This window comes from Lolium rigidum, chromosome 2, assembly GCF_022539505.1.
Source record: "Lolium rigidum isolate FL_2022 chromosome 2, APGP_CSIRO_Lrig_0.1, whole genome shotgun sequence".
Classification (NCBI taxonomy): domain Eukaryota; kingdom Viridiplantae; phylum Streptophyta; class Magnoliopsida; order Poales; family Poaceae; genus Lolium; species Lolium rigidum.
In genome coordinates, this window is record NC_061509.1 from 127425051 (window position 1) to 127496474 (window position 71424).

At 44.2% G+C, this 71424-nt stretch overlaps 4 protein-coding genes across 5 annotated transcripts; 3 read left to right on the forward strand and 1 right to left on the reverse strand.

The window, feature by feature from the left end:
• Positions 1-2711: 2711 nt before the first annotated feature.
• On the forward strand, positions 2712-3317 carry LOC124690090. Its single transcript, XM_047223526.1, has 3 exons — positions 2712-2857; positions 2969-3079; positions 3204-3317. Exons 1-3 carry the CDS (start codon positions 2747-2749, stop codon positions 3315-3317), a joined length of 336 nt encoding a protein of 111 aa, XP_047079482.1. The 5' UTR covers positions 2712-2746.
• A 462-nt stretch (positions 3318-3779) lies between these two features.
• Positions 3780-7117, forward strand: LOC124690091. The gene is made up of 9 exons (XM_047223527.1): positions 3780-3955; positions 4360-4572; positions 4683-5305; positions 5393-5455; positions 5564-5954; positions 6363-6618; positions 6753-6808; positions 6917-7025; positions 7112-7117. Exons 1-9 carry the CDS (start codon positions 3780-3782, stop codon positions 7115-7117), a joined length of 1893 nt encoding a protein of 630 aa, XP_047079483.1.
• Positions 7118-11525: 4408 nt separating this feature from the next.
• On the reverse strand, positions 11526-14407 carry LOC124692340 (heat stress transcription factor A-3-like). 2 transcript variants are annotated; one of them, XM_047225691.1, is made up of 2 exons: positions 13973-14407; positions 11526-12848 (listed from the first exon to the last, which is right to left on the reverse strand). In XM_047225691.1, exons 1-2 carry the CDS (start codon positions 14405-14407, stop codon positions 11715-11717), a joined length of 1569 nt encoding a protein of 522 aa, XP_047081647.1. In that variant the 3' UTR covers positions 11526-11714. The 2 variants fall into 2 exon arrangements, 1 of the variants encoding a protein (XP_047081647.1); XR_006999475.1 differs by lacking the exon at positions 13973-14407 and adding an exon at positions 13528-13964 and having other exon boundaries at positions 12738-12848.
• A 3032-nt stretch (positions 14408-17439) lies between these two features.
• On the forward strand, positions 17440-21446 carry LOC124687211 (protein mago nashi homolog 1). The gene is made up of 3 exons (XM_047221024.1): positions 17440-17759; positions 17923-18099; positions 21169-21446. The coding sequence occupies exons 1-3, from the start codon at positions 17520-17522 to the stop codon at positions 21232-21234; spliced, it is 483 nt and encodes a 160-aa protein (XP_047076980.1). The 5' UTR covers positions 17440-17519; the 3' UTR covers positions 21235-21446.
• Positions 21447-71424: the final 49978 nt, after the last annotated feature.

Consider the following 71424-nt stretch of genomic DNA (forward strand, 5'->3'; position numbering starts at 1 on the left):
ACTTCGGTCGGTCTCGTAGGCGGTCTGTGGGTCCCGCATGTAAGCGTCTGTTTTTTGAATTTTGGGAGGCGTGCTCGTTGAAAATAATTCCAGGGGCTTTTCTGTCATAACCGTCCATTTTGGGTTATCCGTTCCCCCTTCTCTGGCGACGGGCGATTCCGAGGGCGATTCCGAGGGAATCGTCGATTCTCGCCGGCGATTCGTCGATTTCTCGCCGGCGACGGCTAGATCCGTCGCACGTCTGTATTCTGGTTAGTGTCCTCCGTCTACCACTGCTGTTAATCGCCGTTTTTTGCTTGATTTTTCGTGGTAGCTCGTGCGCGGCGATGTCGTTTTTGCTCGGCCCGCACGGATTTGCTGCTAGATCCGCTCGGCCCGTCGGATTTTGCTGCACCACAGCGAGTTGACGTGGGAGATCGCGGGGACGAGCTTGCAGCGCGTTTCGATGTAGAGCGCGGCTTCGATGTAGAGCGCGGCAACGAGCTAGCAGCGGGGCGTCGAGGGAGATTGCGGGGACGAGCTTGCAGCTGGGCTACGAGGCAGATCCTGGCGACAAGCGATTTGTTCGTTTTGACGTTGTAGCTGCGCGGTTAGGAGGGAACAGCGCCGTGACTATGGAGTAGGGGGGGAGCTGCGCCGTTGTGTTCGTATCCATGGCGTCTAGATGCAAGTTCTGTTCTACGATTTGTTTTGGCATCATGCATTTTTGTCTGCATGTTGTAGTTTGTGCTGTATCATGGATCTAGAACTTCTAGGTCCTAGATCCAACTTGTTTTTGTACTGTGAATCTGAGGAATTTAATCTGTTAGATGTTTCTGAAGGACTTAGAAGTTGAGACAGAACACTTGGTTGCTAGTTATTTTGGAAAAAAGTGGCAGCTATCATGTTCTACGTTTATGGTTTGTTCATGATTACTTGCTAGTTGGTAGTTACTATTTTTTTTTCCAAAATAACCTGATAGTTTGTTCATGATTACTGGCAGATAACCTGATAGTTTCATGATAGTTTGTTCATGCTAACAAGTTGGGACAGAAAACTTGGTTGCTGGTTGCTAGTTACTATTTTTTCAACCTGATAGGTTGCTCATGATTACTGGCAGATAACCTGATAGTTTGTTTCATGATAGGTTGTTCATGCTAATAAGTTGGGACAGAAAACTTGGTTGCTGGTTGCTAGTTACTTTTTTTCCAAATAAGCTGATAGGTTTGTTCATGATTACTGGCAGTTATTTTCTGGATAATTTGGCGCAGTTATTTTGGAAGAAACTGGCAGCCATTTGTGAATAACCTGATAGTTTTTGTGGTGTAACCATTCTTTTTTTGTGATAGCATTCATACATTTTTTTAAACTTGCTAATTTAGTTACCTAATCTGATTATTGGTATTAATATTGTTTTGGCAGCTAAGATTGTCAATGGCTAGGAGAAAGGGAAATCCAAATAATGCTGGTGCTGCTATGAAAAGGAAGGGAGTGCGCAAGAAGCATCATGTAAGTTAATAAATCTTGTTCATGTTTTCACTGTGTTCTACTATAAACGTTCCCGCTAGATATTTTTCTTGTATAATCTGTTAGTTGCTATTGGTTATTTTGGCATCTGTAATATAATAATTTCAATGTGTTCCAATTACCATGTTATTTTTATATGGTCACTGCTGTTTTTTCTCGCTTATTTTTTTAATGTGGCTTCACTGTTTTTTAAATTGTTTTTACAATCTCATTGAATTGTCCAGGTTTTTACCGGAGAACGTAATAGGGCTTCTCCATCACCCATAGTTAAGCTTTACGGTAGTTTGACAGAAGATCAGAAGCTTGCTATAGTTGACATGGGTCATGCCAGCTTTCTTGATATCAAGTGCGGACAGTTGCATAACCCGGTCATAAATTGGTTTACAAAGTGTTATCAGCCCGATAGGAGAGCATTTGTTGTCCCATGTCGTGGAGTTATCCCATTAGACGAAGAATCTGTTCATATCATGACTGGATTGCCCAATGGACAACTTCAAGTCAAGTACTACTGTGATTACAAGTTGGAGGCTGAGATTTCTAAAGGCTATTTCCTGGAAAAACTAGCAGGCCTAAGGTTTCGGAGATTGGAAAAATGCTCGAGGAGTATCAAGAAGCTGATGATACTTTTAGGGAACTTTGGCTTTTGTTTTTGGTGTCAACAGTTGTTGCTCCAACAACAGATGTAAAGATGAGCAACAAATGTTATCCAATGCTGGTAATAGAACTTCGGAAACTACTTTATTCTATGCCCTTTTGGTTCGTAATTGTTCATTTTGTTTGCATGTATACTAAAATCTTCCCTTTTTTTTCTGTGCATGTCATGGTGATAAATCTCTTTTAGCTTGACATTGCTAATGCAAAAGAGATGAACATGTGCAAATTTATTGTTGATGAGCTGCACAATAATCTGTCAAATGGGAAGTATAGCAGGGGATGTTTACTCGTATCGCATGGTGAGTACATAGTTACTCTTTGTTTTATAGTTACTTCTTTTTGTATTTTCTGGTCATTTTTAAATAGTTGTATTAATTGTTTTGGAATGCATTTTAGTATTGTGAAGTTTTTCTTTTTGCAAATATCTTTCTTGTATGTTTAGTTGAATTAATCTGGTGACTACATTCTGCAATTCGGTAGTTCAAATCATCAGTTTCATGTAAACCATCAGCAATAATTTGTGTGTTGTTGTTATTGCTCGAAGCTGCGGTACTTTGATGCACTCAACACCAATCACTTGGAGCTTATGCTTGGAGATGAACGTTTTGCTATTAATGCTTGGTCTAGCTTACAAATTGATGCTGTTGGTGCAATGGATGCACAGGAGTACGATTCAACCATATTCGGTGTTCTGGAGGTTAGTCCTCTTATTTTTTTGATGCATTGTTCGATTATTTCAACTAGTTTTTATGCACTCAACACTAAAAGCTGCTGTTGGTTTTTAATTTCTTTTTACTTGTTCGTGCAGCTGAAGGATGAGTATAAGGAGGACATTGCTAGGGAAATGGGTTTGTTTGGCGGTCCTAATGGTTTTGAAGCTTGGATGAATCTTAATACACATCCTTCTTGCAAACAGAAGGTATGATTTAAAACTTTCTGCATGTTAAGTCAGTCATTTGTAACATTTGATTTTTTTTATGTATTTTTGCTGAATATCATCCGCACTAACTAATCTTTTCGGGTTTTCTCATTTTTGGTTACAGCAACGGATCAAAGCCTACACCTTAATGCAAACTTTTGCATCAGGCCTCAATGGTCTGTTGAGCAATCTTGTGCAAGGCATGACTGAATCAGCTGATACCGATACTCGAAAATGACGATGTTGTTGAGCAAGCTAGTGATGAAGAAAATGTTGACTTAAGTGCGTCCGAATCGGAGGAGAATGAAGAGATGTCTCCCACTGTTGTTACTAGACGTGGTAAACCACGAACTCTGTCTTGCTTGGTAAAGGAATTGTTGATGATCACACTCGTAACACCAACGAAATTCTTCAAGAAGGAAGCACAAGTTTATCTCCTCCTCCTATGCACTCTCAAATTGCGGTTCCAACATATAGTGATTTGGATCGGTCTGAAGTTGAAGGTAACATTGCCGATGTTTCCGGGTTCACACCCGATTCACCGTCGAAAGTACAGAGCAAGTTGAAGAGAGGATTAGGGGCGATGCGGTACTGTTCTTGCATCAAGTGTTGGTTTGATGAAGAAGCCTAGGATTGCTGGATTGAATGAAGTTGTGAAGAATATTGTTGCGAGAAGAGCTTGGAATTCGTGTTGCCAAAGATGGAGAATATGAATCTGTTGCCCTTAACAATGCAACAAGCCGGGCTGGTGAAACTATCTGAATCTGTTGCCGTAAACATTGCAACATCTGAGTTGGAGAAGGATTCTGAACCTGTTGACTTGAGCAATGCAACAAATGAGCAAGAGCATCATGTTTTTGAGACTAGACTAGAAAGGTATGTTTGTACTACACATTTTTTTACTGTTTTCTAATATAGTCCTGGTCACTGTTGGGAGTATTACTTTTTATAGTTGCTGAATACTGATTGTTGTTCTTTTTTTGTTTTAGTTTGGTTTTTACTCATGATTCTGTTAACTATTTAAATTATTCTGATAGCTTAATTGAAGTAACCTCATAGCTGCAATGCTAATTATGGTTGCTGAATCAACCAAACTTTATAGTTGTGTTCTAATATAACTAGTAGATCCTTTTTATGAAGAAATGTGATAACTGCACTTAAGTATTTTGGTAGTTTGGTTTTTAAAAACATGATAACTTCAGGTAGATAATTTGGTAGCTGCATTTTAAAACATTTTTTGTAGTTTTTTTTGTTAATAAATCATGGTTTGTTTGAAACAGGGAAAGACTTCATCATCAATTGGACTCTAGTGCTATAAATGTTGCAGCAGGAAGCAAAGATGTACTTTCCTCGGAGAGTCTCATTTCAGAAAATGATTTTGCCCCCTTGAATGTTGTCGTTGCTGAAGACATACCTGTCCTCCCTAGTGGTGTTGTTGTTCACGATTTAACTTCTGATGAGAAGGTGGACAAGGATAATCGGTTAAAGAAAAGGTATGTGGATGATCACAGTTGAACCTTTTGTTAATTACTTTTTGTCTATGTTTTGCATATGCATTTTTACTTTAATTGGTCACAGTTGACTCTTACTTTTGCATATGTAGGAAACGTCTTGCATTGCCGACAACTGTACCAGCAAGAAAATCTCCAAGGCTTGCACGAATGCGTGATGAAAGCATTCCTCAATGTTCAGATTCAATTCTGAAAACCAAGAATATTACAAAATCTTCAGTTTGTACTAAGTCTGCAAGTAGGCAAGATGGGAAAACAGTTACCAGTGCCATTCCAATATCTCCTTCTGCTACAAAATCGCCGACAGTAAAAGATGGCAATTCAAAAGACAGTGCAATCCCTATCTCTCCAACTGTTGTTGATGCTCAGACTCCAAAATCTTTCACTGGAACCAACACTTGCAGGTCCATTGTTGTTTCTCCTGTACAACAGCAACATCATCATCTACCAAGTGATATTTCTGGAAGCAAATGCAGAATATCTCCTCTTGTGCATGCAAATCTTGGTGGTTATGGGTTAGAGCAGCATCCCCCTATTAGAGTCTCAGAAGATATCATACATGCTGTTAGGAATCTTTCTGAATCTGTCAAGAAATCTGGGATACTTTCAAGATTTGTTGGGTTGGATAGTATTACTGCTACACGGCCTTTACGTAAAAGAAAACGGGTTGATAAAGGAACTTCATCACTTGGTGAAAAGAAATATAGTCATCCTGGTATGTTCACACCACCAAGCTTTGATCTTGGTTTCAATTCCCAGGAAACTTCAACAAGTGGTTCTGAGTTGGATATTATTTGCTCAGATGACGATGTAGCTGCTGATTTTGTGTTGAATGTTGCTCCTCTATCTTGGTCAAATCCTGAAGGTATGCTTATGCACTAATGTCTAGCTTGCACAAATATCTTTTACTTTTTGTACGCACTAACATAACATTTTTGCTAAGTGTTTTTATTTCTTTGCTTTTTGGATGTAGCTGAAACTGCTGGAAACACATCAAGCGATGTTGATTTTGAAGAATTCACCTTATCTGAGGAGGTTCAGCAAGTAATGGAAGGAAACATTACTCACCTAAGTGAAAAGGGAGTTAAAGAGCTTGCAAAGTATGAGAAGGCATCTAAAGCCTTCTTAGAAAGGCAGCGAGCATTGAAATCAGCTGCTGAACCTACTGTTACACAACATGGAAATTACATCCAAAGCGTAACACCAAAGGTTCAGCCACATAAAGTGAGAGTCAAGAAGTCGTCACACTTCATGCAGTCACCTTTTGACAGTGCAATTAAAGTGACAGCTGAACAAGAAGAAATTTACCAGCTTATCATGCTGAGCAACAAGCATCAAAGACCAGTGAAATCAAATATCAGAAAGTAAGTTCTTTCCTTTTTCTTTTTTGTGTAATAGTGTAGCTTTATATCTTACTCTTTTATTTTCTGAAAGTTTTTAGCGAATCATGTTTTCATTCTTCTTTTGCTAAGACAACCTGTTAAGTGGAATGTGAAATGTCATAGTGATCTGTTTTTCTCAAGTATGTACACTAGTTGTTTTTGTTACACTACCTGATAACTATGTACATAAACTTGGTAGTTGTGTTTCAATTAATAGGAAGTTGTATTTAGTAATTGTGGCAGTTTTGTGTCTCCGGAAATATGTTATATTTTGATATAGAAGCCAATAACTGTACTTACATTTTTGCAGATAGGTATTTAGTAGTTATTATGCTATCATAGCTTATTATTTTCCATCTTTTAATCATGTTGTCTTCAAAAAAAATATAGGTACCAAATCATCAAATACCAAGATAGCTGGGCTCACACAAGTGATTTAGCCGATTCTATACATGGTAGAGGTGAATTGTCTAATCACTGTATGGAAGTTGGCATTGAGTACCTGCGGCGCACTAACACTGTTGAAGGGAAGGTGATAGTCCCATTTCAAACATCCCTTTTCCTGATGAATGGTGAATTTGAGAAGAAAGCTGTTGTGTCTCTGTTCAAAAGAACCTCAGATTATTCACTTAGTGTGATGAAGCAGGTAGTTTCTGGTTTGTTCTTTATTTTTATTTTTCACTTTCCCAATCCTTTTTGTAATTTTATTTTGCTACCTTTTGTGGAAACTTTAAACTGTTTTTGTTTTTACTAGGTTTCATGTGTTTTTTTGCCATACAGGTTACTTTTGTTGTTTTTGAAGAAATATCAAGAGGAAATAAAGAAGGAAATCACTGGTATTCTTTGTCTCTCAATATCCAAGCTGGAAGGTTTGAAGTGTTAGACTCAATGCGAGGAGAATCAAGTGAATCTTTGATGAACCATGCAAGCAATCTTGTTAGCAGGATCAAGTATATATGGAAGGTGCACTATAGTACATCCAAGATTCAGATTGAGAACTGGGAAATAAAAGTTATTGATGTTCCCATGCAGGAAACAAAGTACGTCACGCATGTACCATTTTTGATTTCTGTTTGTGATGTTCCCTTTTCTAATATATAATTGTTCGATAATGACTTTTTCCTCTTCTTCATTGTAAGCTTTGATTGCGGTTTCCATGCTCTGTACAATGTTGAGAAGTGGGATGGACAGAATATTCCATTGCTTGGCAAGGGGGACGTCGACAAGCTAAGAAGAGTGATGCCTTACAGGTGGCTCACAGCTGACTTCAATGAAGAGAAAGATAACTGGAGATCAAATTTAGTCAATAATTCTATAAGGTAATACACAAACGACAATCAAATACAGTATAGAATGCATATGTATTCAAATACAGTATAGAATGCATATGTATTACATCTTGTCTGGTCACATCTCTGAATTCTGGAACAACTTAAACAAAATAAGACAGCAAACTGCTTAATTTTTAGTTATTCAGATCAAACAACTCCCCCTCTCGTGTGCATGTCCTTGAATCATGCACTGTGGAGCCACATTGTTTGCATACACGGATTTCCTTCCTTCCTATGTCCAATGGCTTCTGAAATGCTTTCTTTCGCTTCCTTCCTTTTGTGTTTGATACACGTGGATCCCGGATGTCAGGAACTTGTGTTTCTGAAGTTTCTGGCATTGCAGATGGAGTTGCTGTTTCATTCGCTGTAGTTGCTGAAGTTGACGCAGATGCTTGTTTCTGTTTCTTCTGACGTGCTTTTGGACCAGAATTTGCTTGCTGCAAAGGCACTTGATCCCTTGCAGATTCTTGCTCAGTTTGGTTTGCAGTTGCTTCTGTTGGGTTGTGGTTGACTCGCTTAGCTCTCTTAGCAGTCTCCCTTTTAAGGGCAGCCAAGTCTTTCTTCAATGCTTTCATGTGCATACGGACTAATTTTCTGCCATCTTCTGTCTCATTTGCACCAATTGCTAGCCCTTTGAACTCATTACAATTGACATGCAGCCACATCTTCTTTCTTGATTCCTCTGGCATTACCGCTCGCTCCCCTGGTTTTTCTACTACCAAATCTTCTTCGAGCACTCCATGTCCACTCGCGGAGAATATACCTTACCGGTATCTCGCAAACTCCAAGCTGTAACATGGCCTACATGTTTAAATCATTGGAAAATAGTAATCAGCATACATGTGTTTTAAAACTGGCATTAATGGATACTTTTATAGGTAACCTAACTCAGAGAATATGGTTTTTCTGATGTCAACTATATTTTTTTTTTGCTTTTTACCTTTAAGATGTGGCAGCAGAGAATACCATCCCTTTCAAACTTGCAGCAAGCACATCTCGTATTCTCCATTTTTAGAGTCCGCATAAACTTCATAGGACTCGTTGTAGTAGTTTGGTACAAATTTGGTTATGCAGTACACCTGGTATGTATGTTGAGCAATCTCTTTTATGTTGTAGCACATGCTCGATTGCAGTTCAGCCTGGAAGCGAGTGTGTATGTTTTTTGTGTAAAGCTGTGCCATTTGAGTTTCCAGTGGGTTCCAACACCAATTTCTTGTCGTTAAAAGTGCTCGAGTCCGACTCCTCCTTGTTTTGTGCTTTTATCATCTTAGATTGGATATCAGCATACTGTCTAACAAACTCGATGACAGAATTAGTAGGGGTTACATATTTCTTCAGTACTGCATTGAACCCCTCACTTCTCTGTGTAGTCTGGAGGAAAGGATAGAAGTTATGCATAAAGTATGCAGGAACCCAGTAGCTTCTTTTGTTGTACAGAGCTGTTATTTTTTCATGGTCTCGCAGTCTATGCTTGTACACCATCAAGTTCCATTTCATTTCAAAGTCTTCGGTGTTAAGTCTGCAGTTGATGCGATCATTCATTTCTTCACGCAAGCCTTTTATCTTTGCAACAAATGGGCCAATCTCTTCGTTGCCTTTTCTACTATGTGCCATCTGCAATTCCGATGTGTTGCATTTGGAAACATTGCTAGTATTGTAGATCGCATTGCACCATCTTGATCCGTTATTATGTTCGATGGTGCTAGGCCATCCATAGCTAGCAAGAATGACTCAAAAAGCCATATGTAGCTCTCAGTTAACTCATTCCTCAAGAAACCACATCCTAGTTGGATAGATTGTCCATGGTTGTTAATCCCAATGAATGGTGCAAACGGCATCTTGTATTTGTTTGTCAAGTATGTCGCATCAAATGATATGCGATCATTGTAGTTTTTGTATGCTTTTCTAGATGCACCATCCACCCAAAACAAGTATTGCACTCTATCTTCATCATCAAGTTTGTACCTATAGTAGAAATCCTTGTCTTGCAGTTTCATTTGTTCGAAGTACTCCATTGTATCTTGCATATCTGTGAACTTGTTTTGAGCACGAAGTGTCGATCTGAAGTTGGCCATATCTTTAGGTGTGTATGGAACACCTTCCACTGACTCATACAGTTGTGCCATCACCTGCATCATTCTACTAGTTTCCATATTGATCGTGTGTAGCACCTTGATGAAATCCTTGTCTTCCTCCGGTATATGTCTGTGTGAGCGGAGAAAAGAAGTGAGCGACCACTTCTTAAAAATGGGGTGATTGTGTTCATCATTAAACTCAGTGACCACCCACTCTTTGTCTCGTAGTTTAACTAGCATTCTTGCAGGGCATTCTGTCCTAGCATTTGTACTTTTGTTCCTTTCTGCCACTACTGGTTTGGGTTTCTGTGTATCCTCTTTTTCCTTTGCTTGGTGACCTGCTTTGTGGCAAACCATTGCTGCCCTTATTATTTCTCCAGTCACTTCAGACTTCTTCCTGTAGTTGTACCTAATGCCAAAGCCTCTTTTATATGAAAAACTCAAGTAATGCTCGTGTGCATCCTCAAGTGTGTCGAATGTCATGTTTGGAAAAGGTGCCCGTGGAGTCGAAACTGCTTCGGCATTCCTTGCATCTCTCGTTGCTAGGTCCTGCTTGGAGGTGTGTTAGCTGTACTTGACTCGTGGTAACGTCATCTCCGTGCATTCTAACTCAGCTGACAGTGCCCTGGAGGTTGTGTTAGCTGTAATTGACTGTGGAAACATCATCTCGGTGCAATCTAGCTCAGCTGATAGTGCCATGGAGTTTGTTTCTTCAGTTTGCTTGCTCAAAGTCATATCTGTTCATTTTTGCAAATAGAAAACATTAGTACAAATGCAAATTCATAAGTATTCAGTTAAGGTAGCTACTGCATAATACTTTGTTGAAGTTCAGTAGGTAATTCTTTGGTAATTTGATTCAACTATTACGGTAACTCTTTTCAGTTTACATGAAAAGTCTTTTCCATCTTTTTTCAGTAAACATGGGAACTTTATTGACTTGTAAAAATGTTGTATAAGCATTCTGGTAACTCTTTTTCAGTAAACAATTTAAATTAACTTTACTATTTTGTATTTTTCATTTAAGCATTCTGGTAACTCTTTTAAATAATTATGGAAACTTGATGTGTAATATTCACCTTGTTTGTTTGTAGCTGCTTGCACCTCACCTTGGTTGTTGTTAGCTGCTTGCATTTCACCTTGTGTTTTTGTAGCTGGTTGCAATGATACAGTTTGGTTATGCACATCCATCCACATGTGTTTGTCAGTATCCATATCTGCAACCTGTAAGAGAAGATCTTTTTGTAAGAATGCGGTAGTTGCTAATTTCGTTTCATGTTTTTGTATCCGAGCAAGAAGGTGTTGTCCAAGGGTAATTGATCAAGATAGGGTTGTTTATCCAAGCAAAGCTGATCAAGGGTGGGAGCATTCAAGCAATATTTTTTGTAGCAATGATGGAGTTAGATTTACGGGAAGATGGTCAAGTTCAAGATTCATGCTATGCATCCGGAACATGTGTCCACTCTTTTCTATTATGATCAAGTTATCGAATCTGCTAGAGTAGTATCCATATCGGAATCTAGGGATGTTCCTGTTTATGGCTACCGAAATAGTAAGTTTTTGTTTTGGGTGATCCATGTTCATATGTCTGGCTAGCAGAATTATACTATGACTACCAGATTCAGATGAGTTCCAGATGAGTTCTATGTGCATACCTTTAATCTTGGTTTTCCTGTTCTTGGTTTTGAGATCTTGGTTTTCCTGTTCTTGCTCCAGTTCTTCTTTTTCTGCTCCTTCTTCTCTTCTTCAACCACTGCAAAAGATGGGTTTCGATCGAGATCTGTTTTGCTGTCTTGAGGAAGAAGAAGGTCAGCTGTTAAAAGGGTGGCATGGCACGTGAGCTTTTTGTCCTGTAGTTTACTAGGTGGTCTCCACTCGGGGCAGAGATATTTTTGGCCCAATCCTGTTACGTGGGCTTTTTTCGTTACTGGGCCGTATTTTTTTGGACGACGTGGACAGTTTTTGGGCGGGAAGAGCACGTGCTGCGCTAAACGACAAGATGCGCGGGACCACGCGTGCTGGTCAAGGACGGGTCGACGTGCGCGGGTCCACAGGCTGGCAGCCGCCGCACGAATCTAGCTTTGTGCGGCGCCGCCGGGTAGCAAAGTCCGATAATGTTTTCCATCCAAAAACAGCCGGATGAATGGATGGAAAACAAAAACACACTAGTACTCCTACTGCTACACTCCATAACGCCATAGTGAGCATATCTAGGAGTTTGCTAGCCTCCTAAATATCAAATAACTATGGCATTTCTCATAGCTAACTATAGTTATTTAGATAGGTGGATAAAAAGCATCAGACCTACTACTCCACGTGACTACGTCGCAATTGATCTACTACGGCTTCATGTTTCCTCTGTGTTGCTGAAGAGCAGGGTCGCCAATAACACACTTGTCCAGGTGCAGGTCTCCATCCAGTGCTTCAAAATCGAGCTCCCAGAATCTCTCAGGTCTGTTGGCGATCTCCATCAGATAGGGATCACTAGCAAGGGTACCATAGGCTTGTTGACCACTGCCACTGCCAGAACTTTGTAAATAAGCATCCACGCCCCAAGTTTGCTCACCATCTGCATCGACCAAGTTGCCAGCCATGGCGCGTGAAACCATCCCCATGTTGTCCGGCAACGAAACGAGGCAATCTGTTTCAGAAGATGTACCATCCAATCCTGGACACATCACATTCTTTCCCTTGGACCTGCCAATTGTAGGATCTTGGCAATGAGCGGTACCAGAAGATGGAGGTAGTCCCAGCAGGTCAGCCCTGGCACCTAGATCAAGTTCATCTTGCGTGTCGAACCCCTGGACCATAGCCCCGATGTCCTCCGGTGCTTGGACTCCGTCGATGCCAAAGTTGGCTGGCAACATGCCATCGCTGAGGTCCGTGTCTTCCAGAAGAAAGTTCTGTAGATCTGCAATGGCGTCATGTGCAATTGGGTGTGCAGGGGAGCATGCATGGAGCTCCAAACCACTCTCTCCAGTACGCGGCGAGCTGGAGTCACCGGAGTCCGTGCTGCCGTGCGGTGCATGCTTCAGGAACTTCCTCCTCACTCTGGCGGAGTCGATCTCCTCCCTTCTCTCCCTGTGCATCTTCAGTTGCCTCAGGAAATCTGGGTTCTGGAGGAGCTTGGCCAAGAAGGAGACCACCTGCTTCTGCCGGCCCTCAGCTGTTTCCAGCCTCTGGTTCAGTGTGTTCATATGCTCAATCGTCTGGTTGTGCTCCTTCTTCAGCCTGGCCACCTCCTGTAGCAGTGCGTTCTTCTCTGTTCTCAGGGAATGGAGCTCAGGGTCGAGAGTGGATTCACCGGAAGAACTAGGCTGTGTCTTCCTGAAAATAGATGAACCAGGCTGAAGGCTGCTTTGTTGCGTTGGCGAGGACCGGCGCCTGACAATCGTCTTCAGCAGATGTTTGCTGCCCCGAAGAAATCCCTCATGGGCAAACTCCCATCTGTCAGCATGAACCTTGCGAAAACCCTGACAAATATTAAAAACAAGATGTTACAAACTTACAATGATCAGGGAAAAAGTCAAATGAAACTAACTCTTCCTAACATTACAATCAGAAACTTAGTCAAAATGTCAAGACTTGAGTGATACTTTTGTTCATTCAGACATAAAACCTACTACTACTAAGATAGATACTCCTAGTAGTTTCCACCTGTAACCGAGCAAAGCCTGAACTTCTAAAGAACCCAACAGTTTCCTGTGCTCCTAACACGACTGTACAGTGTATCAAGCAGGAAAACAGCAGAGAGTATCTGAACCTGCATACTGACAACAACCCCCTCCCAATCCTAGTGCAACACATGAAGGAACTGAACATTCTGTTGATATAAGAATCAAAGAGTAAGCTAGTACCCAACCAAGAACTGTGCAGTAAATGGCCAAGCAGTAGTAGTTTAGTTTTGAAAAAGGAAGTGCTCAAGTCTGAGAAATATGGGAATATGGAGAAATGAGTGAACTAGGAGGAGTAAAGCTGCAATAAACCAAACCTTTGACAACAGGGGGCAGAGGAATTGGGAAGAATGGGCATATGGTGACACACAAATCAGCAAACGACCGACAAAACATTCTGCAAGCATTCGGCACGGGAGGAGAAAACGAATTTGCAACAGACACTAATGCGTATGCACATGTGGATCGCGAAGCTTACCTTCCAGCGCGAGCGCGTCGCATTCCAGGGCGGGGAATGGTTAAGCTTGCCATCACAGGATCAATTTCCTCAGGATTATTTTGGTGATCATGTTAATCCAAATCTTTGGTGCAAGGCCAAAATCACATACCGCAATTCCAGTGACACAAATAAAATTCCAACGGTTGTATTTTGCATATATACAGAGCAGATTTTACAAGTTTTGGACAGTTACAACACCAGAGACCAGACCAAAGAAAGAAAAAAGATGAGAAGCCAGAAGCAGATTTTACAACTTTTGGTCAGTACAACAGCAGACCCAAAAAGAGGCATAAAGATGAGAAGCAAGAGAGCACCAATAGAGCAGAGTAGCACAGAGAAAGCAGAGCATCTTAGAGAAAAAATAGTACATAGGAAGAAACAACAAGATGATCGGGCAGGCAGTGGTAGTAGGTAGGATACGCACATATGTGTTGAGCTGCCTGACGAAGCTTGAGAAGTTGTTGTGCTTGAAGTTGTGCGGTAGCACGTCGCGCGCGAAGGTGGATGGGTCCCATACGACGAAGCTGTTGCCGGCGCGGCCCCAGGAGATGACCCCGTCGAGGTGCGGGTCGGTGACGAGGTCGTAGGTCTTGGAGAGGAACGGCGGCAGCTGCGGGCCCTGCAGCAGCGCCTCCAGCGGGCGCGGCGGCTCGCAGGGCGGCACCGCCAACGAGAGCGGCGGCCGCGGCGGCTGCTGCTGGTGGTGGTTCAGCGCGACGTAGTGGGGCGAAGGCAGGTGCTGCTGCTGCAGCAGCGGCTCCATCTCGAACTTGGGCTCCAGCAGCATCGCGGCGTCCATGGAGGCGGCGGCGGTGGCGGCGTCTGGGTGGTTGGTGGTGCCGGTGTGGTCGTGGTCCATGAAATGAGATGCGGCGCGCGGGGCGGGGTGGCCGCAAGCGGGCGGGCGGGCGGGGAGCGGGGATGAGCGGTGTGGGGCGAGGGCGGCGGCGGAGGGTTTATAGGCTTCGGTCGGAGTGAAACCGACATAGTGGTGACGGCGACGGGCGCAGCGCGTTGTGGCGTTGCAGAGCCGGATAGGGCGCCGCGCCTGACGATTTGACCGCCGGTTCAGTTGTTGGCAGTCGGCAAGGCCGGCTGGACACTTGGCGGCGGGGCGGCGCGGCGCGTCCGTGGCCCACGCTGGCCAAGGCGGTGCTGTACCGGAAAAATATCTGGGGTCGTGGCGGAGGCGGAAGGGAAAGCGCAGCGGAGAGGGTAATTTTGCTTGGTGGCGAAGGAAGAAAGCGGGGGATATTTTGCTTTTCGCTTCTTCTTCCCCAGTCACGTCACGTCACGTGGTGGAGGAGGAAGGTGGGCCGTGCCGTGTCAGTGAATGGAGATGCGCGGGGTCCGCATGACGGCCCGTGCGCGTGTGCGTTGGTATCTTTTTCGTTTTTTAACAACAAATCCTGCATTTTTATAGTACTCTATTAGTATATATATCTCGTGGAGCAAGAAGGCTCCACGTATGCATCACAAGTTACAAAAGGATCTCATATAAAAGTGAAATTACAAACAGAACCTAAGTCAAAACCTAGCACGCATATTTGTGTCACGAATATATCTGGTCATACGTTGGGCTGGGCCCGACAGGGCCGAAAAGCCCGCAGCGGAAAACTAGGCCCATGCCTTGCTCGCCCTGGCCAAAAAACCACAAATCCAGGCCGGCTATAGGACCAACATTTTTAGGCCTGGGTCCAGGAATTTTGGGCTAGGCTTCGGGCCGAGCGACCATGCCTAGGTATGGTCACGACTCTCCTCTTACCCGGCGGCACTCTCAAGGTGAAGCGGATGACACATATGCAATGAACATCTCCTCGCCAACATGTCCTCTCAACGGCGACACGATGAAGCAATGCTCGACCCAAGTATTAGTTAATGCCATGGATGCGCCACTCAAAGGCAACAATTGTATAACAATTATATAACTCTCTCTTCCTCCTCCTCTAGAGCTACAACGCGCTCGTCTGCATTCTAATCTCCGTGTGATGCATGTAATTGTATCGCTACTATTACGAGATTATGATCGAGAGTAGCTGTGTGCGCTACATATGGTATCAAAGCCTCGGGATCCCTAGAGAAATTCAACAAAAAGTTCTAATCGAGATCTGAGTTCTACATCAGGCAATAGCGAGCGGAGGCAATGCACGTGATGGAGAAGTTGGTGGTTGAGAACTCCAGTAAAATCCCAAGAATCACTCTTCCTCGTGGCGAAGGGGTAGGGAGTTGCGATCGAGCAAACCCCTGACGGCGTGTGGTGGCGGTAGACTGCTAGGACCGAAGATATTGTGAGAACGACTCGCTCCACTCCTTCGCCGCAATCCAAGGCTGTGATGTGCGAGAATCTCAAAGGCCTATCCACCTGGGTGCCCACCATGGAGGGACTGATGCAAGCACTCTAGCCATCTCTAGTTGAGTTGGGATCACGTGTGGGAGCACCAGATTCAGGATGCAACTTCGAAGACAACCAGACGCCACGACTCAAAGGGCACGGTCATCTACCTAACCCACAAGGCACTGTGACCGACACCTCCAAGGAAATGGCACTTCCATGGCAAAGGGTACGCGCAAATTCCCACATACTCCTGTGAACTTTGATCTAATAAATCGATCAAATGCTAGTGATGTTAGTTTCATGCATGCATCTCGCTTAGAACTCTAGGGCACCTAAAACTGATTTCCCAAAATTTGATGGAGAAAATTCAAAACGGTGAAAAGTACTTTGCTATGTACGCAGTAGAGCATGACACATGGACTAGTTTCGCATAATGCTTGTTGTCGAATGAAGGGTCTAGACAACACTATCCATAGACTTATATAGATGAGTGTTTGTTGTTTAGCAATTCAACAACCTCCTAGTGTCAGCGATAGATATCAAAGAAAAGCGAAAACAACTCGAGAACCGTTAATCTTAATGAATTGGTCCGGTCTCATGACCGCGATGACCATTACCCCATGGTAAAAGAGACAATAGAATCAAACAAGACATTGGAAGAATTTTGATCACTCAACAAGGATTGCTCGCGTAGGTGTGCTCTAATACCAAGAGTTACAATCACATTAGTGATCAGTTTGTCGACAGCCCAACCCAGTTCTTAGACGGCTCATTAAGGCCGGTTATTCAACGTCCCAAAGAAAAGCAAAGTATACGGGAGGTGCTATACACCACCCTGGTCGGCGCGGACCACGTGCCGCACCCCCAGGGTGGGTGTTGGGCCGACCCAGTTACGTCTTCTTTTCCTTTTTTTCTCCTTTTTTTGCTGTTTCATTTTTCATTTTTTGCGTTCTTAAAAAAATCAAAATATTCGGAAAATAAACTTTTTCAAAATCAAATGTTTTTTAAATTTGAACATTTTTTTATAATTTTTTTATTTTCGTTTCAAAATCTAAATTTTTTAAAATCCATTTTTTATTTTTTATTTTTCCTATGAACAATTTCTGAATTTTATTTTTTCGAATTTGAACAAATTTCATATTTGAACAATTTCCGAATTTGAACGGTTTTCATATTTGAACACTTTTCGAATTTGAACGATTTTCATATTTGAACAATTTTCGAATTTAAACAGTTTTCATATTTGAACAATTTTTGAATTATAGCAGTTCTCGAAATTTAAGTAATTCTCAAATTTGAACGTTTTTCGAATATAGATCTTTTCAATTTAAACAAAAGAAAACATGAACAGAAAAGAAAAGGAAATAAAACAGAAAACAGAAAAACAAATACTAAGAAAAAAAGTATAGAGAAAACGGAAGCGAAAGCGGAAAAACGCTAAATGGGTCAGACCCATTAGCCGACCAGGGTGTGCGGTGCCTGGTAGGCACCGACCTGGTCGGTGTATAGGACTGGCCAAGTATACTACTAGTACTAGAAAAAAAGAATAGAAAAAAGGGTCAGAGGAGGCGACGAGGCGAGCAGAAAGCGGCGCTGCAATCGTGCTCTCACGAACGAGCGAGAGAGGGACAGAGAGATGGCGACGGTGGGCGGCGCCACCAATGGAGCCGGCGGCGACGACGAGTTCTACCTGCGGTACTACGTGGGGCACAAGGGGAAGTTCGGGCACGAGTTCCTCGAGTTCGAGTTCCGCCCCGACGGCAAGCTCCGCTACGCCAACAACTCCAACTACAAGAACGACACCATGATCCGCAAGGAGGTCTTCGTCTCCCCCTCCATCCTCCGCGAGGCCAGGAGGATCATCCAGGACTCAGATGTCAGTACTCAGCATTATCCCTCCTCTTCTTCAACTGCTTTCACCCCCTCCCCCTAATTATCCACAGAGGAACCTGGGGTTAGGGTTTACTAGGATGAATCTGTTTTTTTGCGGGGCTGTAGGGTGAATCTTTAATGGATTGGATTCTCCGTGATTGGAGTAGATCATGAAGGAGGACGACAGCAACTGGCCGGAGCCCGACCGTGTTGGAAGGCAGGAGCTCGAGATTGTCATGGGGAACGAGCACATCTCCTTCACCACCTCGAAGATTGGCTCCCTCGTCGACGTCCAGACCAGCAATGATCCGGAGGGCCTGCGCATCTTCTACTACCTCGTGCAGGTAATTCCCCAATCCCCACAATCATTGCTTGCTTGTTGTTCACCTTTATTTCATCCGTTTGGCATTCCTCATGTAGTTATAGTATCACTTCTATCCATAGATTCAGTGTGAGGCTTGTTGCATTTCGAGAGGCATAGTGTAAGCAACTCCAAAGATGACATCGCAAGTGCATTGATGTTTTGTGTACAACCTGGGAAGCTCTTTTATGAATTTGCCAGCAATTTGTGCCGGTGGCGAGCAGTCCAGGGCTCATTGTGCAAAGCTCTACCAGCATGTATGAGTAATAGTCAATTTTGAATGACCCCAAAAACATGTGATAGGCTTCTCAGTTTACTATTCCAATGTAATGTATCACTGGGATAAGTCACCTTCAGTGGCACCATGTGTAATCCAAGTTTGATGATTTTGAAATAACTGGCTAGACAATGGTTGTTGTATATGTTATATTCCATCCATACTGGAGCAATTTACAAGTAGAAGTACTGAAGCAGCATACTTTGCTTGAAACATGTATCTTGAATTTGAGGTTTTTAAGGCGTTAAAGGGAGGCGCCGCTCCTGGGGTCCTATTCACCTTTTGAGGACCCAACTTAGACACATCCTGTTCTACTGGAGCAGCAGATTAGAGTAGCTATTCGGTAGACATACATATCATGAAATTGCTGGTTGTTGAGCCGATATATGTACCATCCCTCCCACCCACTAACAAAGCCTCAACCTCTTACTAATTAGTTAAGAGAAGTACTAACATCAGGCATTGGTCTAAATTTCTAAAAAGCTAGGGGATCAGCCATATCATCCTGGCCAAGCAGCCAGCCACTAACTACTATAAGCTACTAAGAAGCAGAGAAAAACAGAGCAAGGAGGAGGATAGGAAGCACAGCACAGGAACATATAAAAGTTAGAGCATCGTTTAAGTTAAAATAGAAAAGAAACATAGCATTGTTTAGGGGATGGAAGACAGAGCAAAACAGGCCCCGAGTAATACAGAGAAGGGGAGAGAGGTGGAAGCCGGCCAGATCTAGGTCCTGGACAGTGTTGCTCTAACTGCAGTTTTCATCCACACTTAGGTTTCCATAGACGAGAGAGTTCTCCCTCAATCGTGTTTGCTTCCCTCTCTCTCTTATTATTGTGCACACTATTTCCATCTATTCCCCAGTTTCCCACTCGTGCGCTGCTCTCTTTCCTATAGTCTGCTATCTTTCCCGCTCACTGCTCCAGTGCTCTGGTTAGGGGTGTAAACGGATAGGATAATTTCTGCACCAAATCCATTTTAGAGAATCCATATCCGGTTTGGAGGAATTTGACGGATAAGGATATCCGGTTCTGAACTTGAACTCGGATACGGTTTAGGATATGGTATGTCAAATAGCACCTGGATATCCGTATCCGAAGATTATTTAGGATTATCCGATGTTTTTTTTATTCGATTAATCCGATTTTCAACCGAAACATCAAAGCTTGTGAATCACATTTAGTAATGAGTGAGTTGCCTAGTTCATTTCTTAAACAATATCTCACTTACATAGTCACTATATGAATATGAAGTCCAAACTTGTTAGGGTACTAGGCTATTGAAGCATGAGGTGGTGCTAACCTAGCCCTTGTGTTTGCGTTATTGCATCTATATAAATCTACTCCTTTATATGGTTATTCATTCTGTTGTGTTAAATTATTTATTTTATAAGTGTTTTCTCAAACTTGTTTTATCAATTATTTTTTGGTTATATGTTTTGCCGACATACATATGTGTGGACATACCCAATTAATTCTTTTTCAGCCCCAAGCTTGCTCCGTTTCCGTTCTGAATCCGCTGTCTCAGATTCTTATCTGTTTACCCCCATCATCACTAACTGGGATCTTGCAAACTGGGTATGGGACTGGGGGGGTGTGGGGAAGGAATATGGAGGGCCTGTTTTGTTCCTTGCAACACATTGCCAAATTAAGTTAGGTGCATTTGACGTTTTCGGCTTTTGTTTGCCATTAACACAGTTCTTCCATGCCACACTTTCTTAGCTTTCGGACCATCATGTCAGTCATTTTCAACTGACATCAATAGCCCTCTCTGAAAATTAACCAATTTTTTGGCGCTACTAACCTGAAAGGCTACTGCAGATGCAAAAATTGTTGTTGTAAATAAGTAGATTTTATTCATGAATACTTGTCTGGGAAAATTTTGTTTTTGCCCATTTTGCTTTTGCCACTCAACTTTTGACATTTTGCTTTTGCCCTGCCGGTTCCTGGTAATACATCAGTTTTGCCCTGTGGGGCAAAAACAAAATGAAAACGGTGAAGTGTTGCTTTTGCCCATTTTCTCAGTGTTCTAATTTTGCTATCTCCCCTCATTGGGAGAAAATGGGATAAAAGCAAAATGTCAAAATTTATAGTGGCAAAATAAATGGGCAAAACCAATGTGGCAAAACAAAATTTTCCCTACTTGTTTCAGGAAACCATTTTTGTTTTGTTTAGTAAACAACCATTCTATGACTGGGCGTTGTCTGAAGTTGAACAGCTTATGTGTAAAAACTAAAGTAGTTTGAGGTGATACGGTGTATTAATACAAAAGTTAATTTATTCATTTTTCCTGAGTTCTGATGGCCTTATTGTCTGCAATAGTTAAACTAGACTGATTCCTCTATTGAATGAAAATCTAGCGATCTCATTTACCTTTGATGTCGTTTTACCATGACATCCTCAATCGCCTTTTAGGTTTGCCTAGTGGACAATAGATCGATATTAAAGAGCTCCTAATGGCATGTGCATTCTTGTCAAAATGCAATGTAAATACTCCCTCTGTCTCATGAAACTGGTCTGAGATTTGACTAAATTTGGATGTATCTATATACTAGATAGTGTCTAGATACATCCAAATTTTAACAAATCTAAGACAACTTTCGTGAGACGGAGGGAGTACATGTAATGAGCTACTGTTGTTAACACCACTGTGACTCCTGACTATTTTGTTTAAACCCTTAAGAGGAAAACTAGTAAATTTGTTTATTTACAGTGCTGTAGGCCTATTAAATGTAAGCAATTTCTAATATATTTTTTCGTTCTTTTTTGTGTGCAGGATTTGAAGTGTTTTGTTTTTTCGCTTATCAACCTCCACTTTAAGATCAAGCCTATTCAATCTTGAGCACATCTGTGCTCCCTGCATCATGGTTCCTAGTTTTAGAGAATTCTGTAATATCCTAGTATGAGTTCTTGCTCATTATGCAGTTTGGTGCGTGGGGTTGCTTTGCGTGATATGTTTTGATATCACCTGAGATTGTTGGATTGTGCAAACTGCAGGTGCCCATTAGTGATGTTTATGCATGCTCCTTCTTTTCCAGTATTCGGAGTTTTCTAGTGCAGCGATATTTTTCTACTCTCTTTTCTACTACCTCTATACTTAAAAGGATGTCGCAATTTGTGTAAATTTATATGTATCTAGACACTCTTTAGTGTATAGATACATCCTGAATTTAGACAAATCTTTGACATCCTTTTATGGATGGAGGAAGTAGTTTTTATGCTGAGCATCTTGCTTCCTTCCTGGCAACTTGTCAACTATTTTGTTACGTCTTGGACCTGTTCCAAGCACGCTGATCGGTGGTGGAGTTGAAACAGGTGCTTGGCCTTAGGGTCCGGTGACTGATCTTTTGGTTCTGTTGGTTGAGAAAGATATATCTTGTCTTTGCGCAATGAAGATCTCAAGGTGGAATTGAGGGGTATACATTCTGCCGAGCCAGCTCAACCGCTAAGAGCTCCACGGGCAAGTGATGGCGGATGCAGTTTTCATTCTGGATGAAAATTGCTCCGGTCAGTGTATCAATGTTGAGAAATCTGCTATCATGTTCAGTTGTAATAATTGCCAAGGAGTGAAAGATATGGTGAATGAGACTTTAAAAATTAATAGTGAGGCTTGGCATGAAAAGTACTTGGGCCTGCCTGTGTATATTGGGCGTTCAAAGAGAAAAGCTTTTGCTTATCTAAAAGACAAAATTTGGAAAAGAATACAAGGTTGGATGGAGAAGTTGTTGGCAAAGTTAGGGAAGGAGGTGCTTATTAAAGCTGTAGCACAGGTGATACCGACATATGCAATGTCGTGTTTTTACCTCACAAAGAGTTTCTATGATGGTATTAGTGCAATGATTGGTAAATTTTGGTGGAGTCAAAATGATAAGGAAAATAAGATACACTGGATAGGATGGAAGAAGTTAACTAAATCAAAGTCGATGGGGGGACTTGGGTTCCATGATATCCATGCGTTCAATATTGCTATGTTGTCAAGACAGGTGTGGAGATTGATTCAATTACCAGACAGTTTGTGTGCTCAGATTTTGCGAGCCAAATACTACCCCGATGGTAATATTCTGGATGCAAAACCCATGGAAGGTATATCATACGCTTGGCGTAGTTTGCTGCACTGGGTAGAATTGATTAAAGAAGGTTATATTTGGCGTATTGAAGATGGTTCGCAAGTGAAAATATGGTCAGATCCGTGGTTACCGAGAGCACCGTTACACAAGATTTGCACACGAACAGTTGGTTATGGGGACTTTCTGTGAGGAGGATGCCAGAATCATTTTGCAAATTCCTTTATGCGATGGTGCGAAAGATTTTATCGCATGGTATTATGATGATAAGGGCCAGCATTCAGTTAAACAGACATACTCCCTCCATTCCTTTCTATAGTGCCTATAGATTTTTGACATTTGTTTCAGAATATAAGGTTGTAGCTTAGCTTTTTTTCAATTACCTCCTCCCCGTTCAGCTCCCAAATCATTCAGGTCCCAAATTTATTATGGTAAGTTAAAAAGATATGGATTTCCCAAATTTTACGTTGATCTCAAATCGTTTAGTTAGGGGTCTTTTGTAAAAAATACTCTTGTGCTAATTTCCGTGCCAAAAAACTATAGGTACTATAGAATGGAACAGAGGGAGTATAAGCTATGTGTTCAAACGGAGGAACACTAGCCAGGGCAAGATGCTGGTTCAAGCTCAGCTAACCCTGTCATGCTGAATAGCTGCAATAACATTTTTTGGAAAAGGATATGGTCTTTTCCAGCACCGAACAAAATTAAGATGTTTACCTGGCGTCTTGCCCACAACTCGCTAGCTTTGAGGACAAATTTAAAGAGAAGGGTGTAAAAATAGATGACTACAAGTGTCTTTTTTGTGGGTGTGGAGGAAGATGGAGCACATCTTTTGTCAAGTGTAAGGCTGTTAAGGATGTTTGGCGGAAAGGAGGGATGGAAGATATGAGATTGAAGCTGAAACACTTGGAATCAGCAACACAAACGCTTGATGTTATTTGGGAATTGTCGGAGCGGGATCGTCTACAAATCTGCAGTCAGTCAAACTGAAGATTATCTGGAGCTTTTTGGGAAGAGCAAGCAAAGTAAAGAAATAGACAGGGCGAAGTAGAGGCCACCAGCAGAGGACTTGTTGAAGTTCAATTGTGATGCTGCGTATACTCCAGGAGAAAATTATGCAACCTGGGGTGTAGCAGTTCGAAATCACCATGGTAAGATGGTTGTTGCTAGTGCAGGGAAGACGGAGGGGATTCGAGGTGCTTTTGCGGCAGAATTCCATGCTTTATAACAAGCTATAGATGTTTCTCTGAACATTGGTGCTATACGTGCAGTTTTTGAGACTGATTTTGAACTCCTGGCCATTGCGATGAATGAATCGATGTGGCCAAGATTACTCACAGCTAGCAGCGTCCATTGATGATCTCAAGATCTAATTGCGTTTGTGGTTTTCTAGTACTGAAGTGTGTGCGTGTACGTAATGCAAATAAAGTTGCCTACGAGTTAGCCTTCATAGGAAAAGCTTGTAATGCCAATGAGGCTCTAGTGTGGAAAAGTGATGTATTAGCAAGTTTGGCTGAAGTTAATGTGGGCGATTTGCCCCAGTCTTTACTATTATATTTCAGTTGGTCGTACGTCATACAACACGTTTGGTGAAGGAGATTGGGAACATCTAGACCATACGATTTAATCTCACCGTCTTCGCTGGACATCCAATCGTCCGATGTAATTTAATGGCAAAAGTCACCCCTTCCCATCATCAGTCGCGGCAACTAATACATGATTAACTGCTTGGAATCCGGCATTGCTTTATTTCCGCTGATTTCCCACTTATCGGTGCATGTAAAACAAGCAGGGCCACCCAATGCATTTGGAAGCAGTAATCAAACCAACCAAACCAATCCATGCACTTAATTCCCTTAGAACGTGGGCATGGATCCGCTCTTTTACATTCTCTCATTAACTACCGCCGGATCGATGGAAGGTCGTCTAATCGGTGCTTACCTAAATCGCAGCGCTAGCTTTAATAAGCCCAATAAACCGGAGGGAGTAGTCAATCACCCATAGTCAATCACCCGTAGTCAATCATGCTGTCGAAAAAAACACCGAGTATCGATCAAATTAATTAATTTCCATTTCTAGCTTATCATACCTTATGTAACATGTAACATGTTCATCACTCTCCCGGAAGCCACCATGTCTCTATTTTACCGATCATTTCCGATCCGAGTGAGCGAGTTTTACTTCTCTCGCCATCCTCACGGCCTTACACATCCCCAATATAGCATGCTGGCGACCGGAGGATGGGCCAGTGATCGGCGCCGCCTGAGAGTCCGGGATCATACACGCATGGCACTCCGCCGCTATGCCCCCTCACGTCCCTACGGTTCCGCACGCCCAGCGTTCTCGCCGCCAACGCCACCGCTTCTCCCCTGATCGAGTCCCGCTGTCGAGACCTTCCCGCATGCGCAGACAGCCACAGCGAGGGCGCCGTCCGTGGACGCTGACGCGGCGGCCTGAGGAAAAATGCGGGTGGCGACGGCTTATGGCGAGCTAGCTAGCTGCGCCGGCCGATTTGCTGCAGCGATGGCTTCATACGCAAGGGCAGGGGTGACATTTTCCGTTCGTCCATGTGTTGCGGCGAAGGCTTTGTGAGTTTCTAAAACCCCTCATCCAAACGAATTTAGTTTCCCAAAATTTTGTGGTGCTATGTGATTTTCTAAAATCCCTCCGTCCATGCACATGCTATTATCTTTTACCAGGCCATCTCAGCCTCATTATGTGCAGTTCACAAGAGGAGAATCGTGCCAGGGACCTTTTTTTTGCTCTTTGGATTCCTAATTTATTCATGAAAAGGGTGCAAAGTAACTACCAGTGATCATTATTTTGTCCCAGAAAATCTCCAGGTTTTGTCTGATTGCTAGGTTCTTGAGTATCAACATTCAAAATAGTCTTTTTTTTTCTCAAAAACCTGCACTGAGCCGTATGAAAGACTGAATTTGTATTTCTTTGGTTCCTCCATTTTTCTTGCAGTTGGAACTAAAATATAAAGAAGAGACTAAGGAGAGGACATCATGGTTTGGACTTTAGACAAATATAATGAGGCAAGGAATCAACCAGATCAACCAGCAAACGGGGATCCTACCGAGGAAAGGTACATATATTGGTTTCTCAGCAGCTCAGCTGTGTTGGTGTTCCCACCTAGCATCCTAGCACTGATAATATTACCGAAAACAAGTTACACTAATAATCCTTGCTATTATACTGATGCATATTCAAATTCAATAGTCTCATCTTCATTGTTTTTTGTCTACACTTTTTTCAACAATAATAAGATCTCCTCTTAATTTGAGTTTAATCTTAATGCATTCTGTATCATCACCAGGATTCAATCAAGTCTAAATTAACAAACTGATGCTTAATGCAAAGCTAGACACACTGGGAGGAGGTAGAGAAAGGTGGAAGCGGTGACACATCACTGGCGATCATGCATTCTGTATGAGACATGCCTGCTAATTATTTTCTTCCATTTTTTTATCATGGTGGTTTCTTAGATGCAGAGATTGATATGATGCTTGATTACAGTAAGTAACTATGAACTCATGAAATTGCAAGACTATCCTCAAATTTTTTTTGCTAGAGACAAAGTTAACTTTAATGAGTTCCTAAAGAGGAGTTCAATTAATCTAACGACAACAAGCACCACCAATATGAATTGCGTTCATAAAATTGGATGATATTTTCATAAACAACTTCCTACATTTCTGGTAAAGTAATGACGCATAAAGGTGAAAATGCAATCATGTCAAGCTAAGGCATTGTTCAATTGTCTAATTTGATAAACAATAGGTCAAGCGAGAGATGAAGCGTAACAGACCAACTCCTAGGTCTAACAGCCCAATGCGAGCTTCTACATTGCAAGGGTGATGTGTATGAAAGCTATTACAGGAAGCGGTCTCTGCGGGGCTCAAGATATGTGTGAAGTGCAATCTTACTTAATTATGTAAGAGATGATTATTGGTTTATTTATTTTTATGCATATGATACAAATTATATTGTTTCATCCAATTGCATTTTAAGCAAATAAGAATCTTCCAATTTATGGAATTTTATGTGGCTCTTTGGATCGCCTGATTTTCGTAATATTGTCCTTATATGTTTAGCAAGAAATAAATTAATAAGGCCGTAGCAACGCACGAGCATTCAACTAGTTTTTGTAATAAAGCAGTTGCTTTACCCCTCAAAAAAAAGTTAAGCATCTCCACCGGCGACCTTAATAGGCAATAGCCAAGGGGCGCGAGGCATAAAATGGGCCCTTACGGCCGTCTCTATAATGCACAAGCACATTTTAGAGCCCAATAGAATAGCCACCGTGTTCATGCTGGGTGATGACGCGTAAAGCACACGCCCGTTGGGAACCCCAAGTGGAAGGTGTGATGCGTACAGCAGCAAGTTTCCCTCAGTAAGAAACCAAGGTTTATCGAACCAGTAGGAGTCAAGAAGCACGTCGAAGGTTGATGGCGGCGGGATGTAGTGCGGCGCAACACCAGGAATTCCGGCGCCAACGTGGAACCTGCACAACACAACCAAAGTACTTTGCCCCAACGAAACAGTGAGGTTGTCAATCTCACCGGCTTGCTGTAACAAAGGATTAGATGTATAGTGTGGATGATGATTGTTTGCGAGAAAACAGTAGAACAAGTATTGCAGTAGATTGTATTCGATGTAAAAGAATGGACCGGGGTCCACAGTTCACTAGAGGTGTCTCTCCCATAAGATAAATAGCACGTTGGGTGAACAAATTACAGTTGGGCAATTGACAAATAGAGAGGGCATGACCATGCACATATATGATATGATGAGTATTGTGAGATTTAATTGGGCATTACGACAAAGTACATAGATCGCTATCCAGCATGCATCTATGCCTAAAAAGTCCACCTTCGGGTTATCATCCGAACCCCTTACAGTATTAAGTTGCAAACAACAGACAATTGCATTAAGTATGGTGCGTAATGTAATCAATAACTACATCCTCGGACATAGCATCAATGTTTTATCCCTAGTGGCAACAACACATCCACAACCTTAGAACTTTCTCATCATCGTCCCGCATTTAATGGAGGCATGAACCCACTATCGAGCATAAATACTCCCTCTTGGAGTTAAGAGTAAAAACTTGGCCAGAGCCTCTACTAATAACGGAGAGCATGCAAGATCATAAACAACACATAGGTAATAGATTGATAATCAACATAACATAGTATTCTCTATCCATCGGATCCCAACAAACACAACATATAGCATTACAGATAGATGATCTTGATCATGTTAGGCAGCTCACAAGATCCGACAATGAAGCACATAAGGAGAAGACGACCATCTAGCTACTGCTATGGACCCATAGTCCAGGGGTGAATTACTCACTCATCACTCCGGAGGCGACCATGGCGGTGAAGAGTCCTCCAGGAGATGATTCCCCTCTCCGGCAGGGTGCCGGAGGCGATCTCCTGAATCCCCCGAGATGGGATTGGCGGCGGCGGCCTCTCTGAAAGGTTTTCCGTATCGTGGCTCTCGGTACTGGGGGTTTCACGACGAAGACTTTAAGTAGGCGGAAGGGCAGGTAAAGGGGCGTCACGAGGGGCCCACACACCAGGACCGCGCGGCCAGGGCCGCGCGGCCAGGGCCCAGGCCGCGCCGCCCTGTTGTGTCGCCACCTCGTGGACCCACTTCGTAAGTCCTCCGGTCTTCTGGAAGCTTCGTGTAAAAATAGGACCCTGGGCGTTGATTTCGTCCAATTCCGAGAATATTTCCTTACTAGGATTTCTGAAACCAAAAACAGCAGAAAACAACAACCGGCTCTTCGGCATCTCGTTAATAGGTTAGTGCCGGAAAATGCATAAATATGACATAAAGTATGCATAAAACATGTAGATATCATCAATAATGTGGCATGGAACATAAGAAATTATCGATACGTCGGAGACGTATCAGCATCCCCAAGCTTAGTTCCTGCTCGTCCCGAGCGGTAAACGATAACAAAGATAATTTACGGAGTGACATGCCATCATAACCTTGATCATACTATTGTAAGCATATGTAATGAATGCAGCGATCAAAACAATGGTAATGACATGAGTAAACAAATGAATCATAAAGCAAAGACTTTTCATGAATAGTACTTTCAAGACAAGCATCAATAAGTCTTGCATAAGAGTTAACTCATAAAGCAATAAATCAAAGTAAAGGTATTGAAGCAACACAAAGGAAGATTAAGTTTCAGCGGTTGCTTTCAACTTATAACATGTATGTCTCATGGATATTGTCAATGTAAAGTAATATAACAAGTGCAATATGCAAGTATGTAGGAATCAATGCACAGTTCACACAAGTGTTTGCTTCTTGAGGTGGAGAGAGATAGGTGAACTGACTCAACATAAAAGTAAAAGAAAGGCCCGTCGCAGAGGGAAGCATTGATTGCTATATTTGTGCTAGATCTTTGGTTTTGAAAACAAGAAACAATTTTGTCAACGGTAGTAATAAAGCATATGTGTTATGTAAATTATATCTTACAAGTTGCAAGCCTCATGCATAGTATACTAATAGTGCCCGCACCTTGTCCTAATTAGCTTGGATTACCGGGATTGTCATCGCAATACACATGTTTTAACCAAGTGTCACAAAGGGGTACCTCTATGCCGCATGTACAAAGGTCTAAGGAGAAAGCTCGCATTGGATTTCTCGCTTTTGATTATTCTCAACTTAGACATCCATACCGGGACAACATAGACAACGAGATAATGGACTCCTCTTTAATGCATAAGCATGTAGCAACAATTAATGTTCTCATATGAGATTGAGGATATATGTCCAAAACTGAAACTTCCACCATGGATCATGGCTTTAGTTAGCGGCCCAATGTTCTTCTCTAACATTATGCATGCTCTAACCATTAAATGAGTGGTAAATCTCCCTTACTTCAGACAAGACGGACATGCATAGCAACTCACATGATATTCAACAAAGAGTAGTTGATGGCGTCCCCGGGAACATGGTTACCGCACAACAAGCAACTTAATAAGAGATAAAGTGCATAAGTACATATTCAATACCACAATAGTTTTTAAGCTATTTGTCCCATGAGCTATATATTGCAAAGGTAAAGAATGGAAATTTTAAAGGTAGCACTCAAGCAATTTACTTTGGAATGGCGGAGAAATACCATGTAGTAGGTAGGTATGGTGGACACAAATGGCATAGTGGTTGGCTCAAGGATTTTGGATGCATGAGAAGTATTCCCTCTCGTACAAGGTTTAGGCTAGCAAGGTTATTTGAAACAAACACAAGGATGAACCGGTGCAGCAAAACTCACATAAAAGACATATTGTAAACATTATAAGACTCTACACCGTCTTCCTTGTTATTCAAACTCAATACTAGAAATTATCTAGACTTTAGAGAGACCAATTATGCAAACCAAATTTTAGCAAGCTCTATGTGTTTCTTTATTAATAGGTGCAAAGTATATGATGCAAGAGCTTAAACATGAGCACAACAATTGCCAAGTATCAAATTATTCAAGACATTTTAGAATTACTACATGTAGCATTTCCCGATTCCAACCATATAACAATTTAACGAAGAAGATTCAACCTTCGCATGAATACTATGAGTAAAGCCTAAGGACATATTTGTCCATATGCAACAGCGGAGCGTGTCTCTCTCCCACACAATGAATGCTAGGATCCATTTTATTCAAACAAAAACAAAAATAAAAACAAACAGACGCTCCAAGTAAAGCGCATAAGATGTGATGGAATAAAAATATAGTTTCAGGGGAGGAACCTGATAATGTTGTCGATGAAGAAGGGGATGCCTTGGGCATCCCCAAGCTTAGACGCTTGAGTCTTCTTGAAATATGCAGGGGTGAACCACCGGGGCATCCCCAAGCTTAGAGCTTTCACTCTCCTTGATCTTATTGTATCATCTCCCTCTCTTGATCCTTGAAAACTTCCTCCACACCAAACTCAAAACAACTCATTAGAGGGTTAGTGCACAATTAAAATTTACATGTTCAGAGGTGACATAATCATTCTTAACACTTCTGGACATTGCACAAAGCTACTGAAAGTCAATGGAATAGAAAAATCCATCAAGCATAGCAAAACAGGCAATGCGAAATAAAAGGCAGAATCTGTCAAAACAGAACAGTTCGTAAAGACGAATTTTATTGAGGCACCAGACTTGCTCAGATGAAAATGCTCAAATTGAATGAAAGTTGCGTACATATCTGAGGATCACTCACGTAAATTGGCATAATTTTCTGAGTTACCTACAGAGAATTAGGCCCAGATTCGTGACAGAAAAGAAATCTGTTTCTGCGCAGTAATCCAAATCTAGTATGAACCTTACTATCAAAGACTTTACTTGGCACAACAATGCACAAAACTAAGATAAGGAGAGGTTGCTACAGTAGTAACAACTTCCAAGACTCAAATATAAAATAAAAGTACTGTAGTAAAAACATGGGTTGTCTCCCATAAGCGCTTTTCTTTAACGCCTTTCAGCTAGGCGCAAAAAGTGTATATCAAGTGTTATCAAGAGACGAAGTATCAACATCATAATTTGTTCTAATAATAGAATCAAAAGGTAACTTCATTCTCTTTCTAGGGAAGTGTTCCATACCTTTCTTGAGAGGAAATTGATATTTAATATTACCTTCCTTCATATCAATGATAGCTCCAACAGTTCGAAGAAAAGGTCTTCCCAATATAATGGGCCAAGATGCATTGCATTCAATATCCAAGACAACAAAATCAACGGGGACAAGGTTATTGTTAACGGTAATGCGAACATTATCAACTCTCCCCAAAGGTTTCTTTGTAGAATGATCAGCAAGATTAACATCCAAATAACAATTTTTCAATGGTGGCAAGTCAAGCATATTATAAATCTTCTTAGGTATAACGGAAATACTTGCACCAAGAAAGCATTACAATCAAAGTCATTGACCTTCATCTTAATGATGGGCTCCCAACCATCCTCTAGCTTCCTAGGAATAGAAGCTTCACGTTCTAGTTTCTCTTCTCTAGCTTTTATGAGAGCATTTGTAATATGTTTTGTGAAAGCCAAGTTTATAGCACTAGCATTAGGACTCTTAGCAAGTTTTTGTAAGAACTTTATAACTTCAGAGATGTGGCAATCATCAAAATCCAAACCATTATAATCTAAAGCAATGAGATCATCATCCCCAATGTTGGAAAAAATTTCAGCAGTTTTATCACAGAGAGTCAGCAGTTTAGCAGTTTCCTGCAGCTTTGCGTGCTTTGCATTAGAAGTGGAAACATTGCCAACACCAATCCTTTTACCATTATTAGTAGGAGGTGCAGCAACATGTGGAGCATTAGCATTGCTAGTGGTGGTAATAGTCCAAACTTTAGCTATATTATCTTCTTTAGCATTTTCTTCTTTCTCCCACCTAGCACGCAATTCAACCATCAATCTTATGTTCTCATTAATTCTAACTTGGATGGCATTTGCTGTAGTAACAATTTTATTATTATGATTTTCATTAGGCATAACTTTCAATTTCAAAACATCAACATCAGCAACAAGACTATCGACTTTAGAAGCAAGTATATCAATTTTCCCAAGCTTTTCTTCAACAGATTTGTTAAAAGCAGTTTGTGTACTAATAAATTCTTTAAGCATAGCTTCAAGTCCAGGGGGTGTGTTCCTATTATTGTTGTAAGAATTCCCATAAGAATTACCATAACCATTACCATTATTATAAGGATATGGCCTATAGTTATTACTAGAATTGTTCCGATAAGCATTGTTGTTGAAATTATTATTTTTAATGAAGTTTACATCAACATGTTCTTCTTGAGCAACCAATGAAGCTAACGGAACATTATTAGGATCAACATTAGTCCTATCATTCACAAGCATAGACATAATAGCATCAATCTTATCACTCAAGGAAGAGGTTTCTTCGACGGAATTTACCTTCTTACCTTGTGGAGCTCTTTCCGTGTGCCATTCAGAGTAATTAATCATCATATTATCAAGAAGCTTTGTTGCTTCACCAAGAGTGATGGACATAAAGGTACCTCCAGCAGCTGAATCCAATAGGTTCCACGAAGGAAAGTTCAGTCCTGCATAAAAGGTTTGGATGATCATCCAAGTAGCCAGTCCATGGGTTGGGCAATTTTTAACCAAAGATTTCATTCTTTCCCAAGCTTGTGCAACATGCTCATTATCCAATTGTTTTAAATTCATTATGCTACTCCTCAAAGATATAATTTTAGCAGGGGGATAATATCTACCAATAAAAGCATCCTTGCATTTAGTCCATGAATCAATACTATTCTTAGGCAGAGATAGCAACCAATCTTTAGCTCTTCCTCTTAATGAGAAAGGAAACAATTTTAATTTTATAATGTCACCATCTACATCTTTATACTTTTGCATTTCACACAATTCAACAAAATTATTGAGATGGGCAGCAACATCATCGGAACTAACACCGGAAAATTGCTCTCGCATAACAAGATTCGATAAAGCGAGGTTTAATTTCAAAGAATTCTGCTGTAGTAGCAGGTGGAGCAATAGGTGTGCATAAGAAATCATTATTATTTGTGGTTGTGAAGTCACACAACTTAGTATTTTCAGGAGTACCCATTTTAGCAGTAGTAAATAAAGCAAACTAGATAAAATAAATGCAAGTAACTAATTTTTGTGTGTTTTTGATATAGAGTGCAAGACAGTAAATAAAGCTAGCAACTAATTTTTTTGTGTTTTGATATAATGCAGCAAACAAGAAAGTAAATAAAATAAAGCAAGACAAAAACAAAGTAAAGAGATTGGATTGTGGAGACTCCCCTTGCAGCGTGTCTTGATCTCCCCGGCAACGGCGCCAGAAATTTAGCTTGATGACGCGTAAAACACACGCCCGTTGGGAACCCCAAGTGGAAGGTGTGATGCGTACAGCAGCAAGTTTCCCTCAGTAAAAAACCAAGGTTTATCGAACCAGTAGGAGTCAAGAAGCACGTCGAAGGTTGATGGCGGCGGGATGTAGTGCGGCGCAACACCGGGGATTCCGGCGCCAACGTGGAACCTGCACAACACAATCAAAGTACTTTGCCCCAACGAAACGAGTGAGGTTGTCAATCTCACCGGCTTGCTGTAACAAAGGATTAGATGTATAGTGTGGATGATGATTGTTTGCGAGAAAACAGTAGAACAAGTATTGCGAGTAGATTGTATTCGATGTAAAAGAATGGACCGGGGTCCACAGTTCACTAGAGGTGTCTCTCCCATAAGATAAATAGCATGTTGGGTGAACAAATTACGGTTGGGCAATTGACAAATAGAGAGGGCATGACCATGCACATATATGATATGATGAGTATTGTGAGATTTAATTGGGCATTACGACAAAGTACATAGACCGCTATCCAGCATGCATCTATGCCTAAAAAGTCCACCTTCAGGTTATCATCCGAACCCCTTCCAGTATTAAGTTGCAAACAACAGACAATTGCATTAATATGGTGCGTAATGTAATCAATAACTACATCCTCGGACATAGCATCAATGTTTTATCCCTAGTGGCAACATCACATCCACAACCTTAGAACTTTCTGTCACTGTCCCAGATTTAATGGAGGCATGAACCCACTATCGAGCATAAATACTCCCTCTTGAAGTTAAGAGTAAAAACTTGGCCAGAGCCTCTACTAATAACGGAGAGCATGCAAGATCATAAACAACACATAGGTAATAGATTGATAATCAACATAACCTAGTATTCTCTATCCATCGGATCCCAACAAACACAACATATAGCATTACAGATAGATGATCTTGATCATGTTAGGCAGCTCACAAGATCCGACAATGAAGCACATAAGGAGAAGACGACCATCTAGCTACTGCTATGGACCCATAGTCCAGGGGTGAACTACTCACTCATCACTCCGGAGGCGACCATGGCGGTGAAGAGTCCTCCGGGAGATGATTCCCCTCTCCGGCAGGGTGCCGGAGGCGATCTCCTGAATCCCCCGAGATGGGATTGGCGGCGGCGTCTCTGGAAGGTTTTCCGTATCGTGGCTCTCGGTACTGGGGGTTTCGCGACAAAGACTTTAAGTAGGCGGAAGGGCAGGTAAAGGGGCGTCACGAGGGGCCCACACACCAGGGCCGCGCGGCCAGGGCCCAGGCCGCGCCGCCCTGTTGTATCGCCACCTCGTGGCCCCACTTCGTAAGTCCTCCGGTCTTCTGGAAGCTTCGTGTAAAAATAGGACCCTGGGCGTTGATTTCGTCCAATTCCGAGAATATTTCCTTACTAGGATTTTTGAAACCAAAAACAGCAGAAAACATCCAACTGGCTCTTCGGCATCTCGTTAATAGGTTAGTGCCGGAAAATGCATAAATATGACATAAAGTATGCATAAAACATGTAGATATCATCAATAATGTGGCATGGAACATAAGAAATTATCGATACGTCGGAGACGTATCACTGGGCCCTACCCTTAGTGGCCGAGTTCAGAGCGCCGAAATTCTCCGCCGCCGATCCTGGGACGCAGAGGCCACCGACGAAAACAAAATGGCGACAGAGGCGCTGATGACCAGTATCCACGAGCTCCAAAATACCCGTGGCAAAGAACTGTCGGGTATCCAAATTACAGTGTATTTCCTTAGGATTAGAGTGCAGCCTCTGCAGGCTCGCAAGAATCCTCTCTGGATGTATGCTGGCGAAAAAGATGTCGACCGCCTCTCCAAGGATCTTTCAGTAAAAGACTTGGAAAAGCTTGTCCGAAAAATCTCATCACTCAGCAAGAAAGACGCCATTCCATCCTCCTGTGTCGCGGAGCCGTATAGCGGCGCCAACGCCCTCCCCAAGGTAAATTATCATTGTCCTTACTGCTATTTTGTCGATTGCTATTTTTTGTAACATTTGCCGACTGCTATTTTGCTGACTTCCCTGGTGTAACTTACTGTCGATATATGTTTTCTCCTTGTAGAAACATCAAGTTTTATCTTCTCTTCCTCCTCTTCCTGAAGGCGGGAAAGTCGAAGAACGAACCATCGTCACCGACGAGAACCAGGGCACTTCTCGCCCCGAGAGTGAAGTTGCGGGTTCTCACAAATCCGCGGCTTCCTCTGAAAGAGAAGTTGAGTCTGAGGCCTCCGAGTCTACGCATTCTCTCCCCTCTGCTGCTTCTCCGACGAACAAGCGGAAAAGGGATGAGGTCGCAGACTCCGGCACCTCCAAAGCTGATAAGTCCCCTCTCGAGGAAACTTCACCCGAAGAGGAGGAAAAACCCTTCAACCCTTACGATGATGCCCTCGCCAGCTCGTAAGTTTCTGTCGCCTTTTTATTTTGCACCCGATATTTTTGTCTGTTTCGTTTCTTATACTTTTTCTTGGTGTACAGTGGCGACGAGGAGGAAAATCCTCCTGTTGACGTGACTGCTCGAACGAGCACGTCTCGTACTTTAGTTATTTCCGAGACTCGCCCTGACACGGACGAAACCTCGCCTCCTCAACAGGATATAGGACATCCCACTCCTGTCGTGAGCCCCCGTGCTCCGTCGCCGAAAAGAGCAAGGACTGATCTGGGCAAAGAGTTGAATCTCTTGACCGATAGCTCGGCGACTCCTCCTATGGACGATGTAAGTGGCTTTCTCATTCTCTTTTTGTTGTCGAACTTTTTCAAGTTGATTTTCTCATTCCGTGTTACTTTTCAGCCTTTGATGAAGGAATTTGTTCGTCTTGGTACCCAATTTATCGGGTACCTGACCATGCTAATAAGTTTAAAGGTATTCTTTTCTTGCTTCTTTTCATCGAGTAGATTCTCCTCTTCTATTTTGTCATAACATTTGTCATCCTTTATTTTGCTAGAGGCCCTTTCCGAGGCTAATAAGCGCGCTGATGATCTTGCCCTCAAGCTGGAGCAAAGCGAAAAAGCTCGTGAAAAGGCTGAATTAGACGCTACCGCTGTCGAGGGTCTTCGAAAAAGGCTCCATGACGCGGAAATGCCTTGAGCGAGAACACAACTCGACAATCTGCTCGCGAGGAAGACATCATCGCCCGCTTGGAGTCGCAAAATCGGCGCTTCGTTAGTAAGTGCCCTAACCACTTTGATTCATCGTAGACGTTTGCTTTTCCATGCACCTCTTGACAACCCGAAGATTTTGTTTCAGAGGGGAGCTCCAAGATGATCGCCTTCTTGATGCTCTTTCTCTCCTTGAAATTCATGGAGACGAAGTTCGCCAAAGCATCTCTGATGCTAGGTCGGGGTTTTCGCGGATTTTCCCCTACTTCTTCGCGAAGAAAGAGGAGCCCGACACTTTTGCTGACCTGACCAAGTACTTCATCCCCAAAGAAGATCTTGGGCTGGGCGTCCGACAAGAGGGCTTGAAGATTGGTGTTGAAGGCACCATCGCTTTGGTTGCCGAAAGCCAACAAGCTGTCGACTGGGCGAAGGTTGGTGATGTGAAGAACATGGAGACGAAGAGGTGGCAATCACTGATTAAGGCTGCCAAGCCTAACTCAAAGAAGATCCTCTCCTTCCTCGGATGCAAACCAACTCCTTCCCCTAGTTCGTCAAAGCCGGAGGTCAAGTAGACCGTCTTGTCTCTGATTTTGCTTTGTTGTTCTTCTTTTGTTGCTGTCGCCATAATAGCTTTTGTGACAGCTTACCATTGGTTCACTAGGGACCCTCTTTTGTAATGCTCATGTAAATATCCGAATGAATCAATGGAATGTTATTGTTGCCAAGTTATTGATGTCGAAAATTTCCTCTCCAGTTGGTTTTTGACAACTATACCGTGGTGCCTCGTTCTTCGGATGCGCTACCAGCCACGTCTTATTCGAGGAAAAGTTCTGTTGACAAGTTTATTGAGGGTTCCTCGAGCACTGATCAAATAGAAGATTTGAACGAACTTCGACAGCAACTTCAGTCGATGAAGAAACAGGCTCTCGTGATAATGGAACAGTCTCGAAGATCCTCTGAGAAGGAAAAACTTGCTCTTCAATAGGCTCAGGAGGCCTTGGCACTGAAGGAAGCCGCGGTTACTGAAGCTGCAAAAGCTACTCCGCGGGAAGATTATATGCTTCAGCTGATGAATGACTCTAGCTTGGATATGGCGGGTACACTTCCTGACTTTGACCTTTTTCAACTGTTATCCTTTTTTTTTCTACTTCCTGCTGATGCTTCCGCTGGATAGGATCTTTTTTGGATACTGCTGCCGAAGATCAGCGTGTTGAAGCTCGGTCCAATGTGCTTCTCAAGCTTGCACTGGAGCATGGTTCTAACTTCTGGGCTACGCCTGAACGTACCCGACAAATCGTCACATTTCAAGATCGCGCGGGTCAAGTCCGCAATTTTCTCGACTTATGCACAAGGACATTAGCTTTAGTTTATAACACCATGTTTCCACGCAACCCTCCGCCAGAGACTCTCTCTGCTCTGATGGACAAATTCCGGGATGCTCCTCGAATCCACGAATTTGTGTGGGCCCAACTGACTGCTGGAGCAAGATTTGCCATGATTATGTTGCAGGTCTGTTACCCGAAGTTAGACATGACCAAAATTGTCGCCAAATGTCAAGCCAAACTGACTAAGAGGAGGAGGAACATCGATAAGATCAACGATGTTGTGACCCCTGTAGTTGAAGAGATGATGGATGAATTACTTCGGCTAGATGCCGAATTCTTCGTAAGAGGTAGCTATGCTGAACATAGGACTAGTGCTGCAAGCAATGAGAGGTAAACATAGATAACATAATAGGTGATAACTGAAAGTTTCTTTTCCCTTGTCGATTTTTTAATGATAGTGAGGATATGTATATTGTAAGCATAATCTATATTGTAAAACAACTTATACGTTTTTTGCTTCATCAAGCCGCCGAGCTTTTTATTGGCCGGTGTTTATATCTTTATTGGTTTGCGAGTTATTTTTGCGCCAAGGCGAATAACTGTATTTTGCAGAAGTTTATATATATATTGTTACTGCGGGTTGTGAGCCCCCGAGCCTGTCGACGAAAAAGATGTATATCACCAATATGTTTATTATATTGCAGCACCGCGAGCCCGCCTCATTAAAAACCTTTCAGCCCCACTCGGTGCCCTGAAAGGAAAAGAGTGCGTCTGAAAACTCGTGGGCGTTTCATTACATTGTATGTTTACAGAGAGGACTATATTTCGACTTCAGGCGTAAAAACGCCTAAGTTGCGCTACATTCCAGGGATTTGGCTCGGCGACTCCTGTCTTCTTGTCCTTTATTCTGTATGCTCCTCCTTCAATTACTTCTGTGACGATGTATGTGCCAATCTATGGCGACTCAAGTTTCTCATGGCTATTTTGTGTAAGCCGAAGAACTAAGTCGCCTACCTGGAAGGATCTTGGTCGCAAACGTCGACTGTGGTAGTTTTTCAGATCTTGCTGGTACTTGGTGACTCGTGACAATACTTCGTCTCGAGCTTCGTCGAGCGCATCGACATCGTCCTCCAATGCCTTTCTTGAAGTTTCTTCGTCATATTCCGCCACTCTCGGAGAATTGTGTTCTATTTCTATCGGCAACACTTCCTCAGCTCCATGGACTAGAAAAAACTAAGTTTCTTGTGTCGCTGTCTTTGGTGTTGTTCGAATACTCCATAACACACTGGGCAACTCCTTTGGCCATGTTTGTCGAGCTTTCTCCAATGGTGTTAGCAGACGTTTCTTGATGCCGTTATAGATGATGCCGTTCGCTTTCTCGACTTGTCCATTGGTCTGCAGGTGCACAACTGATGCAAAGTGTAGTTTGATGCCTACCTCTGCGCAATAAGCTTTGAATTCCTTGGATGTGAAATTGCTGCCGTTTTCTGTGATGATGCTATGAGGGACTCCAAATCGAAAAACGATACTCTTCCCAAACTTGATTGCGGATGCTTCATCTGGTGAATTTATCGGTTTCGCTTCTATCCACTTTGTGAACTTGTCGACAGCTACGAGCATATACTCGTATCCTCCTGGCCAAGCCTGGTGCAATTTTCCCACCATATCAAGACCCCACTGAGCAAAGGGCCATGACAACGGTATTGGCATCAACTCTGCTGTCGAAGAATGAGGTTTTGCGGCAAATCTTTGGCACGCGTCACAAGTACGTACTATGTCCTTTGCATCCTCGATTGTTGTTAGCCAGTAGAATCCTGCTCTGAAAACCTTGGCTGCTATAGCTCGACTGCTTGCATGATGTCCGCACACCCCTTCGTGTACATCCTTCAAAATTAGCCTTCCTTCCTCGGGTGTGACGCATCTTTGTAGCACTCCCGAAATACTTCGTTTGTATAGCTCTCCTTTGACCATAGTAAAGGCTTTAGAACGCCTGATAACTCGCATTGCTTCAACTGGATCGTCGGGTAGTTCTTTTCTCAAGATGTATGCTATGTATGCCTGCATCCAAGGAAGCTGCACCATCATTATCACGTGTGGTTCTTCCTCACCTTCCGATTGTGCTGCTGGAGCCCCCAGGGCTTTTTCGTCCTTCTCCTTCTTCTGTTGTTTCTTTGCCTTGGTTGATCTTTCAGCTATTTCTTCCCAAAACACGCCAGGTGGTATTGCGAGACATTGCGACCTAATGTTTGCGAGAACATCGGCTTCGTCATTGCTGAGCCTGCTAATATGATTTACCTTGCACCCCGTGTTTTGTAGCTCCATCTACTCTGCGATGAAGTCTGGTAAGATCTGTGACTTTATTGCTTTTCTTTTCTCATATGTGATGTCCCGAGGGGAAAGTTCTATTCCCCAAAGGGAGACACGACCCGTAGCTTCTGGATTGTTTAATATGTTGGATAAAGGCGCCTCATTGACCACTATTATCGGATGCGCCGAAAAATAGTGTCGCAGTTTTCTTGCGGTTGTAAACACTCCATATGCTAGCTTCTGGTACTGCGGGTACCGCTGTTTCGAGGGTGATAAGACTTCACTGACGAAATATACCGGCCTCTGCACTCCATGAAGTTTTCCTTCTTCTTCTCTTTCGATCACGAGTACTGTGCTGACCACCTGAGGCGTGGCTGCGATATATAACAGGAGAGGCTCCTTCTCCTTAGGCGCCACCAAGATTGGTGGTGTCGAGATTGTACGCTTAAGATCTTCGAAAGCTCTGTCTGCTTCTTCGTTCCACTGGAACTTCTCTCCTTGTTTGATCAAAGCGTAAAACGGCAACTCCTTTTCTCCTAACCTGGCGACGAATCTGCTCAAAGCTGCGACTCGCCTAGTCAGCTGTTGTATTTCCTTCAACTTTGTTGGCTTCCGCATCGTTACGATGGCTTGGATTTTCTCTGGATTGGCCTTGATTCCTCTTGCTGAAACTAGGAACCCGAGAAGTTCTCCCGCAGGAACGCCAAAGGAGCACTTTGTCGGGTTCAACTTGAGGCAGAACTTGTCAAGGTTGTCGAAAGTTTCCTTCAGATCCTCGATCAAAGTTGACCCCTTCTTTGTTGTTATGACGACATCGTCGATATATACTTGTACGTTTTTCCAATCTGTGTGGCGAGACACTTCTGCATTATCCGTTGATATGTTGCTCCCGCGTTTTTCAATCCAAAGGGCATTGTTCTGTAGCAGAACACGCCATAAGGTGTTATAAAAGCTATTTTGACCTCGTCGTCTTCTTTTAGTCTGATCTGGTTATAACCTGAATATGCGTCCAGGAAGGATAGACGTTCACATCCGGCCGTGGAGTCGATAATTTGATCGATCCTTGGGAGGGGAAAGTGATCCTTTGGACAATGTTTATTGAGACACGTGAAGTCGACGCACATGCGAAAGACCTTCGTGTTTTTCTTCGGGACCAATACTAGGTTAGCTACCCATGTGGCCTCTGTATGTAACTCTTTGATAAAGCCAGCCTCTCTGAGTCGATTGATTTCTGACAGCATAGCTTTGCGGTTTGATTCCGAAAAACGCCGCAAAGGTTGTTTAATTGGCCTCGCCAATGGATCTAAGTTGAGGTGGTGCTCGGAAAGTTTCCTGGGTACTCCTGACATGTCAGCTGGACACCATGCGAAGATTTCCCAGCGCTCACGGAGGAACTCGACGAGCGCGCTTTCCTATGCGAGGTCCATGTTTGCTGCGATGGATGTCGTTTTCTTGGGATCTGTCGGGTGGATCTGTACCTCCTTAGAGTTCTTGGTAGTGTCAAAGGTTGGTTCCTTGAGTGGCCTCCCTACATCTGGCAACACATCATAGTCAGTTGTTAACCTTGATTCCATATACTCTGCTTGCATTCCGAAAGTTTCTGACAGTCGATGAAAATCCTTGTCGCACTTATCAGCTAGCGCAAAACTGCCTTTTACTGTAATCGGTCCCTTGGGTCCAGGGAGCCTCCATAACAAGTATGTGTAGTGTGGTACCGCCATAAACCTGGCATAAGCTGGTCGTCCCAACAAAGCGTGATACTGCGACGGGAAATCCACAACTTCGAACTCTAGCCTTTCTGTTCTGTAATTCTCTCGGGTTCCAAACTGAACATCGAGATTGATCTTCCCCAGCGGATAACTCGGCTTGTCTGGTGTAATACCATGGAAACGTGTGTCAATTGGTTTTAGATTTGCCAGGGATATGTTCATTTTCCTCAATGTATCTGCGTACATAAGGTTTAAACTGCTGCCTCCTGATACGTCTCCGACGTATCGATAATTTCTTATGTTCCATGCCACATTATTGATGATACCTACATGTTTTATGCACACTTTATGTCATATTCGTGCATTTTCTGGAACTAACCTATTAACAAGATGCCGAAGAGCCGGTTCGTCGTTTTCTGCTGTTTTTGGTTTCGAAATCCTAGTAACGAAATATTCTCGGAATCGGACGAAATCAAGACCCGGGTTCCTATTTTCACCGGAAGCATCCGGAACACCCGAGAGCCGCCGGAGGGGGCCCGTGGGCCCCGGATGATAGGGTGGCGCGGCCTGGGCCCCGGCCGCGCCAGCCTATGGTGCCGCCGCCTCTTCGACCCTCTCGACGCTGCCCTTCCGCCTATTTAAAGCCTCCGTCGAGAAAACCCTGATACGAAAAACCACGATACGGAAAACCTTCCAGAGCCGCCGCCATCGCGAAGCCAAGATCTGGGGGACAGGAGTCTCTGTTCCGGCACCCTGCCGGAGCGGGGAAGTGCCCCCGGAAGGCTCCTCCATCGACACCGCTGCCATCTCCACCGCCATCTTCATCACCGCTGCTGCTCCCATGAGGAGGGAGTAGTTCTCCATCGAGGCTCGGGGCTGTACCGGTAGCTATGTGGTTAATCTCTCTCCTATGTGCTTCAATACAATAATCTCATGAGCTGCCTTACATGATTGAGATTCATATGATGATGCTTGTAATCTAGATGTCACTATGCTAGTCAAGAGAGTTTTACTTATGTGATCTCCGGAGACTCCTTGTCCCACGTGTGTAAAGGTGACAAGTGTGTGCACCGTGTGGGTCTCTTAGGCTATATTTCACAGAATACTTACTCACCGTTATGAATGGCGTAGTGAAGTGCTTATTTATATCTCTTTATGATTGCAATGTGTTTTGTATCACAATTTATCTATGTGCTACTCTAGTGATGTGTTATTAAAGTAGTTTTATTCCTCCCGCACGGTGTAATGGTGACAAGTGTGTGCATCCGTGTTAGTACTTGGCGTATGCTATGATCACGATCTCTTGTAGATTGTGAAGTTAACTATTGCTATGATTGTATTGATATGATCTATTCCTCCTACGTGGCGTGAAGGTGACAGTGTGCATGCTATGTTAGTACTTGGTTTAGTCGTGTTGATCTTTCTTGCACTCTAAGGTTATTTAAATATGAACATTGAATTGTGGAGCTTGTTAACTCCGGCATTGAGGGTTCGTGTAATCCTACGCAATGTTTTCATCATCCAACAAGAGTGTAGAGTATGCATTTATCTATTCTGTTATGTGATCAATGTTGAGAGTGTCCACTAGTGAAAGTGTAATCCCTAGGCCTTGTTCCTAAATACTGCTATCGCTACTTGTTTACTGTTTTACTGCGTTACTACTGCTGCGTTACTACTGCTTGTTTACTGTCCTGGGCAAAGCACTTTTATGGTGCCGTTGCTACTACTTATTCATACCACCTGTATTTCACTATCTCTTCGCCGAACTAGTGCACCTATTGGGTGTGTTGGGGACACAAGAGACTTCTTGCTTTGTGGTTGCAGGGTTGCATGAGAGGGATATCTTTGACCTCTTCCTCCCCGAGTTCGATAAACCTTGGGTGATCCACTTAAGGGAAACTTGCTCGCTGTTCTACAAACCTCTCGCTCTTGGAGGCCCAACACTGTCTACAAGAATAGAAGCTCCCGTAGACATCAAGCACTTTTCCGGCGCCGTTGCCGGGGAGGAAAGGTAAAAGGCTCTCATACTCCGGTCCCGGGTATAAGTACTTTTCTGTTACCGTTGTGTGTGTGCTCGAAGCTATTTCCTTTAGATCCTGCAATTGCATCTTTTTGTTTCTTGTTTACACTGGTTTGGCATAATGGACAACAATGATCTTCTTATTCTATTTCCTGATTTAAGACATGGATGGTTTGATGCGAAAATTAAAAAACCTATGGAATCTTATTTGCATGCTGGTAGTAATATTAGTATGAACGCTTTGAACACCATTGTTGATAATAATATAGAAAGTTCTAAGCTTGGGGAAGCTGGTTTTCATGATCTTTTTAGTCCCCCAAGCATTGAGGAGAAAATTTTCTTTGATGATACTTTGCCTCCTATTTATGATGATTATAATAGAGGTCTTTTGGTACAACCTACTATGGAGAGTGAATTTTGTTTTGATTATACTATGCCTCCTACACTTGATGAGAATAATAATGATAGCTACTTTGTTGAATTTGCTCCCGCTATTACTAATAAAATTGATTATGCTTATGTGGAGAGTAATAATTTTATGCATGAGACTCATGATAAGAATGCTTTATGTGATAGTTATATTGTTGAGTTTGCTCATGATGCTACTGAAAGTTATTATGAGAGAGGAAAATATGGTTGTAGAAATTTTCATGTTACTAAAATGCCTCTCTATATGCTGAAATTTTCGAAGTTACACTTGTTTTATCTTTCTATGCTTGTTGCATCATGCTTCATGAATTTGTTTATTTACAAGATTCCTATGCATAGGAAGCATGTTAGGCTTAAATGTGTTTTGAATTTGCTTCTTGATGCTCTCTTTTGCTTCAAATACTACTTCTTGCAAGTGCATCATTAAAACTGCTGAGCCCATCTTAACGGCTATAAAGAAAGAACTTCTTGGGAGATAACCCATGTGTTATTTTGCTACAGTACTTTGTTTTATATTTATGTCTTGGGAGTTGTTTACTACTGTAGCAACCTCTCCTTATCTTAGTTTTGTGTTTTGTTGTGCCAAGTAAAGTCGTTGATAGAAAGGTTGATACTAGATTTGGATTACTGCGCAGTTCCAGATTTCTTTGCTGTCACGAATCTGGGTCTACCTCCCTGTAGGTAGCTCACAAAATTAAGCCAATTTACGTGCATGATCCTCAGATATGTACGCAACTTTCATTCAATTTGGGCATTTTCATTTGAGCAAGTCTGGTGCCCTAATAAAATCCATCTTTACGGACTGTTCTGTTTTGACAGATTCTGTCTTTTATTTCGCATTGCCTCTTTTGCTATGTTGGATGAATTTCTTTGATCCATTAATATCCAGTAGCTTTATGCAATGTCCAGAAGTGTTAAGAATGATTGTGTCACCTCTGAACATGTTAATTTTTATTATGCACTAACCCTCTAATGAGTTGTTTCGAGTTTGGTGTGGAGGAAGTTTTCAAGGATCAAGAGAGGAGTATGATGCAATATGATCAAGGAGAGTGAAAGATCTAAGCTTGGGGATGCCCCGGTGGTTCACCCCTGCATATTCTAAGAAGACTCAAGCGTCTAAGCTTGGGTATGCCCAAGGCATCCCCTTCTTCATCGACAACATTATCAGGTTCCTCCCCTGAAACTATATTTTTATTCCGTCACATCTTATGCACTTTGCTTGGAGCGTCGGTTTGATTTTGTTTTTGTTTTTTGTTTTGTTTGAATAAAATGGATCCTAGCATTCACTTTATGGGAGAGAGACACGCTCCGCTGTAGCATATGGACAAGTATGTCCTTAGGCTCTACTCATAGTATTCATGGCGAAGTTTCTTCTTCGTTAAATTGTTATATGGTTGGAATTGGAAAATACTACATGTAGTAACTCTAAAATGTCTTGGATAATTTGATACTTGGCAATTGTTGTGCTCATGTTTAAGCTCTTGCATCATATACTTTGCACCCATTAATGAAGAAACACTTAGAGCTTGCTAATTTGGTTTGCATATTTGGTTTCTCTAGAGTCTAGATAACATCTAGTATTGAGTTTTGGACAACAAGGAAGACGGTGTAGAGTCTTATAATGTTTACAATATGTCTTTTATGTGAGTTTTGCTGCACCGTTCATCCTTGTGTTTGTTTCAAATGACCTTGCTAGCCTAAACCTTGTATCGAGAGGGAATACTTCTCATGCATCCAAAATACTTGAGCCAACCACTATGCCATTTGTGTCCACCATACCTACCTACTACATGGTATTTATCCGCCATTCCAAAGTAAATTGCTTGAGTGCTACCTTTAAAATTCCATCATTCACCTTTGCAATATATAGCTCATGGGACAAATAGCTTAAAAACTATTGTGGTATTGAATATGTACTTATGCACTTTATCTCTTATTAAGTTGCTTGTTGTGCGATAACCATGTTTCGGGGACGCCATCAACTATTCTTTGTTGAATATCATGTGAGTTGCTATGCATGTCCGTCTTGTCTGAAGTAAGAGAGATCTACCACCTTCATGGTTGGAGCATGCATATTGTTAGAGAAGAACTTTGGGCCGCTAACTAAAGCCATGAATCATGGTGGAAGTTTCAGTCTTGGACATATATCCTCAATCTCATATGAGAATAATAATTGTTGCCACATGCTTATGCATTAAAGAGGAGTCCATTATCTGTTGTCCATGTTGTCCCGGTATGGATGTCTAAGTTGAGAATAATCAAAAGCGAGAAATCCAAAATGCGAGCTTTCTCCTTAGACCTTTGTACAGAGCGGCATGGAGGTACCCCATTGTGACACTTGGTTAAAACATGTGCATTGCAAAGATCCGGTAGTCCAAGCTAATTAGGACAAGGTGCGGGCACTATTAGTATACTATGCATGAGACTTGCAACTTGTAAGATATAATTTTCATAACTCATATGCTTTATTACTACCGTTGACAAAATTGTTTCATGTTTTCAAAATAAAAGCTCTAGCACAAATATAGCAATCGATGCTTTCCTCTTTGAAGGACCATTCTCTTTACTTTTATGTTGAGTCAGTTCACCTATCTCTCTCCACCTCAAGAAGCAAACACTTGTGTGAACTGTGCATTGATTCCTACATACTTGCATATTGTACTTGTTATATTACTCTATGTTGACAATTATCCATGAGATATACATGTTACAAGTTGAAAGCAACCGCTGAAACTTAATCTTCCTTTGTGTTGCTTCAATACCTTTACTTTGATTTATTGCTTTATGAGTTAACTCTTATGCAAGACTTATTGATGCTTGTCTTGAAGTACTATTCATGAAAAGTCTTTGCTTTATGATTCACTTGTTTACTCATGTCATTACCATTGTTTTGATCGCTGCATTCACTACATATGTTTACAAATAGTATGATCAAGGTTATGATGGCATGTCACTTCGAAATTATCTTTGTTATCGTTTTACCTGCTCGGGACGAGCAGAACTAAGCTTGGGGATGCTTGATACGTCTCCGACGTATCGATAATTTCTTATGTTCCATGCCACATTATTGATGATACCTACATGTTTTATGCACACTTTATGTCATATTCGTGCATTTTCTGGAACTAACCTATTAACAAGATGCCGAAGAGCCAGCTGCTGTTTTCTGCTGTTTTTGGTTTCAGAAATCCTAGTAACGAAATATTCTCGGAATCGGACGAAATCAAGACCCAGGTTCCTATTTTCACCGGAAGCATCCGAACACCCGAGAGCCGCCGGAGGGGGCCCGTGGGCCCGGCATGATAGGGTGGCGCGGCTCGGGCCCTGGCCGCGCCAGCCTATGGTGCCGCCGCCTCTTCGACCCTCTGACGCTGCCCTTCCGCCTATTTAAAGCCTCCGTCGAGAAAACCCTGATACGAAAAACCACGATACGGAAAACCTTCCAGAGCCGCCGCCATCACGAAGCCAAGATCTGGGGGACAGGAGTCTCTGTTCCGGCACCTCGCCGGAGCGGGGAAGTGCCCCGGAAGGCTCCTCCATCGACACCGCTGCCATCTCCACCGCCATCTTCATCACCGCTGCTGCTCCCATGAGGAGGGAGTAGTTCTCCATCGAGGCTCGGGGCTGTACCGGTAGCTATGTGGTTAATCTCTCTCCTATGTGCTTCAATACAATAATCTCATGAGCTACCTTACATGATTGAGATTCATATGATGATGCTTGTAATCTAGATGTCACTATGCTAGTCAAGAGAGTTTTACTTATGTGATCTCCGGAGACTCCTTGTCCCACGTGTGTAAAGGTGACAGTGTGTGCACCGTGTGGGTCTCTTAGGCTATATTTCACGTGAATACTTACTCACCGTTATGAATGGCGTAGTGAAGTGCTTATTTATATCTCTTTATGATTGCAATGTGTTTTGTATCACAATTTATCTATGTGCTACTCTAGTGAGGTGTTATTAAAGTAGTTTTATTCCTCCTGCACGGTGTAATGGTGACAGTGTGTGCATCCGTGTTAGTACTTGGCGTATGCTATGATCACGATCTCTTGTAGATTGTGAAGTTAACTATTGCTATGATTGTATTGATATGATCTATTCCTCCTACGTGGCGTGAAGGTGACAAGTGTGCATGCTATGTTAGTACTTGGTTTAGTCGTGTTGATCTTTCTTGCACTCTAAGGTTATTTAAATATGAACATTGAATTGTGGAGCTTGTTAACTCCGGCATTGAGGGTTCGTGTAATCCTACGCAATGTGTTCATCATCCAACAAGAGTGTAGAGTATGCATTTATCTATTCTGTTATGTGATCAATGTTGAGAGTGTCCACTAGTGAAAGTGTAATCCCTAGGCCTTGTTCCTAAATATCGCTATCGCTACTTGTTTATCGTTTTACTGCGTTACTACTGCTGCGTTACTACTGCTTGTTTACTCGTCCCGGGCAAAGCACTTTTCCGGTGTCGTTGCTACTACTTATTCATACCACCCGTATTTCACTATCTCTTCGCCGAACTAGTGCACCTATTGGGTGTGTTGGGGACACAAGAGACTTCTTGCTTTGTGGTTGCGGGGTTGCATGAGAGGGATATCTTTGACCTCTTCCTCCCTGAGTTCGATAAACCTTGGGTGATCCACTTAAGGGAAACTTGCTGCTGTTCTACAAACCTCTGCTCTTGGAGGCCCAACACTGTCTACAAGAATAGAAGCTCCCGTAGACATCACCTCCATCTATGAATACTCGTGAAACGTCAAATCCTGCGATCACCGCTGGTAAAATCAGTGCTGATTGCCCTGGTCGAGGAACTTTCTGTGGGTGGTCCGCTATGGTAAAGCCAATGTCCTGTCCCGACCAATTCAGGTATTCAATTGTTGGTGGAGGCATCTTCTCTGCCATGAACACTTGTCGCGAAATCACTTTCTGAGCTCTGTTAGACGGCCTGGCTTTCTGAATCATCGAGACCGCACCATTGGTGTCGATATAAGGAGGTGGATTTGGAGCCGCTGCTATTTGCAGATGTTGTCGATTTGCATCCGTAATCGCGGGAGGGGGTGGACGGTGGATCTCACTCCTTGGCCCTTGAGGGTTTCGCTTTGCTTCCTGCGCGTTAGCGTGCCCTGCATATCTGTTCAACGCTTGGAAAGTTCGACAATCCTTCTGTAGATGCCCCGACTACCTTTTCCCATTATTGTCGAGATAAAAATGCATTTGACATGGTCCGTTCATCATATCCTCGGGAGATATATATGGTCTCTGGAACCTTGGACCACTATTTTGTCTGTTGGGACGGGAGCCGTCCTTGTAGTCGCTACGCTCACCACTTTTTTGATAATCATCTCGATTGTTTCCACCGCTATTTCCTCGAAATCTAGCCGATATTTGGCCAGGAGCATCATAATCTGAAAACTGTCGAGGAAATCGTCGCCTATTTTGAAAATTTCGGCTGCGGTCCTCCTCAGGCGACCTATGCCTTTTATTGTGAACAACATCTTCTCCATCTGCCCACCGATTCGCTATCTCCATTAATGCTGATATTGTCTTTGGGTTGGTTCTTCCCAAATCCTCGACAAAGTCTCTCCTTCGAATACCAGCTACAAACGCATCTATTGCTCTCTCGTCAGATATGTTCTCTGCCGAGTTTTTGATGATGTTCCACCTCTGGATATACTTTCTCATTGACTCGTCGTATTTCTGCCTGCAAGCCCTCAACTCCTCCAATGATGCGGGTTTCTTGCACGTGGATCGGAAATTCTTCACGAATATATCCTCGAAGCTTTCCTAGTTGTCGATAGATCCCGGAGGCAGCTTCTTTATCGACGATCGTGCGGCTCCACTCAGGTGTACTTGGATGCTCTGCATGGATGTTGCTCTGGTTCCACCTATCAGCTTTACCGTCTCGAGATAATCAACTAGCCAGTCCTCGGGATCTTGTAAGCCATCGAATTTTTTGAAATTATCGGGCAGTTTAAACCCTGACGGAACCCGAGTTTTTCGGACTCGTCTCGTAAAGCACGGGAGCCCACACATATCTTCTTCATCAACTTCTGGTGAATGCCGACGTTCCCTTCTATCCTGTCGCGCTCTATCCACCCTTGCTTGAGTCGCTGTATCTCTTGCCCCACTCGTTCTTGCGGGATCCTGCACTGCTGCAGTAGGTCGTGGACTATTTTGCCTTGCAGATCCTTCGGGAGGCGTATTTGCGAACGTTGTTCCCATGGCTCCAACTCCTGCCTTGGCCATGTTATACAACGCCTCTCTTGGATCTCCGGGAGGTGGCCTAGATGCGAGGATGAAAGCTTGCGTTGCCATGTATCCAGCTTCTGGTGTTTTGGGAATAATATTCCCCCTCGTGTCGATTGACATAAAGGACATGTCGAGGTTTTGAACTAGATTATCCCTGTTAGCCTCAGGTATATTTTGCAGCCGAGATCTTGCTCTATTTCGAGCTGCTCTGTGACTATCTCCCGAAGTACCTGATTGTCGGCTCAACTCCGCCCTTCGCCTGCTTGACGCGGAAGCCGCGGCTTGCCTCCTATCCAGCTCAATTTTCTGTTTTTCGAGCTCCCGCCTGGTACGGGCAAGTCTATATTGGTATGCTTGTAACTCTTCAGGTGTCGCCGTTACGGTCATTAGCTCTGTGCCATCAATAGCTCTTGCAACTCTATCCCACACTGCCTACGGAAATTGCACCATCTCTCGTGTTCCAGTTCCAATATATTTGGTTCCCAAACCTCGCGTAAAATCCGCGGGATCGACGTACGGATTTCCCGCGTTATCGAAGTTTCTGATGTCTCCTCCTGTGGGCGACTTGTATCTCCAATTGCATAGATTTGATGATATTTTGAATTTTGATCTTTGTCGGGATTGGTGACACCGTCATATAGATCGGTGAAGACCTCTCCAACAATAGTGGATCTGTCGATGAAGTTGAAGTTGTCGATGCTGTCCGAGTCGCTGCTTATATCAGAGTCCGCAGACAACTCGAAGGACATGTCGTCGAAGATCTTGGCGAGCTTTTCGCTTGCCGCAATGTTGGTGAAGCGCGGCGGCGAAATCTCCTTGTCGCCTGTCTCGATCGATGTCGTCGAGTCCGAAAAATCGAAATCGACCGCCGACAATCCCGACGAAGTCGGAACTTCGAGACGATACGATCCTTGTTTCTCGACGTGGAAGTGGAACCTTCCGAACATCATCTCCATAGGCTCCTCCAGATACACATATGCATCCAAACAGGAGGGCGGGTGAGGAACAAAATCGACTAGATCAGTTTCGATCCGTTTACCTCTATCCATCGCGTTGCTTGCTACCGAAGAAGTCGACGATCTTGAACGTGCCATCGAGATCAGCTCCTTGTCTCCTCTAATCCCCACAGACGGCGCCAATTGACAAGGGTTTAACTTGTCAATGCCTACAAGTTGTAGACTAGGGTTTTGTTGGAAGTAGAGGGCAAGTAGATCTCGAGGGTTTCAGCCGGAACAGTACTCGACTACTTATGAAAACTAGGGTTGTGTTGATAATGATTCGATCCTCTCTTTGTCCCTCGACTCCCCCTTATATAGGAGGCGGAGCCGAGGGTATCGTATTACACAAATTTACAGATTCCGGGAGACTCTCTGAGTCCAACCCGTAAAGTTACAAATCTCTGTATTTCCTAATACAACTCTATCTTTCCTTAAAAACTAATTGGGCTTCCGAACTTCATATTCTTCGACCTGTGGGCCTTCAGTAAACCCCGGGTACCATCTTCGGCAGGCCCATTGGGGATGCCTATGTCAAGTGGGGCCCACACCTTCGAGAGGGCCTGTATGGACCATGGGAGCGCCCATGCCTACATGGTCCTTGGGGGGTGGGGGGGGGCAACTTGGGGGCAAGTTTTCCCAAATTGGATGTTGGCTCTTTTCTAGATTGAATCTTGAATCCGTTTGCATCTGTAGTAATTTTTTTGTTCTCTATGCTGCAAATTCTATCAATTGTATCGAAGCTAGATCCATGCGTAGATGTTTTATACGAGTAGAACACAATGATTTTGTGGGCATTTGATCTTCTTGTTTCTACCTACCCACATGTACTGATTGGTTTTGTGGGATAGTGGGATGAAATGGCCTGAACCAACCTTACTCATACAATTTCAAGACACCGGTTCTGTGCTCAACATGCAACTTATATTGCATAAGCATTCGATGGTGTATTTCTCTCTCACTATAGTTGAAACCATGTTTGTAAAGGGTGGCCTGAATAAGGTTAATAAGCAACTTGTATTATCAATGTTTGAGGTTTTATGTGTAGGTAAGAACATGGTTCTTCTTCTATCCATAGAAGCCACGAAAAACTTGCAAATAATAAGGTAGATGCATCTAACTTGTTTTTTAGGACATATGATGTGGTATGGCTAAGATATGATGTGTTATATTTGATATATGAGATGATCATGCTTTGTAATATTTGCCACGACTTGCATATGGATGTGTAAGGCATGAGCCATATGGTTGTCACTTTTATTGTATGACCTGCATGTCAATCTTAAACTCCATGCCACTTAGTGGCGTGTCCATGATACATCTGTGGTGTGGCACTCAACACTCCATAGGTATGCCAAATACCGACGATGTGACGAGGACACACCACATGTACCAAATATCACTGATGCGACGCTAGGTGCATGTCAAATCCAAGCAACTAAGGGCGGTTTTTGCACGCTGCTGCTAGGGTTTTCGGTACTACTGTAAGGAAACGACGGCCAGTGGAGGAGACTATTGAGATGCCTAGCAGCGAGGGGGGGGGGAGTGCTCGGGGGCGACACGAAGATGCAATATCAACGAATGAAGGGCCGATATGTAAATTAATCATTTTGATGTAAATCCATTTTTCATTTTCTCTAGATCCGTTTTGGTACTCACATCTCAAGAAGATAATTTGATGGTTTTTTTATTAGGACAACATAGTAGCGCAGTGGATCTATGATCCAAACCAGAACAATGTTGCTATGAGGTAAATCGCCTCATAAAGAGATGTGTGTACAATAGATTTCCTCAGAGACACATCACATTCGAGGGCAGTTACACATGATGTAGATTCTACGGTTGGAACTACAAAATTCCGCTGTGCCCTTACTTGGTATGGAGGGATTGACCACACCTAAAGTAACTACATCATGTTTTTCTTCAAACATGGAAGCAAGCCTTCGATGAAGAAGAGAGTGATTTGTTCGACGAGGAGGATGACACCAAGGAGGAAGCAAGTAATGCCACCTAAAAAGAAATTACCCTTCAATAATAGCGACTAACGGTGTTTGCCTGAGCGTGTCCCAATATCTAGATTACTTAGGGTATCCTAGATGGACTATCCTTAGATATTATCGATTAGGAACGGGTATGTTTAGTGAATTAGTGAGTAATATAAGTATTATTTAAGCCAAAACTATGTTTATTTATTTTCCTTTTTTTTATTATACGTTCGTGTGTAGATTATGTTTATATGTTACTACTTGTTATTGACAAACTTCGCCCACTTCTTATATGGCTCATAAAACAAGCCATAAAGCCCTAATCAGTCTCGTTTGAGGCTCTTTCTACCAAGTTGGCCCACTTCTTCCATGAACCCACAAAACAAACCTTAACCACCACGTACACTCCCGTTTTATATTTAATACATGGACCATTGTACCACTTACCACTCACACAATCGTCTTATCTCTTAGATCCGCACTCTCTCTACTTTAAACCCTAGATTCCCACTCTCCTGCTAGCTGCCTATTTCTCCTTTCGATTCCCACTCTTTGCACGTAAAGGAGATGGTGCAGGAGTCAGAGCCATCTACTGACGCTCATGAGTGGAAGGTTTGAACTTCATTGTATCTACAGATTGTGCTCCTTGCTTGTTCTCTCTTTGATCGATCTCCATACGGTTTCAGATCCACCACATCGTAGGCTCCTGGAGGATGACATGAAGATTCACGTCGACGTCACCAGCCGCTCGGTGATTGTTGTGTTGATCCATGCATGCCGCCATATGGTAAGCCGCGCGGTGAATGATTTGAAGGATAGGAAGACGCTCAAAAAATTAGGGAGCGATTAGGATAATTTCTCTAATTTCATTTTCTCTTTTTAAATTTAGGCCTGAATAAAGAGGGGCATCTCAATCTATTTTTGTAGTATTTTTAGATCTAAGGCGCAGAGAAATTGAACAGAAGGATTAGACCCTTGGTTAAGTGGTTGCGGTGTAATATGATGTAATGAAATACAATTATCAACCGTTATGAAATGAAAATTAGCATTTAAATGGAATAGATGAACTAATATTTAGAATTAACTCTGATTAATTTTTTTGCGGACGAAAGGTGCACGAAGCACGGCAATAATAATACGCCACACCTTACCTGTACTCGACACTTAATTTTGCGCCGTATGTTAATGTACCGAGATGTTTCAATCTTGGTGCCACGGATGAGAATGCGTAGCGGATCAGTATACACCCCGAGAAAAAGTTCCTGCATCCGCATTTAGCCCTGATGGTGTTTATTTGTCGGCTTAGCGAAGCGCGGTGCTTAGGCGTGTACCTCAATGTTTTTAACCGCCAGGGATTGCTCAGTCTAATGTAGGGGTTGATTAGCAGTCATTTGATCACCAGGGATCTCTAGTCCAACTTAATCAGGTGCCAGAATAGTTTGCTTCTTTTCTGCCATGCATCAAGAAATCCACGATGCACAGGTTTATAGTCAACTTCAAAATAATCTATTGAAGTAATTGTGGACGCTCAAAGAAAACGCCACCTGATTATTGAACATGTTGAATTGTTACTTATTTAAATTTTTGTATGAATAATTTTTTCGTGTGTTTAGATTATTGTGTGAAACTGGCTATGTGTTTGAACCATGTAATATGATTTCAATTATTGTTTAAACTATTCAAAATCGTGCTATTTATGAAAGTAAAAAATCATATTTTGGGGGACCGGCTGTATTGGGAGCATAGGTGTGGGACGACTCACCCAATACTAAATGAACATGTGCTAGCATCCCAATAAAGCATTGCCGACTTTGCTGTTGGCTACGATTTGAGGCGCACCAGTTAAGATCGTTCAGTAAAGCACCGGCGCGGCCTTGAACCCAATAGAATTGAAGGCAACCCCGTGCCGACCCCTACACGAAGGGTGCGAATCAGGGGCATCGGTAGCCTCATTGACGTAGGAAAACGCCTGCAGGGCCCTTATGCCAGCCACATGCAAGTGTTTCCCCCACCTCCCACCCCGCATGATCCGCCTTCCACCCTTCTGGATCGCCATCGTCGTCGTCGCCTCCCCCGTGTTTGCCTTCTACCTCGCATGTCCAGAAACCACCGGCCATTGAAACCGCCTCCACCCCTCAACCGGACACCATTGTTTTGGTAGGAATAGAGGTCGCCGTCGCCGTCGCCCGGAGGAAGCAGTCCTACGGTGGTGCCGAGTGTATAAAACAATGTAGATGAGATTGGTTTGCCGTGCCTCTCTGGGCCGACGTAAGACACTTTATATATACGTGTATCAGGGTTTACAGGAGTTGTTAGGATTACAACAACCTAACTAACCTAGTAGCTATCTACTTTACAATTCTGTTAGACAATCACGTGAGGAATCGTATCACGCCTAATCATCTGACTCCGTTTAACAGTCCCCCTCGATCCGAACGTGTGCCAATCAGATTCAGCCCATACCTCATTCGATCGAACATCTCTTTGCTAAGAGCCTTAGTAAATATATCAGCAAGCTGATCACGCGTCGAGATGAACCGAACCTTCAGAGCTCCAGCTGAAACCTTTTCTCTCACAAAATGAAAATCAATTTCGATGTGTTTGGTTCGAGCATGGAAGACAGGATTTGCTGTGAGGAACGTGGCTCCCAAATTATCGCACCAAAGTACAGGAGCTTTGGCTTGGTAAATTCCTAGTTCCCTGAGTACAGACTGAAGCCATGTCACTTCGGCAGTGCCATTGGCGATGGCTTTGTATTCCGCTTCTGTACTCGATCTACTCACAGTTGGCTGCTTCCTTGAGCTCCATGACACTAAATTCGGTCTATAAAATACTGCATACCCACCAGTAGAACGACGATCATCTGGGCACTCGGCCCAATCAGCATCTGTATACACACTGAATTCAGTGGAGTTAGATCGGCATATGCTCAAACCGACATGCAGCATGCCCTTCATATATCTCAGGATCCGCTTGACTGCACTCCAGTGTACATCAGTAGGAGCAGCTAGGAACTGACAGGCCTTGTTTACAACAAAGGACATGTCTGACCGTGTCAAACACAAATACTGCAAAGCTCGCAAAGTGCTTCTGTACATAAAGGCCTCATTATCAGTTAACTGAACACCAACTATCTTGCTAAGCTTATCTGATGGAAGCATAGGCGTACTGATCTCCTTGCATCCATGCATGTTCACCTTACGAAGCAGATCTCCTGCATATTTGGTCTGCGTCAGAGATATTCCATCATACTGTGGCTGTACCTCAATACCAAGAAAATACGACAGTGGTCCAAGATCCTTAACAGCAAAGGAACGCTGCAGTTCAGACATCAGTTTCTCCACTGCTCGATGACAGGAGCCGCCACATAAATCAGCATATAGATGGTAACCCTTCTGTCATTAAAAATAAATAACGAGGTATCTGCTTTAGAAGGCACAAAGCCAATGGACTGCAACTTGATGCTCAGTTTGGAGTACCACGCCCTTGGAGCTTGCTTGAGGCCATACAAGGATTTCTGAAGCCGACAGACATAGTTTGGATGTTTGGGATCAACATAACCGGGAGGCTGCTGCATATATACCTCCTCCTGAATATCGCCGTGGAGGAAAGCGTTTTGCACATCCACTTGCCGAAGGGTCCACCGCTTTGACACAACGATAGACAAAATAAGCCGAACGGTAGTGGGTTTGATGACAGGGGAAAAGGTATCTGTGTAGTCAATGCCAAGGCGCTGAGTGAAACCTTTGTCTACGAGGCGAGCCTTGTACCGATCGATGGAACCATCTGGTTTTTGCTTCAGCTTGAAAACCAACTTGCAGCCAACAATGTGATGTCCTGGAGGGGGTGCAACAAGGCGCCAGGTGCTGTTAAGCTGAAGTGCATGAAATTCCGTATCCATAGCAGCTTTCCAGGAAGGATGACTGAGGGCATCATGATGTGACACAGGTTCTGCAGCGAAGGCCCGCTTGGACGGATCATAACGGACAATGCCATCAAACATACGGAGAGGCTTGACCATGTTGTTCTTCAGACGGGTGCGCATAGGGTGTGCTCCAGGAGTAGGGGCATGCGGTGGAGAGGGCGACGATTTGGGAGCAGAGGTAGACGGCGAGGAAGGTGAACTTCCAGTGTCTTGGGCCGTGTCATCGGGTGGGGACGGCCCATGAGATGGAGTGGACGGGGACGGTGGCGGAGACACGTCCGCATCAGAGGCACCATCGTGGGCCGCATCGGGCCCGTCCTGATCCAGGACACCATGATCGTCGTGGGGAGGCACATGCAGATCATGCATGGGAGGAGCGACGCCCACCGAAGGAGCACCTGAAACAGAGACAGCAGGTGGCAAACTAGTAGCACAAGCCCTATCACTACATGTGGATGATTCCATGTCTGGTTCGGGAAGAAGAATGAGGTCCTCTGTGGGTGGAGAGGAATGACAAGATGTCGTGTGAGGGGGCGCAAAAGGGAAGATACTTTCATCAAAGATGACGTCGCGAGAGACATAGATTCGACCTGTGGAGCGGTCAAGACACTTGAAACCAAGATGATGGGGGCTGTAACCGAGAAACACACACTGTCGGGACCGGAACTCAAGTTTACGGTGATTGTATGGCCGAAGATTTGGCCAACACGCGCACCCGAAGACACGGAGAACCTCATATTTAATGGGAGTGTTAAAGAGTTTTGTGACTGGTGTGGTGTTGTGAAGAACACGGCTGGGCATGCGATTGATTAAATAGCAAGCCGTAAGGATGGCGTCGTCCCAAAACCGAAGAGGAACATGGGCTTGAGCAAGAAGAGCAAGTGCAGTTTCGACGAGATGTCGGTGTTTGCGCTCGATGGCGCCGTTTTGCTGATGGGTGTGAGGACAGGATAGTCGATGGACAATGCCAGTGTCACGAAAATAGCGATGCAATTTATGGTATTCCCCTCCCCAGTCAGATGGAACTGATAGAATTTTAGTACCAAGAGAACGTTCGACTTGCTTTTGGAATTGGTAAAACACAGTCTCAACATCAGATTTATGTGTTTTAACAGATAGACCCATGAAAATTTACTAAAATCATCCAAGAAACTTACATAATAACGAAAACCACCAGAAGATCTGATGGCAGGACCCCACACATCTGTGTACTAACTCAAGGGGAACAGTAGAGACTCGGCTAGACAACTCATAAGGGAGCTGATGTACTTTTGCTTGTTGACATGCATCACATACATGCACAAGGGACTCTTTATTTTTGGAAGACTCTAAATTATTCTTGGACAGGATGGTTTGAACGATGGTGGAGGATGGATGTCCAAGACGCTTGTGCCATGTATCCTTGGACGTGAGGTGGGCTTGGCGAAGATGATTTGCAGGTACTGGATACAGGCCGGCCTGAGCTCTACCGTGAAGCCGAATTTCCTTCGTGATGCGGTCCTTGACATAAAAGGAGAAAGGATGAAGTTAAACAAAGCAACCATTATCAAAGGCAAGTTTACTGGTGGAGATAAGATTTTTACTAATATGGGGAGAGTGCAGAACATTTTTAAGATGCAATGGATATTTCCAACTAGGTATGGAAGAGTCACCAACATGTAAAATAGGGATATGCATACCATTTGCGACCTGAATCTGGTCGGTTCCCTTGTAGGCCTCCTGGACGTGAAGGCGCTCCATGTTATTGGTCATGTGATCGGTCGCTCCAGAATCCATGTACCAGACAGGCTCAGAGGAGTTGTCGCCATGGTTGGAGTAGTTGGCGGAGCGGTTCGACGATTCCGGTTGAATGGCATGGTTGAACCGAGAGTAGCATCGCAGGGCATCATGCCCGTAGACACCGCAGATCTGGCAGGTGGATTTGCCACCTCCACCTCCACGTCCGCGTCCTCCGCCCTGGGCATTGCCACGCCCAGAGTAGTCACCGCGGTCACCGCCACGACCGCCGTTTCCGTAGCCACCACCGTAATGGCGGCCTCCTCCAGGGCCACGACCGCCACCATCGCGACCACGGCCACCTCCGCCTCGCTGAAACCAGCCGCGGCCACCTCCTCGCGACGTGTTATTGGCGGAGTGCTGGAACTGCAGAGTGTTCCTGGGCGCGTGATCACCGTTGCGCGCCTCATAGGCAACCATGTGCCCAAACAAATCATCGAGGGTGAAGTCATCGTCCCCCTTGGATGCAATCACCGAGACCGAAGTGGTGAAGTTCTCATTGTCATCGCTGAGGCCGGCGAGTATGTAGGAGATAATCTCCGAGTCAGAGAGGGGATTGCCGATCGTCGCCAAGGTGTCGGCAATTTTCTTCACGTGGTTGAAGTAGTCAGACATCGTCGCGTCCTTCTTCTTGGGCCGGACTAGGGCCGTGCGAAGCTGAACCACCTTCGCTTTCGACCGGGATGCGTACATCCGATCAAGGGTCTCCCATGTCGATGCAGACGTCTTTAGCAGCTGAACGTGGCCGAGAGTCGAGGGAGACATGGAGGACAGCAAGGCGCTAAGCACCTGCTGATCGGTGCGGAACCAGACCGCATAGTCAGGGTTGTCGACCATCGTCGAGCTTCCCCATCTACGAAGCCGAACACATCTTGGCCGTAGAGAGCGGGGAGAGCCTGCGCCCTCCAGAGCAGGTAGTTGTCCTGATCTAGCTTGATGGTGATCGCCGAGGCAAGAGTTTGGGTGAGGTTGGGGATCGGCGTTGTTGGAGCCATGGATGATCAGATCGTGAGAGGCTCGATCCTCGTCTCTAATTGACTCAAATTTAGTAAAATGACAATCGAGATAGATGAGATTGGTTTGCCGTGCCTCTCTGGGCTGACGTAAGACACTTTATATATACGTGTATCAGGGTTTACAGGAGTTGTTAGGATTACAACAACCTAACTAACGTAGTAGCTATCTACTTTACAATTCTGTTAGACAATCACGTGAGGAATCGTATCACGCCTAATCATCTGACTCCGTTTAACAGAGTGCCGACCAAATCATGATTTAAAATTTAAATTATTGTATGAATAGTTCTATTTGTATTTGTATTAAACTATGTTAAATTATTGTACGAATAATTTTATGTGTTTGAAAACAGTTTGAAATTTCGCAAAAAAAAAAACTGCTTGAAAATATTGTAGGTGTAAAAGAAAAAAAAAATAGGGGAGGGGCCGGCAGGTGGAGATGCTCTTAGGTTTCGAGTTTATGCAAGTCAGTGGCCTAGTCCTTCATGTTGCACTACATGTTTTCCTGTAGTGTTGATGCTGTGATCTTGCTATTATGTAGTGTCCCGATCTATGATTGGATCAAGCACACACAAATCACAGCAAGAAAGGAGATGGGATAGCAGATTAAGGGATGAGGAGACGAACTGGGGTGGGGAACAGACGAACTTGAGGACGAGGAGTTTCAGAATTCAGTTTATAGCATGCCTTTCACGGGAGGATCGCTCCCCTATTTAACACTAACACACGCTTACAGCTGGGCCCGGGGTCCACAGCACACACCGTCTACACCTCCGATACTGACTCGACTCTTAGCCACGAGTTTCTTCCGTCGTCATCCGGGCACCTCCGGTGTTCGCCCGATCTTGACCATCATAGTCGAGCGACTTGTTGTCCACCGACACACCTGGAGGTGTGACACTCGCCCCCTCTTGAATTCGATCCGCCTCCCAAATCGAAGCGTCAGGAAACCTGGACTTGAGCTGGTAGTAATCCTCCCATGTTGCTTGCGCTAGCTCCAACCCATGCCACTTGATCAACACCTGAACCGCAGCCGAGTGACCCGCCCGCACCATCCGGCGATCAATGATGCTCTCCGAGAAGGTTGTTGCTATTGCCAGATCCGGAACAGTAGGGAGCTCACTGAAAATAGGAGTATAGCTGGGAGTGAAGGGTTTCAACTGTGAAACATGGAAAACAGGGTGCACCTGGGCCGTCGGTGGTAATTGAAGCCTGTAAGCGACCGCGCCAATTTTTTCCAGGATCGTATATGGACCAAAGTACTTATATGAGAGCTTGGGGTAGGGACGATTGACCACGGACTCGCCGAGCATAAGGTTGCAGCTTGAGCAGGACTTGATCACCGACAGCAAACTGTCGCTCAGAGCGATTCTTGTCTGCATGAGCTTTCATCCGCCGCTGAGCTTGCAGCAGCTTGTCACGCAACAGCGCAGTATGCACCTGATAATCATCAACTATCAAAGCTGCCGCAGAGTCATCGGCAACTGTGACATTAGGAAAGGCACCAAAATTTGGTTCAGTCTTGTACAGAGCTTTGAATGGAGAGCTTCCTATAGCTGTATGATGACTTGTGTTGTACCAAAATTCAGCCATGCCTAGCCATTTGCGCCACTGTTTGGGATGATCTTGGACAGTGCATCCGAGATACTCGTTCGAGGCACCGATTTACTCTTTCACTTTGGCCGTCGGCTTGAGGATGGTATGATGTGCTATAATTCAGTTTGGTACCCACAGCCTTCATCAGCTCTCTCCGTAAAACGCTAGTGAAAACCTTGTCTCGATCGGAGACAATGGACAAAGGCACACCATGCAGCTTTAACAATATTGTCCATGTAGGCTTTGGCTACGAGAGGTTGCTGAGTAGGGATGTTTTAATGGCAAAAAATGGGCATACTTAGTCGGACGATCAACAACCACTAGTATGACATCTCGCATGGTCCGACAATGGTAGTCCCTCTATAAAATCCATTGTCACCTCTTGCCATGGCCCTTCTGGTGGAGGAAGAGGTCGGAGAAGACCAGCTGGCTTTGTATTAGTATGTTTTGCTTGTTGGCAGTACTAGACATTGTCTAACAAGGAGCTCAACTGCCAATTTCATGCCTGGCCAATAAAACAATTTCTTCACTCGTTGGTAAGTGGCCTGAATGCCTGAGTGTCCTCCTACTGGTGTGTCATGCAATTGAGAAATTAATTTAGTTTGAAGGGCCAGATTGTCACCAATGACCATTCTTCCTTTGTACTTGATAATTCCATGTTCCAACGAATATCCTTTGGCATCTGGTGAATGTATTGCCAATTGTTGGAGCAGAGAGGTGAGTTCAGTGGTCGATAGTGTAAGAATTTGTCACTTCCGTAACCAAACAGGATGACAGATCGACATTTCCTAAGATGACCAACTCCGGACAAGGAATCTGCTGCAGTATTCAGAATACCTTTCTTGTATCGAAACTGAAATTGTAACCCAACAAGTTTGGCCATAGCTTTTCTTTGCAAATCTGTAGTTAACTCGCTGATCACTCAAAGTGCACAGTGCTTTTGTGATCGGTAAGGATTATAAATGGGCCACGTTGCAAGTATTGGCGCCATTTCTCCACTCGCCATCATAACTGCCATAAACTCCTTTTCATAGATTGATAACTTACGATTCATCACACCCAAGGCCTTGCTCATATAGGCCACCGGATGTCCTTCTTGCATCAAAACAGCACCCACGCCGCATCACACGCGTCCGTCTCTATCACAAATGGAAGAGTAAAGTCGTGCAATGCAAGGACATGAGTGTTAACCATGGCTTTCTTCGAGTGTTGTAAACGCAGCCTCGTGCTTCGTCGTACCAAACAAACCCTTTCTTCGTGAGCAGTTGACTAAGTGGTTTCGAAATTATCCCATAATTGCGGACAAACTTCCGGTAGTATCCAGTCAGGCCCAAAAACCCACGCAGCTCAGTTGTATTCAAAGGAATTGGCCACTTTCTCATCACCTCTGTCTTGTCCGGGTCTGTAGCCACTCCAACATCAGAAATGATATGCCCCAAGTAGTGGATCTGCGTTTGCCCGAAAGCACACTTTGACTGTTTGGCGAAGAACTGAGCCTCACGGAGTTTGTCCAATACTTGGCGCAAATGATCAAGGTGCTCTGACCAAGACGAGCTGTAGACAAGAATATCATCTAAGAATACAATCACAAACTTGCGGATGAACGGCGCAAACACCGCATTCATCACACATTGGAACGTCGCGGGTGCATTTGAGAGACCGAAAGGCATCACGCGGAACCGAAAGTGGCCATGATGCGTCTTGAACGCGGTTTTGCCTTCGTCCTCCGAGCGCATCCTGATTTGATGATAGCCCGCACGGAGGTCAAGCTTTGAGAAGAATTTTGTGCCTGCCAATTCATCCAAGCAATTCATCGACGATAGGCAGAGGAAACTTATTCTTGATTGTCATAGTGTTTAGCTTGCGATAATCCACGCAAAATCGCCAGGTGCCATCCTTCTTCTTCACCAAAAGCACTGGCGAGGCAAATGGACTCATACTAGGTGTGACCAGTCCCGCCTTGATCATTTCTGCTACTTGGCATTCGATTTCGTCTTTTTGTAAGGGCGAATATCGATAAGGTCTCGAATTAACTGGTTGTGCTGTCGACTCCAGAGAGATTGCATGATCCCACGCACGACGTGGTGGCAGAGTGGCGGGATCGCTGAAGACATCTGCATACTCTGTCAGAATTGCTTGCAATTCAGGTGACTTTGTTGTTGCTGTCGTTTCTGATGTTTGATCAAGCACGGCCATAGCCCACACTTCATTGGCAGCTAATAACTCTTGCAATTGCAAAACAGATATTTCAGCTAATTCACATGGCGCCGGAGTAGTCATGCCTTTCAAAACAACCTCGTTTCCCCGATGCTCAAATTGTAAAGTGTTTTGAGCCCAATGGCAGAACATAGACCCACATTTGTCTAGCCAATCCTTCCCTAGAATAGCATCATAGGCCCCAATATCCAAAATTCTCATAGTGTCTGTAAACACATGCCCTTCATAGCACCACTGAAGATCCTTGACTTCCGAATTAGATAGTAATATTTGTCCATTGGCCACCTTAACCGACACTCGCCGGTGCCGGGGATATTTGACATCCTCGCTCGTTCGCCGAATATTTTGTTAACGAAGGTGGTAGAGCTGCCGTAGTCTACCAGAAGCAACATGGTCTTGTCTCCCACAGTGGCTCGAAGACGAATTGTATTGACAGTCTCAGTCCCTGCCACTGCATTCACAGAGATGTGGCACAAGTTTTCAGTGACTGTTGTCTCCTGTAATAATTCCATTGCCAAAACTGCTTCATCTGATAGGACTTCCCCAAACTCCCCAACTTCTATTGTCAGCAATTGCCCAGTTCTCTTACACTGATGCTCTTTGGAGTATTTATCACCACACTTGAAACATTGGTTATTGGCACGACGAAAATCTCTCAGTTGCCTTTCTCGATTGAAATCATCATTGCCTTGCTTCCTAGGCCAATCCACCCGTGGTGTCTGCAACCGTGTTAGGTGTTGTTGCCACCCCCGGAGGATGTTTGGTCGGTGCCAGCGGTCGTGCACGCGGCCTATGGTGCTCCACTTCTTCTTCCTGAATCCTTGCCAACGAAGCCGCACGAGCAATGCTAGTAGGTGCTTGCAGCCGTACCGCAGCTCGAATGTCATCCCGGAGTCCAAAGACAAACCGTGACACAAACCAACGACCGCTCGCAGTTTCATCAACAGCCAATAGATGGTACATGCAATCTTCAAATGACTTACGGTATTCAACAACCGTGCCCGTCCGACGGAGTTGCATCGGCTTACTCATTTGACCATCATATTCGTCCCGGCCAAACTCATCGAGCACGGCTACCATGAAGAGACTCCGAGCCTCGAACACCATGTCGGCGCTTGTGTGCTTGATACCACAGCCGCCGCATTGCCCTCCATATACAGCGACGCCATGCTGACCCATTGGTTGGACGGGATGCTGAACATATCGAAGTACGTCAGGCACTGATCAATCCAAAGGAGCGGTGTCTCACCACGAAATTTGGGGAAATCGTGACGTGGAGCACGAACTCGTAACTCGCCGTGATCCATGGGAGAACTTGGAGCGGTGTGGTACGCCGTAGCGGCGGGTAATGTTGCCGTGGTGCCCACAACAGGGTGAAGAAGCGTTGCGCCGACCGCTGCTCCATCGGCCGAAGACTCGGGCATGTCCAAGCAACGGGTTGCCCTTGTTGGCAAGCATCGCCCGATTTGGTCGCAACTCCGCACGCGACGTCGCTCGGGGCCACCTCGCGTTCAGCGAGCTTGCGCTTGATCCCATCTAGATCCGCACCATAGTCCTCCATCTGTTTGCGGAAGCTCCGGATCTCGTTGGTGACGGTGCCAACGCGAGTCAACAGCTCTCGCCATGGATTTCTGCATCTCCTCCATCTTCTCAGCACAAACGAGGTCCGTGCCGAAGGAACGGTTTGCCGTGCCGGTGCCGTTGCTGCTCGCCCCGAATCGATCCCAACCCCGCGCAGGATTTTGCGCCGCTTCACCGAAGTGAATCAGCACCTTTTGCGGTGGAATGACGGGTCCGATCTCGGGAATTTGAGCGCATACGAACTGGATCACGGGCTCGCCATTGCGTCGAACGGCAGGGTGGTTGGTCGATTTTTTTGGGGAAAAAAAAATTCTGGCTCTGGATACCAAATTGTAGTGTCCCGATCTATGATTGGATCAAGCACACACAAATCACAGCAAGAAAGGAGATGGGATAGCAGATTAAGGGATGAGGAGATGAACTGGGGTGGGGAACAGACGAACTTGAGGACGAGGAGTTTCAGAATTCAGTTTACAGCATGCCTTTCACGGGAGGATCGCTCCCCTATTTAACACTAACACACGCTTACAGCTGGGCCCGGGGTCCACAGCACACACCGTCTACACCTCCGATACAGCTGACTCTTAGCCACGAGTTTCTTCTGTCGTCATCTGGGCACCTCTGGTGTTCGCCTGATCTTGACCATCATAGTCAGGCGACTTGCTGTCCACCGACACACCTGGAGGTGTGACATATTAGTTCGACGCCTGTTCTATGGTGAACCAGCTTACGATAAACACAACTCCTGGTACAAGGCTACAAGATTTCGACTCAGTTCGTCCACGCGCCTACAAGGCTACAATAGATGGAAGAAACGTTGCTTCCAAGTCAGCCACCAGAAAACATACATGGGTCGGACTCAAAACATGGAAACCCACCATATTTCATTTGGAAACCGATTCCAAACACAAACCCACTCGTTTCGCAATATTTCCTAGTACGCGTGACGCCTTATATAAGCACCGAAATCCCACTCTCCCTCCGGCACCACTCTCTCTCCCCTCCCGCCATCCAACCTAGATTTCTCCCTCCCACCATCCAGATTCGTCTCCAGCTCCTTTCAATTCGATCAATCAACCTAAACGCAGAGCAGCTCCGTTGCCGATCCATGGAGGCGGACGGGCTCGACGACTTCTACAAGCTCCACCAATTCAAGCCTTCCAAGGAGGATGCCGTGACCTACTACCTGCCGCGCCTCCTCGACCGGCTCGCCGCTGCCGCACGGCTCCGACAGGCTCATCCACCAGGCCGACGTCTACGCCTGCGAGCCCAAGGACCTCGCCGCTGAATACGCGCCCGTGCCCTCGGCCGTCAGCACCGGCGACCGCTTCTTCTTCACGAGCTGCAAGCACAAGAGCGGGAGCGACACCCGGATCGCGCGCGTTGCCGGCGCCGGAACCTGGGCTGTCCAGAAGACCGAGAACGTCTACGACGAGGGGGGCAAGGCCGGCGAGGTCAAGCACCTGTCGTTCAAGAAAGGCAAGGTGAGCACCGGCTGGGTCATGGAGGAGTACCGGTGCTTGCGGCCGGAAGCAGTCTTTGCCGGCGGGGAGAAGGTGCTCTGCAAGATCCATTTGGCCCCGAATGCGTGCGCCGCCGCCCGCCAAGAATCTGCCGCATACAAGCTTCGACAAGAACGAGCAGAGCCTGCACCCGCGCCGCAAGCAGAGACCGTGACCGCGAGCGCGCACGCACAGAAGAGGCCAGCGCCTGTTTCCGCGGTTGCCGATACGCCATGCTCCAAGAAGATGCGAAGGGAAGCCTCCGTCCCGACATCTGATCCGGAAGAGTACGAGGATTGTCCGGTGTGGTTCACGCCTGCCGCGCCCGTTTCCCTGCCGGCTGCGTCCACAGAGGTGCATGACGAGCCTGAAGCTGAGGACGACATAGGCCGGTTGTCTTGCACAATGAATGTGCTTTTCGGGGTACAACAACAGGAGCAAACTCTCCCCATGGAAGCTGAGGAACAGTTGGACTTCGACTGGGAATCAATTGACCCAGTGGACCTGCTAAGGCCTTGGGATGATGACTGGGAATCAGAAGTACAAGAGGAGCAAACTGTTCCGATTGAGGCTGAGAACAACATCCAACTGATCGTCATAGAGCAGCCTACACCATCAATTGACTGGGAACTTTCAGAGGAGCTGCAATGCCTTTTGGCAAATCATGACGCGGAAGAAGCAGTGCTCTACAAGAGGTGCAATCACAATACCTTGGCGGCCGATTTTCACGCTCCGTCGCTTCAGGGACAGCACAATCAGTTCTTCTCGTTTGGAGCTGTCAATTAGATCCGACCATGATAAAATTCTTAGCAAAGTGTACTGTATTCTTGGATATTGAGTTACTGAGCACTGTTACATTAATTCGTCTTGTATGGTCGTTACAGATGTAATTCGCTCATGCAAACTAAAATTGTTGTTGTTCTTGGCTGATCTGATCAATGTTCTGAAACTTCTGTCCGTATGCACTGTTTTTTCTTTGAACTCTAATTTTTCTGATCCTAATTAAGCATGATCCTGAAGCATTTTTTAGTTTTTTTGTTTCATTATCTCTGCAACTCTCGATATTCATCATCTCCTGTGGCTTTCTTTGCTGTTATTTAACGCACTCCCAAAATCCAGGTCCTCGTCTCAATTAGAGCAGATTCCAGTTTCTTGACTGGCTCGAACAGCAGCTTGCCCTCTGCTCAACTTTTCCATGTCAGCAGGTTCAAGTGCATCAGAAATCCCGCCCCAGTGTTTAGCTGCATCTTCTACTCCCCATTGTTCAATTTCAGCACAAATACGAGTTTATTTTTGGCAGTGCACAGTGCCAGTTGATAATCTGCTTCAAGCTTAGCTGAATAATGTTCAAGCAGAGAACCAACCTGAGGTTGGGTGGTTAGGAGGATGGTTGTATCCCCAGCCCACCAGAGTTCAACTTCAAACCCCAGGTTTGACATCTGTCTGTCTTATAAAAGGCGGAATATTCATTCAGTGAGAGGCGACTGTCCACGAGAAACTTTGTGACGTACGAAAATTACCTCTCGCAGATGGGGACGAGAAAAGCACTTGCGTTTATTTACGTTTGTAACAACTCACATCAAATATGACTGAACCATGACAGCTGAACTGTACAATGAGCCTTCCTTTTAAACGAAGATGCAGAAACCTTCTTTTAAAAAAGGTAAGATGAAGAAATCCTGACAACGCGAATAATTTCACAAGCCCTAGTTTTGAATAACTACCTTTTTAGGCGGAAAACTATAACTAATACCGGAGGTTCAACGTTTTCTATTGAAATGAAACGTTGTATGGTACTAGTTAAGACGACTTTGTCAGCCCACCGCGTCTCCCCACCTCGCTCGCCGTTGATCTGTGGATTCTCCGCCTCTGGCGACCGCTCCAGTGGCAGGAGGTTGGGGAATCCATGGATCTAGCCTTGTACATAGTGTAGGGGTAGGTATGGTACCGGCTGGCGGCATCTTGGAGGCGGAGGTGCGGCCGGTTTGGAGTTTGGTGTCGGCGCATTCCCCTTCCGGCAACGGCGCTCTCCGGAGCTTCTTCGTCATGCGTTCGACTTCCTCGAGCTCGAAGGTCCACGGATCTGGCGAACTCGCTACGCCCCGATCGGGATCGACTAGGCAACGGTCCCAGTGTTTGAAGATGAAGATGAAGGTGGTATCTGGTTGCTCTACGTCGTCGGCGACATTTTCAGCGGTAGGATCCTCGGATCCGGCGCTCAGCGACTTCCCGCAGGCCATGGGGCTGGCTCCTATCCAAGGCGTGTTGAGGAGCAGCGGTTGTGCCGCGTCACTGTCGGCTTCGGTGCGTTGGTGCCATCGAGATCTGGAAGAAGGGCTTCATTGTACTTTTTCTTTGTTTCTGGGTCTTTCTGTAAGAACAAAGAATTAATATCACCTTCCTTTTCCGCCATAAAAAAAACCCGTCGATGCTCATTAATTCCAACTTTCTCCACTAGAGATCTACATGAATTGACGCATAACGACTCTCATTCTCTGGATCAGATGACATCTAGCCATGCACGTTTGTATAACCCATGCGGCTTTAAGAGTGCGGGGCGGGAAGCATCGCTTTCTATCGCTGCCATGAGATAGGTCTACGCCTAGATTTCCATGGTGTTGACATTGGCGGAGAATGTCAAGACGACTGCAATTGGAGGGTCTTGGATGCTATGAAGAGAGGTTGGTGTTAGCGACATCATCAAGTTGGGGCGGCAGAGAACTTCATCTTTGGTGGTGCTCTTCGAGTACCAAGTCTTGATTTGCATGGTGAAACCCAAGGTCTGGCCCTTCATTGGTTGTACCTACTAATGATCTCGTTGAATCGGGTGACTATGGTGTTTTTACATTGTTCTTTTCTCGGAAGCGCAGCTTTTGGAAAACCTCTTTTAACAATATACTTTGTCAAGCTATAGGCGAGTTATTGTCATTCATTTAATAGCTCGACTCTCTTTTTCAATATGTAATATGTAATTCATCCTATTAACTCTCAGTGGTCACCTTTCTTAATACTTAATCGGGTCACACATGGCCATGCTTACAAATCATATAATTTGATAGTGCCTAGTGAATATGTACGAAACAATATTTGGCAGAACCTAAGTCAGCCGATCCATAACTTAGATCGTGCCATTACCCAGGTCTAAGTATTACATTGATTGAGTCATACAAATAAATGTTTTACAGTCTGACTCGTTAAACACTTAAGACGAGTTAATGAAAATAGGATGAACATCACCGTGCCTATGGCAAGTAAAACAAAATCATCAAGAGACTTGCACATTAATTAGTCTAAGCCGCATGTCCAAAACAACCCGACGACAAAGGTCTACTCCCTCGGGAATCGGCTAAGGTTGTGGAGAAGGATTATCCGCGGACGCGCGTTGAGGAGGTGAATAAAAAGAGGAAGGCGTCCCTCTATCGGTAGCTCTGGCGACCCTGCACGTCGACAACCTCGCCCCCACCGCTGAGCGCAGGCCCACAGCCACCTCGACGACCGCCCTTACATCTTCCTGGCCATGAGATCGCCTCTCTCTTCCAAGTTGGAGGCTGCATGCTGTGGCGAAAAATCCCGACCACCCGCAGCCATTTGGGCATCTCCAGCGGCACGACCCAAAACAGCGACCCATTCGGTCCGATTTTGTCCGTTCAGGTCGCGTCACGGACATAAATTTGGTTGTTGTCCGTCCTGCTAGACTAGTGCCTCCAGCGATGTGACTCATTCAGTCTACGGAAGTTTGGGAGGGCCCAAGATGGTCAAAGGAAGGACGCGGGAGCACATGCTATACACTTGATGGAGGACCCATGAGGACGTTGGAGGACGCACTCTGTAATATCTCACAACATAGGACAAACGAGGGGTAGATTTAGAAATGGGTTGTGCATTTCATTGCAAAACGGGGGAAATTTTCGCGCTTAATTGCATAAAACCTACGAGTGATCGAGGTTTCTCTCTCGCTGCTATTTGGGTTAGAGTAAGGAGAGTGCTATGAACTTCGACATGACCTCTTTTGAAACTAGAGTTTTGGAGAGGATTTAAATTACCATTTGAATTTCAAACAAATATGAAACAAGTAAACAACAATTCAATTGAATTAATAATTCATAACTCAAATTCAATATCACTTTGATACAAAACATTTCATAAATAAAATATAAGTATTACAACAAGCTCATAAGTGGAACTTTGAGCTTTATTGATTTCACACACATAATACATTGTCATTACATAATTCCTTTTATATTACAAGAATTGGGACAAATATAAAACAAAAATAAGTATATAAAATGGAAGATTACAACATTGAATATTTCCTACACTAAAGTCTTCAAAGATCTTCATT

Excerpts from the sequence above, each read along its gene's own strand:
- LOC124692340 (XM_047225691.1), bottom strand. The coding sequence starts at position 14,407 with ATGGACCACGACCACACCGGCACCACCAACCACCCAGACGCCGCCACC. Across the intron at positions 12,849-13,972 it reads TCAGGCAGCTCAACACATAT|GGTTTTCGCAAGGTTCATGC; the intron begins GTGCGTATCCTA and ends AATATTTGTCAG.
- LOC124687211 (XM_047221024.1), top strand. The coding sequence starts at position 17,520 with ATGGCGACGGTGGGCGGCGCCACCAATGGAGCCGGCGGCGACGACGAG. Across the intron at positions 17,760-17,922 it reads GGATCATCCAGGACTCAGAT|ATCATGAAGGAGGACGACAG; the intron begins GTCAGTACTCAG and ends TGATTGGAGTAG. Across the intron at positions 18,100-21,168 it reads TCTTCTACTACCTCGTGCAG|GATTTGAAGTGTTTTGTTTT; the intron begins GTAATTCCCCAA and ends TTTTGTGTGCAG.
- LOC124690090 (XM_047223526.1), top strand. The coding sequence starts at position 2,747 with ATGCTTGGAGATGAACGTTTTGCTATTAATGCTTGGTCTAGCTTACAA. Across the intron at positions 2,858-2,968 it reads CCATATTCGGTGTTCTGGAG|CTGAAGGATGAGTATAAGGA; the intron begins GTTAGTCCTCTT and ends TTGTTCGTGCAG. Across the intron at positions 3,080-3,203 it reads ATCCTTCTTGCAAACAGAAG|CAACGGATCAAAGCCTACAC; the intron begins GTATGATTTAAA and ends TTTTGGTTACAG.
- LOC124690091 (XM_047223527.1), top strand. The coding sequence starts at position 3,780 with ATGGAGAATATGAATCTGTTGCCCTTAACAATGCAACAAGCCGGGCTG. Across the intron at positions 5,456-5,563 it reads ATCTTGGTCAAATCCTGAAG|CTGAAACTGCTGGAAACACA; the intron begins GTATGCTTATGC and ends TTTTGGATGTAG. Across the intron at positions 5,955-6,362 it reads GTGAAATCAAATATCAGAAA|GTACCAAATCATCAAATACC; the intron begins GTAAGTTCTTTC and ends AAAAAAATATAG.